Source organism: Tyto alba, unplaced genomic scaffold (genome assembly GCF_018691265.1).
Source record: "Tyto alba isolate M040663 unplaced genomic scaffold, T.alba_DEE_v4.0 Super-Scaffold_13, whole genome shotgun sequence".
Taxonomy (NCBI): domain Eukaryota; kingdom Metazoa; phylum Chordata; class Aves; order Strigiformes; family Tytonidae; genus Tyto; species Tyto alba.
Genome location: NW_024881275.1, coordinates 33804083 through 33876171, shown reverse-complemented (window position 1 = coordinate 33876171; position 72089 = coordinate 33804083). Strand labels below are relative to the sequence as shown.

The 72089-nt window shown below is 38.5% G+C and overlaps 1 non-coding gene across 1 annotated transcript; it reads left to right on the top strand.

Moving 5' to 3' along the window:
* The first annotated feature begins 39281 nt into the window (after positions 1 to 39281).
* On the top strand, positions 39282 to 39354 carry TRNAK-CUU. Its single transcript has one exon. It is a non-coding gene; the product is annotated as a tRNA-Lys (tRNA).
* Positions 39355 to 72089: the final 32735 nt, after the last annotated feature.

The following is a 72089-nucleotide window of genomic DNA, read 5'->3' as shown; positions in this document are numbered from 1 at the left end:
TGTCCGAGCTGTACTGGGTGCATAGCTGGACCTAGATGAATACAGAGCCATACTTCTCATCATCAGGCCAGAACACTGTCTTTTATTGGATCACAAATGTTAATGTTTTATTATCTGTGATCATCCAATCACCAGCATGAATCTAAAGCTGATTGATAGCAGCAACTTGTGTTCTATTATTCTATAAAAACCTGTGACTGCATCAGTATGTAATATTGTGTGAAAGATTCCCGGCTCACCCCAAGTTTGTTTCCCTCCCTCCCTCCCCTGCTCCCTCCCTCCCTCCCTCCCTCCCTCCCTCCCCAAAACTCCTACGCTCCAAAACACCAAGAAACATGCATTCTAATAAAACAAAACAAGGTATTACAGGTCAAAAAAATGTCTTAAGCTTCATTTAGATTCGATCATCCATCAATGTCACTCATAGGTCATTGCCTGTCTGGGACATAACAGCACTTTACAAACAAGTAGATTCTGCACTATCTTCAGTTTAAATGTAATATAAGATAGCCCTATGTGGGTTGCATTATAAGCAGCTTGTTGTGAATTAGAAAGATATGGATGATGCTAGCAGGTGCCAAGTCAGAAAACACAGCCATTGTTCCAAGGTAAGTACTATGTACACCTATGTACACCTTATGATAGGACCACATGTTCTACCTGACACTTTTTCCAATCTGCTAGGATTGTTTGTGTTTTATCTGGTTTAGCTTTCACCATCCAGCTTCCAGCTTACACTATATTTCAATATGCTTGACATTTGAAAGGAAAAGTATGTGCATTTCCTCTATTAAGAAGAGTGACCTGACAAACATACCTTCACATCACTTAGCAGCATGTCAAAAATAAGCTCACTGAGACCACAGTGCATCCATTCTGTCATATTAACAAAATCCCCAGTAGTCTCAATCTTCATCTTTGCCTTTCCAATGAAATAAATAAGTCACAAGAGAAGAGAAAGATGCACATCCTTACTATGATTTGTTATCTCCATCAATATTATGTATGCTAGTCATAATGGACTTTTCAGTGCTGAATGGGGCAGGAAGGGAAACTGGTATTTTAAACCATATTTCCTATAAGATAAGAAAACTAACAACTGTTGCCTGAGTTTACTTCTCATTACAGTTCAGATTGAGGAAATTAAAACTGTAGATTAAGCCCAGCTGGAGAAGAAAAAATTAAAAAGGCTTATGAGTAAGAGACCTACTTGGAGTAGTGAATAGGCTTCATCTGCAGAACTCACTGGCCTGGTTAAGTACTTAAAGTACTTAAGTACTTGAAGCACTGAGGCAGAGCAGAAGTATGACTGAGTCCTTGGTAATGAGTAATCCAACTACTGGGCTTTTTCTTACTCAAGGGTATTGGTTTTCCTTGAACTTTTATCTAGATTTGTGAAATTTGTCTTCTGGTCAAAACTGCTGTGTTAACACTATTTTTTTTTTTCCATTTCAGTGTAACATTCTCATCTTGGCTCAGTTTGGTTCTGGATCCCAGAGCAACAAGAATTTCATACTCTGCACAGGATATCTGACCATAACACTGACCTACTAAATAGGAAACAGTTCCTTCCTGGTATTGGAATTCAGTCACTAACACATTGATTGAGTTTTGCTCATTTTATGTAAATAGATAAATGATTCATTCAAGAAAGGGAGTTGATCCTTATCATCTGAGGCCTTGAAGTTTGGAGTCACTGCAAAGCTGACCAGTGAGTCTGAGTTTAAATTTGAAATTCTGAGAAAGCATTTGACTATGATTTTATTTTTCTTTTCAACACTACTACATTGTATTTTCATGATTGTTTTAAGCCCACATTGCTGCCAAATAAACAGGTTTTCCTCCTTTCTGTTGATTGCTTAGTCCTATTGTCAGTCTTCAGGCATACTGTTTCAGAGTATTGTCTCATTAAAACTAGACCTTTTTTTTTGCTGGGTTAGTTTTAAACTGGATCAGTTTACCAAGTCACAGGATGATTGATGAGCATGAATGGGGTGTCCCACAGTCTCATGCTTTTCAGTTGGTCCTCCCTTATTTATTTTCAGTTTTTCAGTAATACAAAAGCCATCAGAATTGTTTGCTTTTGGGATGTTGCCATCTCAGTCAGCTGCTAGGTTGATGGTCTTTTGTAATTTGCTGAAATATCTGTGTTTTGAAAATACATCAAAAACTGGAAATGACCAAGACATTTCATATATCAAAAACTAATATCCACAAGACGTTGCAGTTACTCCATCTGAGCAACACACAGTTCCAGCATCTTTTTTCTGCAAAAGCCTCTGAAGAAAGCCATAAATCAGGGTGAGATCATTAAAGAGAGCTCATTTTAATTCAAATAAGTGAGAATAAAGGAGTATGCTCTAAGTTTATCAAGATCCTTAAAAAAAAAGTGCAGACTGAGACTGAACTAGAAAAGCAACCCCAAGGATGTGTATTAAAAGGAGTGTAAGTAGAATTTAAAGTAACAGGAATTAATATGAATCAGATCTCATCTAAATTTAATATCCATCTGCATTTGCACGTTGTTGTAGGGAGGAGGAATGGATTCAAAATGTTCAATTGCCTGATCACCAGAATTTCTATGGTTGTGCCTTCGAAGTATATCTGACCTTTACTCATCTGAGTGGTGTCAGAGGAGGACTTTAAAGTCCTAAAGTCCTGGATTCCTTGACCTTGCTAGAACTATGTAAGTTAGTCAAACATAAGTTGAAGTGATAATGAGGTGGTTGTTCTACTTATGCCTACATAATGTGAATGTGAAGTGCTGCTTAATCAGAATGGTAGACGGCCACTTAAAAGGAGATGTAAGATAAATGCACAATGATCATGCAATGCAAGTTGAAAACACAAATGAACATGCAAGATGGGACATTCAATATTTCCACAGTGGTATGTGAAGCATACTTCCTGGTCATATCCAGACCTAGCTAGGGTCATAATGAGAAGAACTAAGCTAAAGTGGTGAATGTTTCCACACTTCTGAAAGTAGTTTGAATGCAGTTTGATTTTCATTACAGAAAGATCTGAGGATTGCTTCTGTATTTTGTTGTAAGAGTTTGATTCTCATTTGTGCTAAAGGTCCATCATACTGGTCTGACAGTGAGTGAAATGGGCTATGTGTGTTTTATGACCACTAAAAAGCCACTAGATTTTTTTGACTTTTTATAGCTTCTGCTCAGCCTTCCTTGGGCTTTAGAAATGAGACTGTATCTTGAAAATTGTTACTACACAAAACCTGACAATAGTTTTGATCTACCTTTGTACAGTACATGGTGCAATAGAATTTTGGACTATTTCTGGTGTTACTGAAGTACAAAATTTTTCATGACGTGTCTTTGCCTAAAAAGGTTTACTTCATGTTATGACACATTAATGTGGCAAGTCTGCAAAATTATCTTTGTCCTGTCTCACAGACAGGTGTTACTTACAGCGCTACTTACTGTGAGTAAAAGAAAAACCATCATTTCACCCTGTCTGGAATTTAATTAACTGAAATATCCCTTTTCACATGTAAATGTTCTAATCTGTGCAAATGCATCCTGAATTTCTTACATGCATCTATTTGTGCATACTTAAAAGTTCCAAATCCTTTTGCTTGATTGTATTTTTATATAGATCTCTGTGCCACAAGTTCTGAAAATCTAGTCTTGAAAACAAATTTCTTTCAGAGGACAGGAATACATTCAAAAACCTTTTTTTGTTTTGGGGTTTTTTGTTGTTTGTTTGGTTTGGTGGTTTGGTTTGGTTTTTTGTTTGGTTAGTTGGGGTTTTTTTAATTCTTTGAAATATACATCAGTTTCAAGATACATAGTAAGTGTAACATGTTAGATATATCCCTCTGGCCAGATGCCCTCTGCACAAAAATATGTAGCTTTCTCTTTCCAAAGGCTAGCTTTTTGATTTCTATGTTAGAACCTCAGTGTAGGTTATTTATTTTGAGAAACAAGTGTTTGTGCTGAAAGTCCTCTCTATTTTGATGTATTTGATTACTTGTTTTTGGGGGTTTGTTGCTGGTTTTATCTGTATGGCTGTCTCTAAAATGTACATTGTGTAACAGGTGAATCACCTTTACAGTTCCATTACACGGCAAAATAATCAGACCACATGTTTATTACACAAAATGACAACCTCGTACCTATACAGTAAATATGACAACACTTTAGAGTTGCCACCTGGGAAGGCTCTATTCCCATACAAGTTCAGCTGACAAAAGTAACCCAGATTCAATTATTGCTTGGTAAAAGCCTGTTTTGGAATGGTTCTCAACATCCAGAGAACTTTATGGAGACATACTGGGAGCACTCAAAGCATTCCCATAATGATAAAAATGAAGTTGTGACACATTTTGAAACTTGTGCTGGAAAGTGATTGAAACTGTACAATTCAGCACTGCTTTGCACTTAGTTAAAGCAAGTGAAGCATGGCTAGTTCAAGACAGCTTTTTTGTAAAAGGGGAACTAACTTTCTTACTCCAGTGAGAGGAAACAGAGACCTGGCTGATTCTGGCAAAGAAAGAAGAAGAAAGTGAAAAAAGAAAAGAGCTGAGGTAAAGTGAAGGAAAGAGCTTTGGAGAGCAGAGAAAGCAGCTTCCACATTTGCCTGGAGAGAAACAGAAATATGGAAAATTGTCATGGCATCTTTGATGAGGATGTAGCACTTTAACACCCTAGGACCTCTAATACAGTTTTCTACAGCTCTGGCACAGGAAATGCAAGTAGTGGGGCTATGGCAATTTTCTGACCCCTGAATTTTGCAGACATAAACAACTTCCTATTTAGCTTGTACCTAGAGCCAGTCCTGGAAGGTAGTCTCTACATTGTAAAACAAACAAAACAAAAAAATCATACTGCCAAATGTGTTATGGTTTAAGTTGTATGTTTATTTGAGATCTTTAAATCCTGTTGAGATGAATGAATCTCTCCCTTGTTTCCAGAGTAGCTGGATCAGACTGATTCACAGGGATGTATAAATGACTCGCAAGATGTGAAGTAGTAACCAAACAGAGACCATTTAGACATAACCAGGGGTGTGTCTAAATACACTTCATTGTTATTATAATGTACATGCAGAGAAATAATGTTTATTCAAAAACTTACTTTACCAAAACAATAATAAGTTTTTTATTAAATAATTTGCTTCTATTTTTCCTTTTCTTTTTTTCTTTCTTGTCTCTGAGAGAGCTTTGTTTCCCTGATTGCTCAGTAGATCAACTTGGGAATTATTTTCCCAGCAGTAAGCAGTGTGTATGTCTCATGTGCATTAAGCTTACTATAAATGCACCCCCCTCAGCAGCAGGAAAGCAAATGATCAACATGCACAAATCAAATGGAGAAAATAATGGGAATCCTGCCCCAAAACCCAGATAAGACAAAATGCTGTAATGCTGAGCCATCCTAAGAAACTCTGTTAAGAGTGCCCCCTCTTTCCCTCAGTGTGTATCACTGGCTGCACATTGTTATAAGATTGCAATAAACTGAACTAGGATTAAGAAGTTTTCCATGTCAACCCCTTAGGGCAGCTGATTATAGGTTTGACCTTTTGAGATTCTGTGTATTTCCCACTTAATCAGTGCTGGAATGAGATGCTGCTAAGTAGGATCTATGGCAACCCTATGGGAAAAGAGAAGCCATCTAAAAATAATGAGTCTCTTTCCCCCTCTCTCCCCCCCTCTCATTTTGAGCTCTATTAGGCAATGATAACAGTCTTAATCTCAGCTACACAAAAGCATAATACGACATGTGAAGTTTGCATTATTTTGAGAAAAAGAGGTATGGGAAGGGCTTTTGGCAGCCTGGAATGTCAATGAAACTTTAGAGAATTGTTAAAAAATGTTTCTCTTCCCCTCTGTCCCTTTTTGTTTTTTCATACTAAGATTTGTTTGGTTGCACTCAGGCCTTGTGAAGCTTTTAAAATCCTGTACCTAAGATTTTGATGGAGTAATTGGTTCTCTCTTGTCTGGGCAATAATACAAAATTGGAACCATCTTCATTTTGTCTTGTTACAGTAACACACTTGGTGGTTTAGATATAATCTCACATAGTAGTCAGTTCAGCTATCAGTTCATTTTCAACAGTTGAGGCCTGTGAGCTTTTTTCCTGATATACACTTTGGTTTCTTCTTCTCCTCTCCCTCTCCCCTGCTTTGCCCCCCCTCTTCCTTTCATGTCCTACTCCCCTCAATAACTGTCTGTGAAACTGAACAGCATAATAGATGTAATTAGACCTTCAGTAATAGGTCTGAATGGAGCAAGCAATGAGACTCCTTCTTGGGAAGCAATCAGTGCATTAGGTCCCTAGGACTGAAACTGCATTTAACAAGGTTTGGGGCTTAGGGATTGTCAGTCTAGGCTTCTGCTGCTTCCCCAAGAGAAAGCTCTACCCAGAATGCAAATCTTCACTTACCATTGCTACAAAAGGGAGGAAAAGAACATTAGCCACTTTATTACACACATAATGAAGCAAACTGTATCTGTTGATATTTTCTCCTTAGCAGTAAATCAACTGTTCACAAATGTCAGTAAGTATAAATACATATTCCATCTGTGTTTTCAAACCATTTTCTGTTTTTTTTTTTTTTTTTTTCTCATCCATCCTTGGAAGAATGCTTTGAATGGTGTCAAATCAAAATATACTTTGTCAAACTGACTAAAGCATACTTCCGTGCAGATTCAAAGAATCATATCATAAGGTTATTGAATACACTGTTCCTTTCAAGAGGAGTGTAAATGTGGTAAAGTTTACATGTGGTCTGTTGATTTCTGTTTCTAACTGTGTATGTTGGTGTTCACATGAAAAAAATATTTTTTAAAATTGAACCATTTCATAATTCTGGTCTTATCCCTATATAACTGGACCTTCTACCTTCATCCAATTTCCCTTCCAGAGCAGGATGTGGTATGGACTGTCATTTGTATCAGCTTGTACTTCTATATTTCTACCATCTCTTAACCAGACCTTGACATGTATGAAGAGTAAGGAGGAGAGTTCGGTCCTCATTCAGGGTCAGATCTTCTGCATGACCTGACACACAGACAGGGAGAAGGAGATAAAGTCAGACACATTCAAAAACACAGTGATGTTTCTGAGGTCACTGTTCACAGAGTGGGAGGAGAGACAAAGGCTCATAAAACCTGAAGAAACCTTTAGTCCCATATCATGGCACATGCACTGAAGGCGCACAGAGGAGGTCAGTACACTGCACTGATCTTGACCAGGAGCCTGTAGAATGTTCAGGAGCCAGTGACCCACAGCACCACTAACCTGGGTAGGCACTGCATGCCCAGCGTGACTTTCCAGCTGTGCCATGCCGTGCCGTGCCGTGCCGTGCCGTGCCACACGCCTCCCTCATCTGCGGGACAGACCCAGCCTGTGCCTGGTGCTGCAGGAGCCTGCGGGCAGCTCCTGCTCAGCACCGTGATTACAGCTCCCCCGCGGCCTTGCCCTTATCTGACAATGAGACATGGAGTTCCTAGGAGAACATCCTTTAGAAATTGCGTTGTTTTCTTTTAAGGAGATTACGCATGGACTCCAATGACCAAAAAGGAGAGTTTCTGTCCATGGACAGGATTTGCTCTAGGCCACTATGGGAAAATCCATCAGGGATCCACCTGATGCCACTCGAACATGGGGTGCCCAGCATCTGAGGGGACATAAAATGTTACTCACTATTTTCCTCTTCTTATTCTGTTTTATCAAAGCAGTTACCTTATTAAGCCACTTGTCAGACCCAAAGTAATTTCTTAAGCCCATTTCCCCTAATGGGTCTTTCTTTCTTCTGCCATAGGCTTCCAAAATCTTTGTAATCTTCTATCAGAAGAAATATTTCTCACTTGTCCACCTGAAAATGCCTATTTCTACTACGTTTCCACAAACCCTTTCTTCACGCTTACTGCTGTACATAATGTGGGCTGTACATTTTTCAGATATGTATTTTTTCAGACACACTATTAGCAATTTACAAGCTTTATTTTTTCTTGTAAATTTTTTTTCAACCAAGATAGACTCCTTAACAGAAGATACTTGGAGATAAATGGATTCATTGACTCCAAACTTTCACCAGAATTCTGTTAATAGTTAGATTCAAAATTACACTGATTACATATTTATTATATACAATAAATCTTGCATTTACTTCTTGATTAAGTCATGAGTTTAAAACAATAATTTTTATTTTTTTAATTTTGTCCCATTCTTTGATTAATTTCTGTCCTGGTTGGGGCTGGACTAGAGTTCCCGTTGGTCTGGCAGCGGGAGGAGTGCTGCAGCACCCTGAGACCCCAGGGGCTCCCCAGGTCCCAGTGCCCTCACCTGTGTGCGGGGGCGGGGGGAGCACAGCTGGAGACCTGGGCCCGGATTGGCCGATAGTCCATGTCATGTGACCTTGTGTTCACTATATAAAGGCAGGAGTGGGAGGGGCTGCCACTTCTGGGAGTGGGTCCTGTGGGGCCTTTGTGTTGGGGATCGCCTGCTGGGGAGCAGGAGGGTGTTGTTTGGTGGGTGGTGAGCAGCTGTATGGTACATTACCCGCTGATACTGCTGTCAGCGTATTGTTCTGTCACTGCTATTAAACTGTTTTTATCTCAACCCACGAGTCTCCCTTTGCTCCTTTGATTCCCTCCCCATTCCCAAGGGGGGGGGAGGGTGGGTGAGCGATTGTGTTGTGTTTAGCTGCTGAGTAGGCTCAAACCACAACAATTTCATAATTACTTCCCTCATTTTCTGGGATACTGTCTGTGTAAACTTTAGGACTATGTGATATATTGTTTTCAAACCCCATAACGTCATGTGCAATTTTTCAATGTTTACTGTTATAGTGATGATAAGCGGTAATTTAAAAGTTAGGCTGCATGTAAGTACAAGTCTTCAAGATGTCTGTTTTCACTTTTATTTCAATAAGGTGATAAACATGAGGCTAGAAGGAAAAACTGCACAGAGTTTTGTAGAAGATAGAACAAGAAAGAGGATTTTGTACTTAAATTTTTGGGAGGATCTTGATATTTCAATATAGCTTCATATTAGTAGTCACAAAATAACTTCAGCACAATGTCTTCCTATTGTTCTACAGTACTTCCATTAGGCTCTTAGATCAATACAAACTAGCAGTCCTTCTTTGACACAGAATCAGGCTTCATACCTTACCATGTATTTTTTGGTGTTAACTATGAGGTTATTTTGTGGTTATCTTTGATCTTTCTCAGTGACTGAGTGAATCTGCAGCTGGCTAAAACTGAAGCTCAACTGATCAACCCATCCGTGTGATGCCCTGCAAAACTAGCTTAAAAGTTAACTTATATCAATATAGCAACTTGCCCGGGCCCCATGGGTGGAAAGACCTAATTGAAAGGAAGGGGATAATCAAACCATTGGCTTTGACTACAGATAATGAGCAGTGCTATGGGAGAAAAATCTATTATCAAACTAACCCCGAGAGGTTTGAAACAGAGTAGCTTCATTTTACACAATTAAAAGATTTTTCAGATCCAGAGGACACATCCAGAGATGTCAGAATTACAAAGGTACTTCTAAAGCTATGGTCAATCAACAACACTGATATTAAGTTCCTGAATGTATGTTGCCTGGATGAAATTAATCTTTGCAGGATTAAACAAATAAATGCCTTCCAGATTACTAAACCTTTGAAACATCAGTTCTTGTAGTGAAGCAAAATCTCAAATATTACAAAAATTTTATATACTAAATAAAGTTTATAGTTAAAGATGTGGGCATTTTTATATGAGTTCAGAGCAATAGTTCACCTTTGCCATTGACAGGCAATACTGAATACCTAAGGAATTTGAGAAACTCCGTCATAAGTGATCCTCTCAGCTACTGAAACATTAGCTGACAACACCAGAATAGCTAGTAGTTTGGTTGCAATCAGAGCTGAGCTAGCTAATGTGCAGCTGAGAGTTTCCCTGCCCTCCTCTTTTACCCTTCCCTTAAATTTTATGTACCTGGACTAAAATCCACAGTTTTAGTCTTTTTTTTTTTTTTTTTTTTTTTTTTTTCTATACATTTAATAACAACATTCTTCCAAGAAGGAAAATCTAATCCTAATATTGAGTGCAATGATGAAAGGGAGCCTCATTTTAGCTCACCTGGGACAAAGTCTATGAACAGCTGGATTTTATTTTCTCTTCCAGGTGAATTGTGAATATGGCCTGAGTTTGTTGTGAAATGGTGAACTATACTTATTAGATAAATCTGCTATAAGCATAGATTTACTGCATTTTTAGATTACATCTATGGTATTTTACATATGACATGATTCATTATTCCCATGTGGATCACTCAACAGACAAGTTAAGGATGTTCATCCTGTCATAATAACAATTCAGTGTACTTTGAAGTGCAGAAATCTGGTACAACATTAAAGTTGGTAATAATTTTCAAATACAACTGTGGTGGGTTCACTTCGTCTTACTGCCAGCTGCCCACTGAGCTGCTATATCACTCTCCCTCCTCAACAGGACAGGGGGAGAAAATAAAATGAAAAGCTTGTGGGTCAAAATAGGGACAGGGAGATCACCCAGCAATTACCGTCACAGGCAAAACAGACTTCACAGAATCATGAAATGGTTTGGATTGGAAAGGACCTTAAAGACCATCTAGTTCCAACCCCCCTGCCATGGGCAGGGACACCATCCACTAGCCCAGGTTACTCAAAGCCCTGTCCAACCTGGCCTTGAACCCTTCCAGGGAGGGGGCAGCCACAGCTTCTCTGGACAACATGTTACAGTGCCTCACCACTCTCACAATAAAGAGTTTCTTCCTTATATCTAATCTAAATCTACTATTTTTCCATTTAAAGCCACTATCTTTTGTCCTATCACTACATACCCTTGTAAAAAGTCCCTCTCCAGATTTCCTGCAGTCTCCTTTCAGTACTGGAAGGCTGTTATAGGGTCTCCCCAGATGGAGCCTTCTCTTCTCCAGTCTACACAACCCCAACTGTCTCAGCCTGTCTTCAGAGTGCTCCAGCCCCCTTATCATCTTAGTTTCCCTCCTCTGGACCTGCTTGAGCACGTCCATGTCTTTCTTATATTGGGAGCCCCAGAGCTGGATGCAGTACTCCAACTGGGGTCTCATAAGAGCAGAGTAGAGGGGGAGAATCACCTCCCTCGACCTGCTGGCCATGATTCTCTTGATGCAGTCCATGGTACAGTTGGCTTTCTGGTCTGCAAGTGCACATTGCTGGCTCATAGTGAGTTTTCTATCCACTAATATATCCAAGTCCTCCTCCACAGGGCTTCTCTCAATCCACTCATCCCCCAGCCTGTATTTATACTTGGGATTGCCTTGACCTATGTGCAGGATCTTGCATTTGTCTTTATTGAACTTCATGAATTTTGCATGGGCTCACCTCTCAAGGCTGTCAAGGTCCATCTGTATGGCATCCTTTCCCTCCAGTATCAACTGCACCACACAGCTTGATGCCATCAGCAAACTTGCTGAGGATGCACTTGAATCCCACTGTCCATGTCATCAACAAAGATGTTAAAAGCACTTATTCCAACACTGACCCGTGAGGAATGCTACTCATCACTGCTCTCAACTCAGACATCGAACCACTGACTGCAACTCTTTGAGTGTGACCATCCATCTAATTGTTATTCACCGAGTGGTCCATCTGTCAAATCCATGTCTCTCCAATTTAGAGATGAGGATGTTGTGGGACAGTGTCAAATGCTTTGCACAGGTCCAGATAGATGACTTGACTTGGGGAAATTAATTTACTACCAATCAAATCAGAGTAGGATGATATAAGAACAAACTTAAAAAACAAATATATGATATAAGAACAAATATAAGAAGCACCTTCCTCCCACCCATCTCTTCTTCCCAGACTCAGTTTCACTCTAGAACCTACTTCTCTACTTCTCTACCTCCTCCTCACACATGGCACAATGGGAGAGGAATTGGAGTTACTGTCAGTTCATCACATGTCTCTGTTGCTCCTTCCTCCTCATGCTTTTCCACTGCTCCAGCTTGAGGTCCCTCTCATGGGGTACAGTCCTTCATGAACTTCTCCAGTGTGGATCCTTCCCACTGGCTGAAATTCTTCATGAACTGCTCCAGCATGGGTTCTTTCTGTGGAGTGCAGCCCTTCAGAAACAGATTGCTGCAGCTTGGATGCCCTGTGTAGTCACAGGTCCTGCCAGGAAACTGCTCCAGCATGAGCTTTCCACAGGGTTACATCTTCCTTCAGGGTACATCCGCTTGCTCTGGCATGGGGTCCTCCACAGGCTGCAGGGTGGATATCTGCTCCACCATTGTCCTCTGTGGGTGGAGGGTCCCCCTCTTGCAGGGGAACAGCCTACCTTACCATGGTCCTCACCATGGGCAGCAGAGGAATCTGCTCTGGTGCCTGGAGCACCGCCTCTCCCTTCTTCCTCACTGACCTTGGTGTCTGCAGGACAGTTTCCCTCATTCTCACTCCTTTCTCCCAGCTGCTGTTGCAGAACAGATTTTACCCTTTCTTCAATATGTTATCACAGAGGTTCTACCAACATCACTGGTCGGCTCAGCTTTGGCTGTCAGGTCTGTCTTGGAGCTGGCTTAAACTGGCTCCATCCAATATGAAGGAAGCTTCTGGCTTCTTCTCACAGAGACCACCCCTGCTACAAGAACCTTGTTATGTAAACCAAGTACAATAAAATCTCAAGTGTTTCTGTGGTCTCTGAATGTACTTTTATCCAGGATTTTTCCATAGCTGGGCAAGCATTACTGGGACATTATTAACTAAATCATTATACTGTAAAATAACCTAACTACTACTTAATGCTATAGAGTGAGCCAGTCTCCTATTTAAGAAAGATAAATTTAAAAGCAAGTTCACAACTTTTATGTAGCCTTTGTATTATTTTCAGAGGATTTGTCTTAAGAAAAATGTAAATAGAACAATTATGATAAAATGTCCTATTCACTTGACTTGTACAGCTGTCAGACAATTATTTTTTTGCCCTTCAATAGATCTCTGCCTTGTCCAAATGAGTCTGACACTCCATTGTACATAAAAACATACACTAGTTATTATATATTATGTGTTAAAATAATGATGTAATTTCAGAGTTGAGACCTGGAAGGTACTTATCTCAAAAATTAAAAAACCTTTTGGACGAGATTTGAACAGTACATTTGCTACCTTTAATTGGTTTAATAAACATTCATAAAACTTCTGTTTACAGGTGTCAGCACTTCCCAGGTTGGATTTAAAAACCTGAAGCTTAATTGTGGACACAAATTTATGTATCTAAGCTTGTAAATGCACTGCTTCCAGAATCAAGTGTTAACCAGAATTGCTAGAATTTGTTACACAATTGAACATAAATGTTCAGATAGGCATTTTATGTAATTTTCACAGTAAACCAGGAAGATCAGCTCTCATCCTAGATTTAAGGTAAAGACATATTAAAATTGTCTTTAACTGGATTTGTACTTTCCAAGTTGTTAACACTATTTAACTCAGTCTGGACTTTTTGTTCATACCGTCTATAACTCAGAAAAAAATCTATTCTTTCAGAATATGCTGAGGATTGCAATGAAGCTTTAAGTAATAAGTCTAAGTTTTATGTAATAAATCATATTCTTGGGTTACTGTTGGCAGCAGCTTCCACCTGGCCTAGAGCACATTTCCATGACTTAAGCTACTCTCTGCAGGTGTCTTTCAATTCCACAGGACAACTGTAGAATAGCTTCTTGAGGTTTGAAAATTCTCCTGTAAGCTCAGCCTAACAGAGAAAAGAATGTTATCAGAAGTTGCCAGAAAACAACATTTGACAATTGTAAATCAAACTCCAGAACGCTGCTTAGTAACAAGGAAACCTCCAATACTCTGTTGATAAGAGTTCTGCTCATCACATAATTCAGTTCTATACTTTGAAAAATATGTGATAATTCTTTGGAAAATTTGCTCATAATTATAAGAGAATTGACCACTGTGAAGTCAAGGACACTTAAACATGCACTTGAAATAGAAAAGTATGCACACTATTTCTCCTTTTGTGCCTTGCTACCACTTCCGACTCACAGCACTATGACAGGCAGCAACCAACAACAGAGAGGAAGAAAGAGATACAGGTCCTTCCTGTCACTTGATTATTTGGATAGAAATCTTCGTCTCCAGGAGTAAAAATCTGAACAGACAGTAACAATGACTATAGAGGGAGAAGTACATTAATAAGGAAATAACACCATTAACAGACACCATAGTGTGTGGAGAGTAGAAGTGAAGAGTGCAAGCAGGATAAGAGATTAGGATGGTAAAAATAAAGGCATGAGAAGAAAAATTTAGAGAGGAATTAGGTTAGAGAAAGCTGAAGAAAAGAAACACTGAACATAAGATTATGGAGAAGTCAATTAATTTGGAAAATATTTTTTTTTATTTTTAAATTATTTTCAAAAAACAATAAAACTATTTTAAGAAAAAGGAGAAAAAAAACATAAGTGGTCTGCAGAACAGTTGCATTACAACTGACTGCAGACTTTTTTGGATGCTTACAACTAAGATTTACCAAAGTATTGTGAAATGTTATAACTCACTTCAGGGTATCTGAGTGTGGTTTGCCACTTCTCTTAGCCCTCACATTGAAGAATCACTTCTAAAATCAATTCTGGTTGTCTTAGTTGCTCTTTAAATATCAACACTGAAAAAAAAATAAAAAGAACTCAGAGTCTCTTAAAAAACTGCATATTTTATTTCTTTTTAACTATATGCACACATTAAATGTAATTTTAAATTGGGTTTGCTTGCTGAGTAAAATAGTACACTGGTACAGTCTGGTGAATTACAGATATCCAGATCCTGGATCACCATGCTATTTGGGTCTCATACCGCTATTTCAAGGCTACTTTTAGGGATTTTGCCTGGACAGACAGACTGGTCTCAACCCTAGACTTGAGCCTCCAGTTATGCTGTGAATTTCAAGGGGTGTTTGTATTAGGACTATAGGTGGGAGAGAAGGACAAAAGATACATTGAAGATTACTACCTCTCATTCAGAAGACATCGGCATGCTTCTTAGATGAATGAGGGAAACTTGTAACTTGCCATGGATAAGTTCCAAAAAGCCATCAGACTTGCACCAAGTTTTCCTTAACTGGGTGGCATTCAAACATGGAGCAGAAGAGGCCTCACATATAGCTACCATGCTGCTGTGTGAAGAGTGGAGATCTAAGCCAACAGTCAGTCAATGGGTGGACTGGGTAGACAGTTTGAAGGTCTTCAGTACCTAAGAACTTCACTGAACTTCACTGAAGACAGATGTGCAATGTTCTTCCACCATTCACTGTATTAAGGGGAAATGCTCCTTTATGAGCACTCTGTGGTCTGTGCCTCAGTGCCCATCTTTGTACACTGAAAGACAGCAGATGACATCCAGAACCTACCAGCATTGGAAAATTGTCAATTATGTAAAGAGAGGAAGGATTACTGGCATGATTTCCACTTGTTTATTGGGATTTTGTTGGTGGTGTCCTGGGTTTGAATGAATGGTGGGGTTTTTGGTAGCAGGGGAGGGGGCTATGAGGGTGGATCCCTGTGAGAAGCTTCTTGAAGCTCCCCCAGCTCCAGTTCATCTCCACTTCTGCTCGAAAACTGACCCAATCAGCTGCACCTCTGCAGTAACATATTTAAGAAGGGACGTGGTAAGGAAAAGTTAGACTTGTGAAGAGGAGTTGCGGCAGCTGCATGAACACCAAGGTCAGTGAAGGAACGGAGGAAGAAAGGAGTGGGGAGGTGTGCCGGAGTAGAGACTCCCCTGTATCCTGTGGTGAGACAGCAGGGCACCCCCCAGCTGCCATCCATGAAGATCTATGGTAGAGCAGACATTGATTTATGGCCTGTGTTTTTTCGCATGGCTGATCAAGGTGCAGTGCCTGAAGAAGGCTGGGGTCTTGTGAGAAAAGGTACACCCCACTGTTGTAATTTAGCGCTGGGAGGATTGCAGCATGCGGGGGTGTCCCACACCAGAGCAGCTCGGGAAGGGCTGCAGCCGTGGGAGGGACTCCAGTTGGAGAAAGTTGGTGTCTCACGATGGAGCAGTGTGGGGAATTCTGTGGCCCATGGGAGGGACTTGCATCAGAGGAAGCTTGTGGAAGTCCATCTCCTGTGAGAGAGGCACCATGATGAAGCAGGGGGAGAAGTTCCAGAAGCTCCCCCCACCGAAGCTGGAAGAAGCAGCAGCACTGACTGCATCCCCCATTCCCTGCCCCTGAGCCGCTGAGGGAAAGAGGTAGAGATATTGGGAGCAGTACTGAGCCAGGGAAGAAGAGAGGGGTGGGGGGAAGGTGGTCTCAAGACATGGAAGTGCTTCTCACTGTCCTGCTCTGTTACGTGTTGTTAGTGTCTGTAATAAATGTATGGGTTTTTTTCCTTCCCCTAAAGAGTCTGCCTTTTGCTCATGACCATAAAGGAGGATTTTTTCCCCATCCCAGTCCTATCTTGAACCCCAAGCCTGGAACTCTGTCCCTTCTTATTGCAGGAAGAGAAGGGAGAGAGAGAGGCTGCATGGTAGTTGGCTGCTGACCAGACTCAACCCATGACAGTTGGTAAGGCTGGTAAGGACTGGCCACTTCTGTGGAAGGACTGTATTTTTCCCAGAGACAGTAAGAGTTAGTTGCTAACAAGCCCTGCAGCCTCTTGTGTTCCGGGAACAAAAGAGTTCATATCCTTTTATCATTACCAGTGTCCTGGTTGGGGGTGGACAAGAGTTCCCGTTGGTTTGGCAGCGGGAGGAGTGCTGCAGCACCCTGAGACCCCAGGGGCTCCCCAGGTCCCAGTGCCCTCACCTGTGTGCGGGGGCGGGGGGAGCACAGCTGGAGGCCTGGGCCCAGATTGGCCAATAGTCCATGTCATGTGACATTGTGCTCACTATATAAAGGCAGGAGTGGGCAGGGAGGGGCTGCCACTTCTGGGAGTGTGGCTGTGGGGCCTTTGTGTTGGGGATCGCCAGCTGGGAGCAGGCAGGTGTTGTTTGGTGGGTGGTGAGCAGCTGTATGGTACATTACCCGCTGATACTGCTGTCAGCGTATTGTTCTGTCACTGCTATTAAACTGTTTTTATCTCAACCCACGAGTCTCCCTTTGCCCCTCCGATTCCCTCCCCATTCCCAAGTGGGGGGAGGGTGGGTGACCGACTGTGTAGCATTTAGCTGCTAAGTAGGCTCAAACGATGACAGTCCTTTCTGGCGCCCATCATGGGGCCCAAAGGTTTGAGATAATAACAGATTTGATCTGTGTGTACTATCAAATTTGTTATAATGCCGACTGCCCATCTTGTTATAATGTCATTTGCTTGGCTCCTAAAATCGTGGTTTTTGTTGCTGCAGTTGTGTTATACATCACATTACTTACCATATGTAGTCCCCATGTTGCTGCTTATTACCCATGGGAATTGGATTAAGATTTTTGCCTTGCTGTACTATGTAACACTAATTTATGGCATGATAAAATCTTCGGTCCTGGGAGCAGTGGGGCACCTACTGGAATGGGTTAGTAACTACACCCTCCACCTTTTCTCCTCGGAAAGCCCACCCAAGGGGGAGATACCTTTTTCTATCTTCTCCTTCTCCAAGCTATTTGCAAGTATACTTGAGAATGCTGAGAACTCTGAATATCCATGGAACGCTCATATTAACTTTGTTGTCTTGTTTCTGGAAGCTGTAGCGTTCCTGAATGTAGTTCAGGTTCTGTTTTGGGTTAAGCAACTGTTTCTGAATACCACCCAGAGGTCTACCCCAGGGTTGCAGAGTTATGAGTGGCTGGGAGTGTGGGGTAGCATGGGCAAGTACCTAGGACAGTGAGGACCTCCAATGTTTTGGAACTTCACCCCTGAACAAGTGCAGCATCCTGAGAAACATAAAATATTTAGAAAAGGTGTGCTGTCATCCTGACACCTCAAGAGAGATGCAGATCATTGCAACATGCTGGGGCCTGGCCCATGCCTACCAATCCCTGCTTGCCACTATGCAGTATCCTCAAAAGGAAGACGTCTCTGCATCTGCGAGCAAAACGACCAGCACTGCAACCACTCTGACACCCCCACCAGGCACTGCAGCCACTCCAACTCGGGTGACAGACACTGCAGTCAATCTGACCCCTACGATAAGTACTGTGGGTGAATGGGAGCATCAATCCACGACAGTATCAGTTGCTCCCCTGCAGAAGAAGAAATACACTAAAAAATCCCCTCACATTGTAAAAGATGATGGTGAACCAGGGCCATCACAAGAACAGGAGGAGGAGGCAGATCCAGTGGTAATCACCTGATCCCTATCCCTGAGTGAACTGCGAGACATGCGAAAGGATTTCAGCCGCCATCCAGGTGAACACCTCCTTACCTGGCTGCTCCGATGCTGGGATAGCGGTGCCAACAGTGTGGAATTAGAAGGTAGAGAAGCCAGGCAACTGAGATCCCTGTCCAGGGACGCAGGCATTGACAAGATTATTGGAAGAAAGACACGAGCGCTCAGCCTTTGGAGACGACTACTGTCAGGCGTGAGGGACAGATATCCCTTCAAGGAAGATCTTACATGTCATCTAAGTAAGTGGACAACCATAGAGAGAGGTATCCAATACCTGAGGGAACTGGCTGTGCGGGAGATGGTTTATTGTGATCCAGATGCTGCGCAGCTACCCACAGAGCCAGATGAAGTCCAATGCACCTGGCCCACATGGTGGAAGTTTATATGAAGTGCTCCATCTTCACATTCGAATGCACTAGCAGTATTTGACTGGAGAGACGAAGAGGGACCAACTATGGATGACTTGGCTTGCCTACTCCGGCACTACGAAGAAAGTCTCTCTTCTTCCATCATCAGGGCTGTGGAGAAACTATCACAAGAAGTCCGACAACTCGAAGAGGACATGTCCTACTCTCCACCTCCACAGACTAAGGTCTCAGCTATCAGGAGCAAACGACTCCCTACTCAAGCGAGATGATATACACCACGGGGGAACCTATGGTATTACCTGCGTGACCATGGAGAAGACATGAGGAAATGGGATGGGAAACCCACCTATGTTCTAAGAGAGCAGGTTAGAGAGTTGGAAGGACGAATGGCTACAAATCAAGGTTCTTCCAGGATAAGTGCTGCTCCAGTCTCTGCTAATCAGTTACCCAAACAGCGTAGAAGAATTGACTTTGCTCCTGATTCTATGAGGAGAACTTCTGAGTCGTACTTACAAGAAGTGAGTAACCAGGATGAGACCGAGGTTCGCACAGACCGCACTAACCCCTTCATCAACAATGGATACTATGAGCAGCATTAGAGGGGCCCTGCCTCCAGCCAGGTGGAGGAGAGGGACAACCGTGTTTACTGGACTGTGTGGATTCAATGGCCTGGCACATCTGAACCCCAGGAGTATAAGGCTCTGGTGGACACTGGTGCCCAGTGTACCCTGGTGCTGTCGAATTTCCAAGGAAGAGAGCCTATTTGTACTTCAGGAGTGACAGGGGGGTCTCAACAGCTCACTGTGTTGGAGGCTGAGTTGAGCCTAACTGGAAATGAGTGGCAAAAGCACCCCGTCATGACTGGCCCAGAAGCTCCAAGTATTCTTGGAATAGATTATCTCAGGAGAGGGTATTTTAAGGACCCAAAAGGGTACCGGTAGGCTTTTGGTATAGCTGCCTTGGAGACAGAAGAAATCAAACAGTTGTCCACTCTGCCCGGGCTCTAAGAGGATCCTTCTGCCGTGGGACTGCTGAGGGTTGAAGAACAACAGGTGCCAACTGCTACTACAACTGTGCACCGACGGCAATATCGCACCAACAGAGACTCTGTAGTTCCCATCCACCAACTGATTCGTCAACTCAAGAGCCAAGGGGTGATCAGCAAGACTCGCTCACCCTTCAACAGCCCCATATGGCCAGTGCGGAAGTCTAATGGAGAGTGGAGACTGACAGTGGACTATCAGGGCCTGAATGAAGTCACACCACCGTTAAGTGCTGCTGTGCCAGACATGCTACAGCTTCAGTATGAATTGGAGTCAAAGGCAGCCAAGTGGTACGCCACAATTGATATCGCCAATGTCTTTTTCTCCATCCCTCTGGCAGCAGAGTGCAGGCCACAGTTTGCTTTCACCTGGAGGGGTGTCCAATACACCTGGAACAGACTGCCCCAGGGGTGGAAACACAGCCCCACTATTTTCCATGGACTGATCCACACTGCGCTGGAACAGGGTGAAGCTCCAGAACACCTACAATACATTGATGACATCATTGTATGGGGGAATACAGCAGAAGAAGTTTTTGATAAAGGAGAGAAAATAGTTAAAATTCTTTTGAGAGCTGGCTTTGCTATAAAATGGGGTAAAGTCAAGGGCCCTGCACAGGAGATTCAGTTTTTAGGAATCAAATGGCAAGATGGACGTCGTCAGATTCCAATGGATGTGATTAATAAAATAATGGCTATGTCTCCACCAACCATCAGAAAGGAAGCACAAGCTTTCTTAGGTGTGATAGGCTTCTGGAGAATGCATATTCCAAATTACAGTCAGATTGTAAGCCCTCTTTATCAAGTGACCTGGAAGAAAAACGACTATTTATGGGGCCCTGAGCAAAAGCAAGCTTTTGAACAAATTAAACAAGAAATCGTTCATGCTGTAGCCCTTGGGCCAGTTCGGGCAGGACATGATGTTAAAAATGTGCTCTACACTGCAGCCGGGGAGAATGGCCCTATCTGGAGTCTTTGGCAGAGAGCACCGGCGGAGATCTGGGGTTGACCCTTGGGATTCTGGAGTCGAGGATATAGCGGATCTGAAGCCTGTTATACTCCAACTGAAAAAGAGATACTGGCAGCATATAAAGGGGTCTGAGCTGCTTCAGAAGTGATTGGTACAGAAGCACAGCTCCTCTTGGCACCCCGACTGCCAGTACTGGGCTGGATGTTCAAAGGGAGGGTGCCCTCAACACACCATGCAACTGACTCTACATGGAGTAAGTGAGTCGCTCCCATCACACAGCGGGCTTGAATAGGAAACGCCAACTGCCCAGGAATACTAGAAGTAATTACAAATTGGCCAGAGAACAAAGACTTTGGAATGTCACCAGAGGAAGAGGTGACCAGAGCTGAAGAGGCACCACCATAAAATGAACTACCAGATAATGAGAAGTGATATGCCTTATTTACCGATGGGTCCTTGTCCTGGTTGGGGCTGGACTAGAGTTCCCATTGGTCTGGCAGCGGGAGGAGTGCTGCAGCACCCTGAGACCCCAGGGGCTCCCCAGGTCCCAGTGCCCTCACCTGTGTGCGGGGGCGGGGGGAGCACAGCTGGAGGCCTGGGCCCAGATTGGCCGATATCCCATGTCATGTGACACTGTGCTCACTATATAAAGGAAGGAGTGAGTTGGGAGTGGCTGCCACTTCTGGGAGTGGGTCCCATGGGGCCTTTGTGTTTGGGATTGCCAGCCGGGAGCAGGCGGGTGTTGTTTGGCGGGTGGTGAGCAGCTGTATTGTACGTTACTTGTTGATACTGCTGTCAGCATATTGTTCTGTCACTGCTATTAAACTGTTTTTATCTGAACTCACGAGTCTCCCTTTGCCCCTCCGATTCCCTCCCCATTCCCAAGTGGGGGGAGGGTGGGTGACCAACTGCGTGGTGTTTAGCTGCTAAGTAGGCTCAAACCACAACAACCAGGCTGCAAATGAAAAAACAAAATCCCAGAGTTGCCACACAGTTAAATGGTTTTAGTGTTCCCATCAAGTTACATATTTCATACACTGACACCTTTAATAGTTATCTCAGGACAAAGAAGAAAGAATTGTTTGACTTTTTAAAAGCTATGAAAACAAAAATGTTCCAAATCACAGTCATAAGTTAATTAGTCCAAGGTTGAAAGGTTCAGTTTAAATAATGAACTACAAATCCTGAAGAAATTAGAGCCACATGCTTTTACTTGTTCTTGTGATCATCTCCCTCCAAAACTGTTGATTTTCATAATTGGAAAAATATAACTGAATGCTATAAATTGAAATCCTCAAGTAAAAATTCAGTTCAGAGACTTAGTTTATGTTCATGTCTTGAAGACATGTTGTTTATACCAGAAGAAACACTGTTTTCACAAGAGAAATTTCCATCTCAGGATTAGATAATATACATTGGCAATAGAAGTGTCATTATCCAAAATGTAAACAAGATGTCTATATTGAATTGTGATTTTCTTATAACAAAGAACTTACCCTAACTAGGTACCATATAAGCAGATAGATTTTTTTTAAAGGTTATAGATATTTTGAGCCGTAATTTAATGCTTTTAGTTAAGTATGTTGCTATATGCAAGTTACTGTATCTGCTATATGGAAGTTACTATATCTGTTAATTTTCATGAAAATCAAGAGAATTTTTGCCATTTCCTTATGGCAATGGGTCAATTTGATAATTTTCTGTCTGGAATAAAAGGGGAAAGGATGTAATTGCAACAGGGAAAACAAGTCAGCAAATAAAGCAGAATTTGCAAAGTATGGAAGGCTGAGGCAAGCAAATACAAGTTGGCAATATAAAGTTAAAGAGCACATAATAAAAAGTATAACTCTTTGGTAAATGTAATTGATTGTGAGTATTAAACACACAAATATCATCAGTGAGTGCTGGTATTAGTCACACAGTAAAATGCTTGGATACAGTCAATTCTCACAAGAAACTGTACTAAGCCTTCTGTGTTCAGTGAGCAAATTGGTTCCTCAAAGTGCTCAAGGATATGCAATTCAGACTCTTAAGAAAGGCTAAACCATGTTTGTAATATAATAGAGACCATGCAAACATGTGTATCACTATTCATTTACTAAAATTATAAAAGTTTGAAGAACTTCCTTAGGTGATAATTTTAAAACTAAGAAAGAAGAACAAGTAAGTGAAAGAAAGGCACATAAAGATAACTTTATATAAAGTTTATTGTATCTGCTGTAGTGACAGTATTTCAGCAATCTCTCTCTCAATATGAAAATAAAAAGAAATGTAACAGAGCAAAAGGAAGTAGAAGAAAACAAAGAATTTATAGGTATGGTAATGATGTTTGATGCTTTATCTAATGAATTAATCTTTGGTATTACTTATTTTAATTCTATTTTCTGCCTTCAACTGAAAGCTGTGAGCAATTTTTTTCTCAATATGATTATATTAACGTAACCAATGACTGGAGGATGCCAGAATGATGCAGGGTCTCAAAATTTTGTTCTGATTCTGTTTTTTTATGGATATGGACATATGTTTTAGAATTCCAGTACTTCTGGGACGGGCTCTTTGCTTACTTGAAAACAGTATTTGATGACTGAAGAGTAGATCAGCCTTGTGTTATGCCTGCTCTGTTAGTGATATTAAGTTTCCTTTAATTTGATCTGTGCAAGACTGGGTGCTGTCAAAACCTCACTGAACTATTGACAATAAATACTGTTCATTATAAGGATAGGCTTTTTTTTTTTTTTTTTTTTTTTTTTTTTTAAAGCACATCACTCTAAACCATGCTCTCAAATTGTTGTTCGCAAAACTCATGACCTTGAACAGCTTCAAATGAACAGTTCCATAATTCTCAAACATTTGTATGCTTCTGTTTTTAATGGAAAGTTGTGGGGTTTTATTTCCCAGTTCAAATCAAACCTAAAAAATTAATTGGGCTTTGTAATTTTGGTATGCTGATGATGTGCAGTGAATTGTGTTCAAGAAAATTTTCAGAGGCTTCCAGTGTACTAGCCTTCTCTACACTTCTGCATTAATCATTATCTGAGTCATTTGTCCTTTGAACTATGCATACAGATGTGCATGCTATGGTATCTCAATTATAGCAAGATTTCTTAGTTAGCTATACTATATTATCAAAACCTAATGTGTATTTCAGAAGAGTGAGAGGTAATTCCATTAGCATACTTACTCATACTTCTTCAGAGCAAGGAAAATTGTATGGTATTTGTGACCAAGCATGTCTTATGATTTTAAAAAGCAAATCCATATTTTAGTTATGACTTCAACCTTGACCTTAGAGTTAAACCCAGTGTTTTATCCATTTGCTCTCTGAAGCCTGAAACAGGATGCGCATGTGAAATAGGTATTTAGAAGTAGTTTTGGTTGATTTGCATACTGCCATATTTGTAATTATTTTTGTTTGACATGGTACAACTGCAACTAGCATAAAATCAAAGGCAGTAAACCAGTAAATTGTTTTGCTACTTGCCTGTTAGCAACATGCTAAGAATACTAGAGTATATCACTAGGCAAACTAACAAGAATTTTAAGCCCCAAGTCTGAAAAAAAGTCTTTATTCGCTCCCCCTTCCCCCTTTTTTCCTTTTTAATGTAGACACTATATTTCATGCCTTCCATTTCCTTATTTGAAAATATTTAATCCCATTTAATACACTTTAGAAATTGTTAGCTTGTCAAAAGATCTGTAAGGCATGGATAAAAAGTCAAGCTTCTTGACTTCTGGAGCAATCAACAGAATCACAGATAGCCTATTTCTTGGGCTATTTTCTCAGTCTAGCCATCAGTGCAATTATCCACATTAGAGAAATTTTTTCATATAAAGAAGAGGGTCACAAGTCCAAGAAAGTTAAGGTTCTCTCCAGGATATATAGCTGTTTGGTTTTAATGCTTCTTCATCAGCCACTTGCAAGGCTATCAGAAAAATTAGTTTCTGTCAGTATCTTGAAATACTTATGTATCTTTATAGTCCTGGAGAAATGTTCAGAAGGGAGTATTACGGTGTCTGTTATTGTACTTTTTAATTTCTAAGCTGCTTGTCCAAGACTAGTACGAAAACCTAAAGATCCTTCTTCCAACATCCATAGATAGGCTTTTGTGCAGAAGGATGTTAACATTGAGGGGATTTCAGTTAATATACCGTTTAATTTTAATATATACTTCCCCAGTGAGATAATGTTACCACCAGTAGCACTGTAACACTCTTTTAGCTTCAGTGCACACTAAAACAGCCTTTATTATGTTGGGTAAGCAGGCAGATCTCCCTTTAGATTAGATTTTTAGATTTAATATTTTTTTTCCCTCCTTTTTCTTCAACTGTGGTAGATCAGCTAGCCGAAAGCTTTAGAGGACAGAAAGCAAACGAGATTTTTCATTATTCCTAACAATGGAGTGCAAGAAACTTGTGACCAGCTTCAGAAGAATTTTATAGGTGCTCATACAAGTTTACACTTCATATAACAAGTTTATTGTGAAAGTTTTAAATGAAGACTGTGCTTAAATCAGTCTGAAGATGCTTAAGAATGTAACAACTCATATAAATCCTGTTGGACTCCTTAGGTCATTTTTTTCTTAAGTGGGATATTTCAAACAGTAGCAATTATTTGCATTAAAAAATAAGGCAGAGTTACAGAGGGGAGTAGGGCTAACTGATGAAGCCCTCACTCTTAATATTAAGCCCCTTTTTCTCATTGAAGATGAAAGATATGATTACAGTTGAGGGCAGACTAAATTGTAGCCAAAATAAACACAGTTCTTAAATTACTAGAGTTGACACGTCCGTCCAGCTATGGTCATTTAAGTACATAATTTATATGTACTTAATGTTATATGTACTTAATGCAAGGTTTAATCAGAAATTTTTAAATCTCTTGTTCTCCCAGTTCAAGATGGTGATTTATACTGAGCAACAAAAAAGATAGACTATAAGCTAGAATGTGACTAAAATAACAGGATATTACTTCTTGCCTTTTTTGCTAAAGAAAGCAATTTTTGAAGAGACAGTTGAACAGATTCTCTTTTAAGCCAAATTGGGAGATTAAATTATTATACATTTTCACTAACATTACTAGTATTTTGTATTCACTAACCCTTCCTTGGACCAACATGCATATTTTGCATTTAAAATGTAAATTGAGGTGGATATCAACATTACACAATTCCTGGTGAAACAATAACTCTTTAAGCTTATGTTGTTTTTGATGTAGTTCCCCTCTTCTGTCATCTTCCTAACTCCATCTCATTTTCTGTGTCCAGTAGCATAAGAGTTATCTCAGAACTACCTCTTTATTATTATTGTTTTACTTTTAATTTGACTGGTAAAAGACTGTGGTTTAGATGCATTTTTGACCTGAAAAATGAAAACTAAAAGTACCATTTCTGAGGAAGAATTCGTGAAAATGTTACTGTGGAATTCCATATTTTATCATTATTTATTAATGGCAGATTGAATTTACTAATTTGTAAAATAAGAGAAGTATGTTCTTAATTTCTTTCTCTGTCATTCTAAGCATTGATCTAGCATTTCTATTATTTAATGACCAAAGATGAAGTGATGATTTCACATATATATTGACACATACCTATGAAAATACACACAAGTGTAACTACTGGCTTAATTTCAAGAGAGACATCTTACAAAAATAACATGGAGGACAGGCATTTGCCTAAGGGTTAAAGTGAGAATTTACAAGACATATTTTCAGTGTTGTAGAAATTTCACATGTTATTAATTAATAAAAATAATTGACTTTCTCCAATCCAAAATGTAAGAAAATGAAGCACTTTCAAAATTTCGCATGAAAAATAATCTTTAAAATAAACACATTTGGTTTTGATCAGATGAAAATTTCTACTTAGATTTTTACCTAAAATTACAATTTCCTACATTTAAAAAATAAGTAAACCACTTCAAAACAACCACCAGAACATTCAATCCATTTGGTTTTTAAATGAAAATTCCTTTAACTTTTGATGACTAGATACTTTCAACTACACTATAAAAAGTTTATTGTTAATGAAAGCATCTGAGAATTTCTACCCCAAAAAACTGTTTTCATGGCCTACAGTGACTTTTTAATAATAGAATGTCGTGGTTTAGGCCTGGTTGGTAGCCAACCACAATGCAGCAGCTAATCACCCTCCCTTCCCCCTCCCCACCTGGGAATGGGGGAGGGGATTAGAGGGGTGAAGGGAGACTCGCAGGCTGAGATAAGAACACTTTAATAATGGCAATAAAACAAAACCAATAATGATGATGGGGGGAAAACAAAAAGAAATATATAAACAAGCAACGTACAGCGTAATTGCTCACCACCCGCTGACCAATATCCAGCCCGTTCCCGGCCAGCGACCCCGAGATACCAAGATCCCGCAATCGCAATCCCGGAAGCGAGAGAGAGAGAGCTCCTTCCCAACCACCCCTCCTTTATATAGTGAGCATGACGTTCCATGATATGGAATATTTCACTGGCCAGTTAGGGTCAGGTGCTCTGGCCGTGCTCCCTCCCTGCTCCCTGTGCCCTTGTGCACGGGCAGGACATGGAGAGTCGGAGAGTCCTTGAAGTCTTGGTAGCAGCTGAAAACATCTGTGTGATATCAGCATTCTTCTCATACTAAACCCAAAGCTAAATCCAAAACACAGCACTCATCTAGTCCCTGAAAAGGAATATTAACTCTATTTCAGCCCAAACTAAGACATAGAAATAAACAAGAAAATTGGGGGGGATTTCTCATCTTGACTATGATGAGAAAAAACACAAATTAGCCTCAAAAATAAGTTAGTATATTTCAAAAGGAATGCATTTGAAGACAATTTAGAAAAATCCTGAATCTTTAAATTTGGAATTGTAATGATAGTGTAGCCTGTTTATTCCAGTTAAATCTTTTCGTGAGATTTTGCACACTTTAACTATCTGTAATCTTTGGCCTACCTTCTCATTCAGAGTAAATTAATTACATAAGTATATTTTTTATTAAAAAAGAAAAAAAAAAACTTTTAACTTCATTTTTCTTTAGGGGACAATAATAAGATTATTTGATTTTGCTACCAAGGAAAGAGAAATCAGGATTTTCGATCAATGGAAACACAAGAGAAAGCTTTTTAATGATCCTCATCAATTACTTCAACATCTTGGTCATGGGGGAGGGGAGGCAGTTATATGCAAGGTCAGATTTTGTATTTTATTTTGTCATTGACTTCTCTCTAGTCTCCTCTGACTATAGCTCAGCAGTTTGACATCCATCAGCCTATGTTCTGAAGGTCATGATCCTGTAGAATGAGATTGATATATTCTGGCACATCACCTATTGCTAGTGGTGCCTTTGGAAATCGCTAAACCAATCATGATTTACTATCTAAGGAAAGGAGACTACCATTTAGAAAAGAGCAGTTAACTTCGTTCTTGCATTTGGATCTTACTTGATGTTTAATGTCATTTAGTGTTGATTTAATGCCATTCCACCAATTACTAGCAAGTTCTGCTATCAGATCAGCTGTGCTTTGTGATCAATAGTATTGAATTTGCCAGAGCCTAACAGCACCAGCTTGGACAACTGACCTTTTCATATAGCTTTCAGGAAACCATGGAATCATAGAGTATCTCAAGGTGGAAGGGACCATAAGCATCATTGAGTCCAATTCCCTGTTCCTCACAGGAATACTTAAGACTAAATCATATGACTAAGAACATTGTCCAGACGTTCTTTGAACTCTGACATGTTTGGCAACATGACCAATGTGAACTACCAAATCATCCGTCTTTGTCACCTCTTCTGCTTCTATGCCAAATCTAGGTCTGAAGCTGGGCTGGTAGGGACTTCTGCTGTGAAATAGATGACGTGGTAGTAGAACAGCTGGAAAGCACAGAAGGATACCTTAGATAAACTGGTCCATTGAGTCGGTCTACAGTGACACAGGATCTCTGCAAGAAAACATTGATGATTTCTGCCAAATGTGCAGTAGCACTCACTCTTAACAGCTGTACTCCTTTGTCAAAGGTGGTTTTGCTGCATGTAGTGGCAACTACAAATCTACCCTGGTCTCTTTTTCATTGTGTTAAGTTGTGAGGAAATATTTTTCTTTAGTGAGTCTTTGAGCAAAGTTTTTTTTATTTACTCAACTGCAATTAACTGTGTTACCAGTTTACTGCCTTTTTACTGAGACTTTGAAGTTGTAGAATCTACATTTTAATAAACAAATAATTGGTTGGGAAAAGGTAAGAAACTGACTTTAAATTTTATCTGATCTCTCTCTGGAAGCATTCAGAAAATCCTTTGACTGTAGACATATCAGGTATTTCTGTATTTTCTTTTGGTATGTTTTCTGTAGTTCACAATTAATTTCCTAAATACATCTCCCTTTATATTATTCACCTTCTTTGGAGTAATTTGGAATCATGTGTGTGGCTCCCTTTTCCGTCAAATCTTTGAGGATTCTGCTATAATAGATTATCTTATGTCTATCCATTTTGGTTTATAACTGCGATACTGATGTAACTTTTCTTCTCTTCCCAATATTCATTTTTCTTCTTATGATTAACGGAGCATCTCTAAGACTTTTGCACCAACACCAGAGCTCACCAGAGAAAGAAACAGTCTTAGTAGTCTGGTTCTCACATTATTCTCCAAAATATTTCTGTCTGTAAAACAATACAATCTCCCTGAGGTTTATGGGTGATTTAATATTTCACTCTTATTTACTATCTATTTTTCTCTGCTGAGCACTGCATGTTCACCGACCACTGATGTACTTAGCAGCTGTTATTCTGTGTAGCTCTTCCAGCTGTTCTGTCTGGCCCTAGGTTACCATATTGTCATGGCATTTGGAATATCATCTCTGTGCTACACTGCTAGTGTGCCTTCAGTCTTTTTTTTTTTTTTTTTTTTTTTTTTTTTTTTTTTTTTTTTTTGTGAGACTGAAATCAAAGAATTTATTGAGATCATCTGAAAGAAAGAAAACCTAAATAATCTTCACAAGTTGGAACAGGCTTACATATTAACCAAAGACTAGACCAAAGAGGTCAAATAGATGTGTTTTGAAAATAAAACAAGATGGTGCATTTTACTTTATAAATTTCTGCTATGTTGAGAAATTCAGGAACATGATACTCCTTTCTTGGCTTGGTAGAAGACTTGAATATTTCAAAGGCAGTGAAAGGTGTGCCAGGAATATTTCACTGAAAATTAATTAAATGAGACAGGACAAAATACAGACCTAAAACCACTGGCCACTTATCTCTCTGCTTCGGATTTGAGCAATAATCCAACTGCTTCTTTATAAATACATTCATTTGTATGCATGGCTATACACACACAAAGCAGTAAGGCCATCATACAGAGTGATAGGGTGCAATACAGTTCAGGATGTCATAAGTGCATGGTAACAATTGTAATAGTCAAGTATAAAACCAAAAGGAGGACTCATCTGAAAATGATTCAATCCATCTGCATAGTTCTAAGGAAAGCAGGAGAGGGAAGGGAAGGGAAGGGAAGGGAAGGGAAGGGAAGGGAAGGGAAGGGAAGGGAAGGGAAGGGAAGGGAAGGGAAGGGAAGGGAAGGGAAGGGAAGGGAAGGGAAGGGAAGGGAAGGGAAGGGAAGGGAAGGGAAGGGAAGGGAAGGGAAGGGAAGGGAAGGGAAGGGAAGGGAAGGGAAGGGAAGGGAAGGGAAGGGAAGGGAAGGGAAGGGAAGGGAAGGGAAGGGAAGGGAAGGGAAGGGAAGGGAAGGGAAGGGAAGGGAAGGGAAGGGAAGGGAAGGGAAGGGAAGGGAAGGGAAGGGAAGGGAAGGGAAGGGAAGGGAAGGGAAGGGAAGGGAAGGGAAGGGAAGGGAAGGGAAGGGAAGGGAAGGGAAGGGAAGGGAAGGGAAGGGAGATTGCAAATGTTAAAAATCAAGAAAAAAGGACATAATCCTTACTCTTATGGATGAACAAGTCATCCAAAGGAAGATTCATGTTTAAGAATATCAAAGATTTCACCACCCTCTGAAGAAATAAAGAAGCTATCAGATGTTATCTATGTCCCTTTAACGATATCTGTTTCTATAGCTTAGGTAACAAGGGGTTTTGATAACAAACTAAGACCATTTCACTTTTGACTGCAGTTCCAAGAGAATTTACAAGATGATAACCTCCAGATATCTCTTATTTTCTCTTATTCAAAATACTTCAGAGAATAATAGGATATTTTAGGATAAAATTGGTAGGAGGAAGATTACTTTCATCTCATGATCAGACCAGGTCACTTAGAGCTTTATCCAAGTGAAATCAGAAGACCTTGGGGTTGGATATAGTATAGTCTCTCCAGACCTCTGCTCCACTGCTAGACTGTCCTTTTGGGGAAAACATTTCTCCTGGTACCCAGTCTAAACCTCTCTTGTTTCAGTTTACATCTGTTTTCACTCGTTCTCTTGCAATAATTACCTGTGAAAAGCCTAGCTGCACCTCCTTGATCTTCCCCACAGAAGTGCTGAGAGCAAGTGCCACTGAAGCCATTACGTCTGCATGCTGAACAAGTTGTGGTCCCACAGTATTTCCCTGCAGGGACTGTTCTTCAGTCCCTATCCATCTTCTTTGCCTTCCACAGAACTCTGTCCAGTCATCGATATCTTTCCTGTATGGGGGGCCCAAAGTAGGCACAGCATTTAGATTTGGTCTAGTGAGCACTAAGTAGAGGGAAATACCTCTTAACCTATTAGCCTTGCTCCTGTTCATAAACCCCAAGATGCTGTTGGCCTTCTCTATTGCCAGAGCATACTGCTAGCTCATCTTCAGCTCACTGTCTTTATTTTAATAATGAGAGAAAATAACCAAATTATTATAAAAATGCAGTGAACAATTCAGTAATTCAATAATTCAGTGTATTGTTGAACTGTGGTTATGAAGAGGAACACTAAGTTTGTCTATGTACATTTGACTGTATGTGTACCTTATCATGCTGTCCTGTTTAGAAATGGCAAATTGCTACAATGAAATGGTCTATCTGCCTGAACGACAATAACTTCTGGTTTTATATTCTGGAAATTTTGAAGTTATTTTGTCCTGAGATTACTCTTCAGATAGTAAGGCTGTTGAATGTTACATGAATTGCAATCATTAAATATCAGCTCAGACTGGAAGATTTTAAATGTAATATATCTAAAGAAATATACCCTAAAACCACTCTTTGAAAGGTCCATCTTAACGTCTTTCAGGCTAACCAGGATCTGGAATATTTTGTTAGTTATGTTGAAAATAATTTGACTATTCTTCTCTCAACTAAAAGTAGTATGAAAAAAAAAATAAGTAGGAGAAGCTATGAAATAAACATTGTTTTAATAACCTTGCTTCTGTCAGAACTCAATTTATGTTCCAGTTCTTAACACTACATGGAAACTACATGGTATTATTTAACTCCAAGAACACCAGTAAATCCTACCATCAAGTGTTCTAATGTGAGTGACAACAAGGTCAAAGCCCATTTGAAAACAATTCTCATTTTAGATACCTTTCCAGTGAGTAAGGACTGAGACCCTTCTAGTTTTATATTTCATCTGTGTGTATATTTCTGTCTGTACATATATGTATTTTGTATATTTGTAGTATATGTAAGTAATTAACTGTGTGATAGCAGTTCATTGTTTTCATAATCTTAAACAAAAGGTACAATGGAAACAATTAGTGTAAATAAAAATGTATAGAAGATTCATGAAATAAAGGGAAAATATTAGCATTTTCAGTTTTGTAAGGAAGCCTCTTTTCCTCAGTGTGCTCACGGGTTAATGCAGAGGGTTATTGCTTAACAACCACACAGCAGTCAAATCTCATCACCTTCAACAGGAATAATTTATGGTTTAATCTTACATGCAGGCGTATTAAATCAGTATTACTCATCAGAACTCACTTATTAATAAAACAAGCTGAATTAGCCACCAGAGAATCATATTTGGAAATTCAATGACAATTTTACATTTTTAATAAAGGCTCAGAAATATTATTGCAGAGCAGGTGGTATGAAGAAATGTGGTCAAATTTGACATTCATTAATAATTGAAGTGTGGAACGTGCCAAAGGTGAAAATTGATATTGATTTTTTCCCCTCTAATATTTGGATGAGTTCTGAAAAGTAAATAAAATGAGATAACAAGACATATCAAGTCACCCTGATTTCTTTGATCACCCCTCCCTGTATGCACACATATATATCACTATTTTCCCTATCGTGTTTCTGAATAATTCAACACCCATAGTCTTTCCAGTTCAATGCATTATAAAACACACTCAAGCTGAGTTTCAATCATATTAGACTGAAAGCTGAATTTTTTATGAAGGATTATTTAAAACAAAATGTGTCTTGGGCCCTACAGTCTCTGAAACCAAACAATCCTGAGAGTTCAGTGAAGAAATGTCAATACTGTGGAGAATTTTTCGATTCAAAAAATTAAAGGAATCCTGTTTGATGTATATTAACCATATCAATATTAACAACCTTCTGCTGGATTTCAGAAGTGATATGAGAGTGGCAGTATTATCAGGCTTGTATTTTAACGAGTTGTGAAAGCTGTGAAATACTTGTACACACACTGAACTTGACCTGCCTTTGAGACAGCTCCATCAGACCTCCTACTGATTTCAACAATACTAATCTACAGGCTCAGTTGACATTAGGTTAGCCTCTTCAGCCTCATGGAACTCCAAGAATGCAAGGAGGGTCACCAGCCTCTGCTGACCAAACTTCAGTGCACTGTAGACATCTTCATGCGCTATTTTCTGAAGGATTTACATGGTTATTAAAGGTCTGAAGTATACTCCATCATGCCTGTGAATTTATTTCTGCATTTCCCACCTCTTGCTGTACTCACATGCAATAAGCTTGTGGTCAAGATCTTCTTTACAAGACATCTCTTGGTTTACATTCTTCATCTACTTGAATGACTGGGTTCCCCTTTTTTGGCACAGTATTGGTAATAGCAACAAGGGAAGCTCACTGAAGGTGAGCTAGAGCCTTCCATTCCTATATGTTTACACAAGTAAATTCCTTGCTTCTGGAGGAAATAATCTACTTACATGCTCTAGCTGTAGATGCAAATGTTACAGAGAAAATAAAGGAAAAATTTGCTTTCTCTAATGTTCACTGTAGAGGATGTCAACCTCAGTCCAACTGTCTTTTATTTGAAACTTTAACATAGCCACATACATATCCACACCAGGTTCTTTGCAATATCATCCTCCTTCCTCTGTACGGTTTCCTATAAACTTGCTTAGAACTGCAAGAAAATCCTGTTCTCATGGACTTTATCATGGTCATTTTCTGGATTTCATGCTATAAAACTTATCTAAAGAATCAGCCCACAGAGTATTGTTCAATAGATTTTGCAATCTTCTCAGCAAAATTAGCTCCCTAGAGTTAATATGTGGGATAGGAGGAGATAAAGGAATCTTCTTATGATGTCTGTAAAAAAGTGAAGGCAGCTATAAAAATGGCAAAGCAGCAGAACATTCAGAAAGAAATATATATAAACAATCAGAAGTTAAGAAGAAGGTCGGAAGTAGAGAACTTCAAAAACAGGAGAGATAAAGTGTGTCAACTCATTAGATTTCCTTCAATTTTTTTTAAGAATGCTTTCATGTTTTGAGATGAACACCTCTGCTCCAAGATATTGAACACAAATAATGTTGATTGACTGCAGTTATTTTATGCTCTTGTGACTTCTGTCTACTTCAGAACAAGTAACTCTTTGCAGGTCCCATTGACTGTGTTAACAGAGCAAATGGATGATGCTCTAGGTCTCATTTTGTAAGAATGAATTTATATTGACTTTAATAGCCAGAATTAATGAAATCTAGTCAAATAACTGAAAAGGTATTCCACGGGGTATTTTGCTTGAATTAGTGAGAAATATTGCAGAAAATATGTCAGCTGAGATTTTTGAATATAACAATATATTATTCTCCATTTATGTTTGTCATATGTTAATGTTGGAAATATAGCTCCAAATTGTGAGTTGTGAGCTATTTAGAATTTGAGTGCTATTTCTTGGGGTTTTTTATTATTATGTGTAGCTTTTCATCGGACAGAAAATATAATAATAAAAATTGTTATTATTATAATTAAACTGAGACAATAGCTTAATCAACAACAATGAGCAACCACTATTGGGCAAGTTATGTGACACAGTACAAACAGGAACACGTTCCCTTATGTAAATATTGCAGTTGTTCAATAAAAAGATTATGTAAATGAAAGTATTTGTTTGTCTATGACTGTTACCAAAATTTGATATATTCTTCTATCAGCAAAAGTAGATTTCATAAGCATAAAGAAAAGCAGAAACAGTAAAGAAAGAAGTGGGAGTACATGTTTTAAGTTATTTGGTTTCAATATTTGAAAAATAAGCGTCCTTCTGAATTTAGGCCATCAGTGCACTGTAGAATACAATGTGTTTCCTGTACACAATTAAAAACTTAGCCGATTGTTACTGAGTCAGAAATGCTCTAAAGTACTAAATATTTAACTTCAGTCATCTGAAGGGCTGAAGTGAAGCTTTTCTATACACCTCAAATCAGATTCCTATAATTTTGACTGGATTAGCAGCCTTGTGATACCACAGAACCATTTGGGAAACAATACATGACTTCCCTCCTGACTTTTGACAGCTTTTTTTTTTTTTTCACCTCACGTTTCTGGAGGTGGCTGGGGAATTTCAGGCCTTTTCATACTTTTCTGCCCCATGTTTCACAGGGTGATTTTAAGTCAGAGATCACGGCTGTGCTTTTGGAGGATCTGTTTGTTCTGTGCTCTTCTTCCTAGGGAAAACATATGAACAGTCTATGTGTTGGTAGAAATGTTATGAAGAAAATTCCTTTTACTGAAAACACTTTCAGCCTGTTGCAACATTTTCCTTTCATCTGACAATTGGAGACCTCAGATTTCTGCAGTCTGCTTTGCTGTAATATTAACTAGTTTGTCCTCCTTAACTTGGATATATCATTAATTTTGTCCAGCTTTATAATACCTATATTACATATAGAATCACACACAAGTTTAGAGAGATGCATAAGACAGACACAGAAAAGCTGTGGGAAGCTTCTCAGTGTCTCAAGCAGCTCTCATCAGAAGTTCACAGTAGATGGACTTCTGTCTTAAGGGCTGAGAAATTTGACCTTTTGGCTTGGGAAAACATGTATTTCTTACCTTTGCTGCCACTAATGCTCTGGGTGATAAGACATTTTTCTGAAAACATGGCACCTGTTACTCTTCCCTCCTTGCCAATGAGTTGCTTATGAACTGCCCAAAATTGTCAGCTTGTATCTGTACCAGCCATTCAATCTGAACTTCTAAGTAATGCCTCAGTCTATAGTTTGTCTAAAAATCCTAGAAACTAAGTCATAAAGTTCATTGACAAAGATTTTGTGCAATGAACCCTGGAAGGCTCCCTCTAACTTATATGAAATCTTAAATTCAGACCACTCAATGTAGCTGCACTTATTTTCTGCCTGTCTCTGTTTAATTTATTCACTTGTGGTTAAAAATGGCATTCTTAGGAGTTATTATACTATCCAAAGGGAGATGAAAATGTATAGTTTAGGAATAATAACTAGCTTCCTCCCTTTCTGGAGACCTGCCATTTATATAAAAGGTTACTTCCCTCCCTGTAAATCTAGGAACAGACTCATATTCCTTTATTACAAGAAGACTACTTGATTCAATAACTGAGTTAGTCAACTGTTATGAAGATTATAAAAAGTGCCTCCTTTCTTATTTTAACCATTGGAAGAAAGGTGTGAACGCTTGCTAGGAAGGCATCCTGTGAGATAGATAGATAGATAGATATAGAGAGATAGTCATAGTTATATTGTTTCTCATGTGCTATATAGCTCACTTTACTACTGATACCATTCCGCTGATATCTTCACTAGTGAGGCAGAAAAATGGATAGCAAGTCTGTAGTCCTGTATCCAAGAGAAAGCTCAGAGTTTTGTGACATATGACAGAATATAAGTGAACAATAACTTAAATTCCCACTGCCAGGCAGAGCTATGCCCCACACTGTAGAAAATTATGCCTACTGATTATAATTATTCTGAATCCAGACCCCACCAGTGCCTATTATTAAGGACCATGAAGGCATGAACATGAACCACGGTGCACTTGCCATCAAGCTGATCATATTGTCAATTAGACTCTAAGGATCTTAGGAATGGCTTTCAGTGATCACTGAACAAACTCATTTGAGTTTGTGAGAAAGCTGGTTAAAGCCACCTCATTTGCTCAACATTTGGGGAGACGTGTATTTCTATGTGATAGACATGATATTCATGACAAATTTTGGGCACTTGATTCTGTAAAGGAAACACCAAATTGTCAGAGAATGAGTAATCAGACTGATTATTAATTTTATAGGAGCCAAGAAGTCAAATTCTTCAGAAACATTTCAGCCAAAAAATGTAGAAAATTAATTTTGGTTAAATGGTTAAATACTTGGTTAAGTGTCTAAATAAACAATGTGTTTGAAACAACCTGGAGATCACTGAGCACATATGAAATCCAGAAAATCAGATTTCTTTCCCAAGTTAATTTTTTCTTTAAGACAAAGAGAAAAAAAGCATCAACACCATTGACAAAGGGGAAAAGTATTACACTAGTTGATTTTAAAAATTATGCTTTGGTGATATGCAGTTCACTATTTAGCTGAAAAATATTTTATTACAGAGAAAAGAAGGAAGTGACATTATGATCTAGCATGGGGAAAAATGATCGTTTCATGATGCCTGGAGTAACTTGGTGATAATACACAAGACAGTCTTTTAAATAGTAGCCCCATGTTTCTCGGAAACAAAGATCGATTCACTGTTCATAATTTGTCATGAACTGCCATACATAACTGTCAAGAAATACATATATGATGATAAAAATAGAAGTTGCAGTTATAGAGTGTTGTTACTTTTAGACTGAGAAAGGGATATTATTATATTTCCTGTTCTTTCATGTTGCTCTTTGTCTGTAGTCCTGACTTTCTCTGATTGCTCTTCTTAAAAGTTGAAAGGCATTCCTAAATGAAGATTCAGATGAACAAATTTTACAAGAGACGATGAACTGCAATCCAGAAAGTACTCTTTACAAATGTCATCTTGGAAATGTTTTCTGGAGAACAATGAACTGGAGTTCTGATCCCAAAATACCTCCATATATCAAGATCCCTGTGCTTCCTTTGGGGACAAAAATGTCAATATTATTTCCACCTAGTGATTGATAATGCCAGTAGGAAAAACAGATAATGTGAGTACAGAAAGAATCTATAGCTCTTTACACTGTGTTTAGACTGCATCATCATCTAAAATTTTCATGGCAAGAAGTCATTATACATGGCAATCAAGACACTGTACAGATAGTGTCCATACATAATTTTTGATTCCTGTGAGAGCAGTAACTTCATTTTGATTTTTCATCATTTAACTTGCTTAGCTCATATCAAAAAGTGAACTTTCTTAGCATAGTCAAAGCTGCTAATTGTTGATTTATAGACAGACATGTTACAGTAATGTCCTGGGTTGAGTGAGTGGTGGAGTTTTTTGGTGGCAGGGGAGGGGGCTATCGGGGCGGCCCCTTGTGAGAAGCTTCTTGAAGCTCCCCCAGCTCCACGTCAGCTCCACTTCTGTTTGGGAAATTGAGCCAATCGGCTGCGCCTCTGCGATAACGTATTTAAGAAGGGACGTGGTGACGGGCAGTCGGACTTGAGAGGAGGAGTTGCTGCAGCTGCATGAACACCAAGGTCAGTGGAGGAACGGAGGAAGAAAGGAAGGGGGAGGTGTGCCGGAGCAGAGACCCCCCTGTATCCTGTGGTGAGACGGCAGGGCGGCCCCCCCCTGCCACCCATGAAGATCTACGGTGGAGCAGACACTGATTTACAGCCTGTTGTTCCTGCTCGGCTGATCAAGGTTCTGTGCCCGAAGAAGGCCGGGGTCTCATGGAAAAAGGTAGCCCCGCTGCTGTAATTCAGTGCTGGGAGGATTGCAGCATGCGGGGGAGTCCCACGCCGGAGCAGCTCGGGAAGGGCTGCAGCCGTGGGAGGGACTCCAGTTGGAGGAAGTTAGTGACCCATGACGGAGCAGTGTGGGGAACGCTGCGGCCCATGGGAGGAATTCAAGTCAGAGAAAGTTTGTGGAGGACTGTCTCCTGTGAGAGGGGGACCACGATGGAGCAGGGGGTAACAAGTTTTGGACACTCCCCTCACCGAAGATGAAGGAAGTGGCAGCACTGACTGCACCCCCCATTCCCTGCCCCTGCGCCACTGGGGGAGGAGGTAGAGATATCGGGAGCAGAACTGAGCCCGGGAAGAAGGGAGGGGTGGGGGGAAGGTGTTCTCAAGATGTGGCAATGCTTTTCACTGTCCTACTCTGTTATGTGTTGTTAGTGTCTGTAATAAATGTGCGTTCTTTTTTTTCTTCCCCTAACGAGTCTGCCTTTTGCTCATGATCATAAAAGGGGGATTTTCCCCCATCCCAGTCCTATCTTGAACCCCAAGCCTGGCTCTCTGTCCCTTCTCATTGCCGGAGGGGAAGGGAGAGAGAGGTGCTGCATTGTGGTTGGCTGTCAATCAGGCCTAAACCACGACAGTTTTTGGCCCGGCTAGCTCAGTCGGTAGAGCATGAGACTCTTAATCTCAGGGTCGTGGGTTCGAGCCCCACGTTGGGCGCCAAAAACTGTCGTGGTTTAGGCCTGATTGACAGCCAACCACAATGCAGCACCTCTCTCTCCCTTCCCCTCCGGCAATGAGAAGGGACAGAGAGCCAGGCTTGGGGTTCAAGATAGGACTGGGATGGGGGAAAATCCCCCTTTTATGATCATGAGCAAAAGGCAGACTCGTTAGGGGAAGAAAAAAAAGAACACACATCTATTACAGACACTAACAACACATAACAGAGTAGGACAGTGAGAAGCATTGCCACATCTTGAGAACACCTTCCCCCCACCCCTCCCTTCTTCCCGGGCTCAGTTCTGCTCCCGATATCTCTACCTCCTCCCCCAGTGGCGCAGGGGCAGGGAATGGGGGGTGCAGTCAGTGCTGCCACTTCCTTCATCTTCGGTGAGGGGAGTGTCCAAAACTTGTTACCCCCTGCTCCATCGTGGTCCCCCTCTCACAGGAGACAGTCCTCCACAAACTTTCTCTGACTTGAATTCCTCCCATGGGCCGCAGCGTTCCCCACACTGCTCCGTCATGGGTCACTAACTTCCTCCAACTGGAGTCCCTCCCACGGCTGCAGCCCTTCCCGAGCTGCTCCGGCGTGGGACTCCCCCGCATGCTGCAATCCTCCCAGCACTGAATTACAGCAGCGGGGCTACCTTTTTCCATGAGACCCCGGCCTTCTTCGGGCACAGAACCTTGATCAGCCGAGCAGGAACAACAGGCTGTAAATCAGTGTCTGCTCCACCGTAGATCTTCATGGGTGGCAGGGGGGGGCCGCCCTGCCGTCTCACCACAGGATACAGGGGGGTCTCTGCTCCGGCACACCTCCCCCTTCCTTTCTTCCTCCGTTCCTCCACTGACCTTGGTGTTCATGCAGCTGCAGCAACTCCTCCTCTCAAGTCCGACTGCCCGTCACCACGTCCCTTCTTAAATACGTTATCGCAGAGGCGCAGCCGATTGGCTCAATTTCCCAAACAGAAGTGGAGCTGACGTGGAGCTGGGGGAGCTTCAAGAAGCTTCTCACAAGGGGCCGCCCCGATAGCCCCCTCCCCTGCCACCAAAAAACTCCACCACTCACTCAACCCAGGACAAGTAATGATGGTAATATCTCTATTTGCTTTTTTGTGTATATGAAATGCAAAAGCTGCAGTGACCCCTGTCTTGGGCAATAGCCCTTGGTGTCACTTTCTTTTTCTCATTTTTTCAATTGCATGTTATTTTTATTATGAGATCAATATCTGTATAAAAGAGTTAGTCGTAAATATTATAGTCATAAGTGTTATGTATAGGTATAAAAGAGTATTGATTAAACAGTGACAACAGCATGAAGAGACGTTTCTATGGGATGTAACAAGCAAAGTGTACAACAAGACTTCATGAACTGCATTCACTCACTAATGCTTTTTGCTGTCCTGAAATGTCCAGGTGGCAGAGAAGCTGAACTTGGGGAATTTCCCATCCTGTGATAAATGCTTTGTCTCCTTTTAGACAATCTGTCTACAGGGCGCAGTGTTGTATCATGGTGCAGAAAAGTGCAGGCTTTGGCTTACCTGCCAGTATCCTGAACACAAAAATAAGATGGCTAATTTGCGTATGTGGACATACTTTGCATAAGAATGGAAACAACAGAGAGATGGACAGGGAAAAAAATAGAAGAAAAAGCCACTATCCACTCCTTTATATTTTCTTTGAGAGGGCAAGCCCCTTTCTCACAGCAGTTCATAATTTTGTTTCAGCTCTGTACATTCCTGGTCTTGTTCTTCCTGATTTAATTGATTTTCATTCTCTATTCTGTTTCAAGTCAATCAAACTATTTTTTTCATATATTTTTACATAAAATTACCTGTACTGGGTCAGATCAAAGGTCTACCTACTCTAGCATGATGCTCCTGACAGGGGGCCTAGGGAGAAGTATAAATGCAGGGCAAGCACACAATGATATTCACTAGAATAATCTCCTTCCTTCTGTGTATTTATGATGCAGAGACCTGAACTAAAAGTGGCATATTTATATGCACTTTTGTTCAATACATCTTTCTTCCATGAGTTTTTCTGCTCATTTTCTGATCTCAGACATTTATCATCAACAACATCCTGTGGCAATGATATAGGGAACTAACTGCTTTGCAATTTCTTAACAATCCTGTTTACCTTGAATGTTATTTTGACTCCTTGAATGTTCTTTTGAAAGTTATTTATTAGAGACTGGTGCATAAGCTTATCAGGGTCTGGTATTCGTCAAGGACTGTGTGTCAGACACAGGGGGAGATAACAAGAATAACAGTGTCAGTCTGACCATAAAACTGGTCAAGAAGCTGCTGAGATCACCAAGTAAGAAGAGAGCATGTGTGAATGACTAAGGTTCATTTAAAGGACAAAAGAGGAAGAAGAGGATAAGACTCCTGACGAAATAAATGACCACCAGAGATAAATCTGAGTCTGTGCAAACTAACCCCGCCTCACTTATGCATATGTATGTTTGTGTTGCATAATCCCATTAATATGTATACCAACACTGCACAAATTTTTGGCAAAATGTGCTGTTGGTGTGCAAGCTAGGAGGAGTGATCCCCCTTGCACCCAGAGCTGCAATAAACATACCTACTTTATAACTCTTTGTGAGTTGTAAAGTTAGTTTCTGCTTATCAGCAAGGAAAAACAGAGACAAAATCACAGAAAACTGAAGATCTGTCCTCTTTTGCCTGGAACAGTGCTGTTTACCACTCCTGTTCATCCTACTTGCTCACCTGTGGAGAAAAGATGCAAAATAGGTCTTCTACTAGTATCTCAGAATAAGAACCAAGACACACATCAGCAAACAACACTTCACAATGTGTCCATGACCTAGGCAGTGAACTGCAGTTAACAAAAGTGGAGCTGCCTCTCTGCATGTCTAGAAGTACAGGCATATGTATGGTTGGGACCCTCTTCCTTAGTTGTCCCACATGTAAAACAGGACTAATAGCTCCTCCTTTTTCTAACAGGACTTTGTGTGGACAAATACACTAGAGAATATCATGTACCAAGCCGCTGTGTTCATATTACTGTAATAAGGAAAAGCAGTTTTGTCAAAATCCCATAATTTCCACTAGAAATTTTATCCAAGAAGAACGATGATACACAAAGAATAAGCCACATTAAATTAAAAATAATAATAAAAAAATACTATTAAAGAAATGGTGGTAAATGATGATGGAAGGAAAAATGGCAAAAATATTCTTTTGATTTTTTATTTATTTTAGTTTGCTTGCTTGTTTGTTTGTTTTAAATCCATAATATCTACTCCAATATTTGTATCCATTTGCAGGGCTTTGTCTGAAAATAATGGTCATGTCATGACAATATATTCTTGGAATTTATATGAAAATATACACAGCACATCTTTTCTGCATAAATTCTTATTCTCTATAATTTATCAAATGCTGCATGGCCTGTTATAAGATCATATATTAAGAACAGTGAGACTTCTTTTTTATTTTAAATAAGCACTTGTTTACTTGCCATACTCCAAATTCTTTCTTTCCTAACACAGTTTGCTATCCTACTGCATTTAGTTAAAAATATAATTGCAATTACTTTATATTTACCCTACTTCCAACTCCTGTGCATATAACTGAAAAGAAAAAATATATATCCATATAATTACACTTTCACTGTTACAGATCTATTATGTACCTAATTTATTAGTCTTAGAGATGAAACACTTCTTCATTCGCTTTAGAATTTTGCAATTTTCCATGTAGCGATAACAGACTTCTTCACTGTTGTATAGCTGAAGATATATTTCAGTACTGCTTCTCAGTAAGGACTTCTTTCAAAGCATCAGTGATCCTCAGAGTGTTGTTTCCATTCACCTGATGGATGTGAGGTGACTTTTCCTGTCTTTCTCTAAATTAGACTTGCTCATTATTTTACTCCTCTTCTTTGATCCACTGGGTAGAAGAACATTCTTGTCTGGCTCTGTTTATTATTTTGGAAGTTCACTATAACTGAATTCTGGTGTTATTTTTAGGCATTCTTCTCTTTGTCTAAGCCAGTGATCTGTGGGGAGAGCCTTTTTCTCCTCTTTCTGCCATTAACCTGTCCTTGAAGACTCCTGGTCTCTCAGTCCTTTATTTCTAGATCATGCTAGCAGATAAGGCTGTGAAATATCTTTTAACATTGCAACTGTGCAACTACAGCCAGTCATAAGACAGACATCTATTCATCCTCTTTAGTCCTTCCCAGTGTAGGGATCTTTAGTTTTGCTTTTTCAACACTTTTTCCAGTGAAAGCCGATTGGTCAAGAAATAGAATATAGAGAAAAGCACCTTATCAAGAAAGGTAAGGAATAACCTATCCAAATCTGTTTAAGTACATTTCGAGTCCAGTCACAATCAGCTAAACACCTTTCCACTCTACCTTCCCCCAAAGATCAAATATTTCTTCTGCTGATCACACGATACCTAGAAACCCTCACAATAAAATGTCTGCTTACACTCCTTAATCCCTATCAGAAATGCCTTTGCCATATTACTGTTCAGTCTGCATTAATTTAGTGATGTATGCATTTATCTTAGGGATGGGCCTGTAACAGTAGTTTTGATTGCCAACTCGTTGACAAACTGTTGATGAACATTTCTATCTTAATTGCTTGGAATGTATGCATTCACTCTTGGAAATGAAACAGTGCATTTTCCTGCTTTCTGAAGTAGCTTGTTTCATCTCTTACATTCTTCAACAGAAACGGTAGATCATTAACACTTTGACTTCCATATGTTCTTCTGTGCATGCATATCTACAGAAAAAGATCAAGTGATAAGAAAATTACATAAGTAACTAGCTTTTGTATGGGTCATCTATGTTTAAAACATGAGTAAATTAGTTGTGATGTAGCAGTTTCTACATGTAGATATAATATATCAAAGCTTCTTTAGTCATCTTATCTCCACATTCTGTGATTTGGAAGAGCCACTCTCAAGGGTGTCTACTTCAGTGGCCACTTTGTCTTGCCTTCTTCCAGTACTAGGGATTTGGATTAGGCAGTATTTTGCAAGGCTCAGCCATGGGAGCTTCATTTGAACTGCCCATGAGATATACATGACAAAATCTAATATACTTGCAAGTATTTTAAAAATAATACTTGTTCTTATGCATTAATATAAATGTTTTTCCAGATGGTTGGGCATAAGATGCGACAAAGTCTTACTGAAACTCTGAGGAATTTATTTTCACTGCTTATGCCTCTCACAGTCTTGATGAGGGCTAAGGGGTCCTGTGCTCTGTATGTTTTTACACAGAGTTGAATAGTTGAAATTGGTTTAAAGATGGTCTGGCAGGACAAGAAGAGAAGTCAAGAAGTATTTTGTTGGCTAATTTTGAAGTTTGAGGGTTGCTTTGTAAACCTAAGAAGATAAAAAATATGTATATATGTCACAGTAAAAAGGAGGAAATAATAACACTCAAAGATTGTCTTATTTAACACTAAAGCATTTAATAATTATAGATGCCATTAAAATTATTATAGTTCAGGTTACCAGGAACATCATATCATTCATCATACTTTATGATACAAGTGATACTGTTAACATGAGATTTTGTCCTTACATAGCATGTCTTCCATCTCTTTAAGTACTTTATTTTAACACTGTTGGTGCCTTAATTCTGCAAGTCACATCTTATCAAGCAGCTGTACAGAATGAGTGTGCCAAGTCATTTAACTTCATTAACCTTTTATTCTTTCCAGATTATAAAAAAAAGAAATTAAAAGCCAAATACAATGTTGTGTGCAATTCTTTACATTACGCAGAAAATTAAATGAAGCAGTGAAAATAATGGATTGTGTAGCTCTGATAAAGTATAGTTGGCTATGTAAATCCATGTAGATTAATTCATGCTACAAGCACCTCGTTCAACCGGTGTAAGTCAGTGTACCTCTAGTGATGTCAGTGGTGTTATGAAAACTTAAAATTTCTGCAGATGTAAGTATCTATTGCATTGTTCATACTGCTGTCCACATCTGTCTTCTCAAACTCTTTGGAGCTAACCTCTTTGTTAGAGAAAACAATGCTAGTTCCAGTGAAATAAATGGATTTTGTTACAAAGCCTGATTCAAGGCTCTTAGCACCTATCTAATTTTTTATTTGGCTTGTTCTAAAGTCTACCCTACAGATTCTTGTACAGCAAGGGTATTCAGATATTTCCAGGACTGTAGGTATTGTGTGATGATAATGGACATATGAGACTTTGTTTACTTTTTATTCCCCCTGGTCCCCTGATGCTGTTTGCTCATATTAGTAAGCAGATGTGCAATAATGACTCTGTGAAAACACTAGCAAAATAAATATTTGACTAACGACCTTAAGACCCTTATACTGTGTGAGAATAAAATGTTGTATACAGAATTACATTTTCATATGCAACAGGAAGTCAGCAAATCTGTCTTGTATTGCAAATGTTTTCATCTGTCCTTTAAAGATTTGTTTGCTTGGCATAAGAAAACACGAAGCTATACCCTAAAAATTTTTCAAACACCTTGCTACTGTATTTGCAGATCATTAATAATACAAGAGAATTAGATTTTGAATTAGTGACAGTTCACAAAATATGTGAATCTCTCAGATTATTGTTCATCTCTGTTGATTTATCCTCCACTGCCATGTGCTTACTAGTATCCCTTACAGCTGGTCTAAGGGATATAGAATGATATGAATCAGAGTACTAGTGTTTCATATTTGTTAACTAATATACCAGACAGACTGTAGGCCAGTGGAGAATTCCCTCTCATCTTCTATTCAAGATTTAGGCAGTTAAACATGTGAGAAAAAAGTCAACAGAATAAAAATACTGACTGCAGTCTCCATAGCACCAAAGAACAGTACCCCACAACAGTGCCAAGGATGTGATGTATATTCAAAGCACAGAGACCATCAAATATTGCAACATGAGCTTCACACATGAACTCAACCAACAGGCACTGGGTTTATTTCTTAACATTGCTAACATATAGTTTGCAGTCTGCTGACTGCTGTAACAAATAAAAGCTATTTGATAAAATTTCAAATTTTACTTAAATACAGGAAAAAAACTGCCTGATACTGTATTAGTTCAAGGAGAGAGTACCCACCTACTAGTACTTCCTGCAGCAAGGTTTCCTATTCTCCTCTGACTGCATATGTAAGAGTCAATCAGCTCTACCTATGATTCAGCTGAAGTGCCTGATACAGTCACAGACTGAGTTATCTGGTTCTTTTATGTCATTACTCATTTTAAAAAAAGTTGAGATCTAAGTAGTCAAAAAGTGCAATTGAGTTATAAGGCTCAAAATCTGTTTGCTTTGTAGGATAGAACAGTTTTTAAAGTCTGTGATTTTTAACAATTTCAAGTACACCTGTTGCATAACACCACCTTAGATGGACGTCTAAGACACACATAGTTTCCAGCAGGTCTTTACACCAGCATTAATTTAATGAAGGATAAGCTAGAAAAAATGATTGGTGTAAATTATAGTGGAAAACATGTTTTTCTATGTATTTTTTTGATTGAAAGTGTGAAAAAAGTATGTCTGGCTGCTGCAGCTGCCAAGAAGATAGTAAGTTATTACCCCTGTATAGAATAAAGAGTGATTACTCTCCTGTGCAGGTCAGAGGGCAGGCCAACTTAAAATCTCTTGCAGGGGTCACTTAAAGAGGACCAAGAATGAAAGAAACACACAGAATAGTTCTCTCAGGGGTTCTGAATGGTTTGTGTCACACGTGCTTATGTTCGTGTGTTTATAAACAAATATATATATGTTTATGATTTATGTTTAAACACATCTATATACACACATACATAAACATAGAAGATACAAATATAGGTATGCACAAGCACATGTAGACAGGATGCATATTTGTGCAAATGTATAGTGTGATGAGATGTACACATATACATTTCTTTTTTGCATGTTTATTTACATATATTTGCATGCCATACCCTTTTTTTATGTTTGTTATATTCAGGTTTACAAACACATAAGTGGCATTGCTTTCCAATCTTTTTCTTTCTCACACTTCTCATGCCACAGTGCGTGGGAACTTAAATCACAAATATGTATAATGAAAGCATTCACAAATGTGTATGTAGTCACAAACATAGATATACATTAGGTCTATTTATGTGTGAGGAGAAAACAGAATGGATGTGGAGAAAGAGAGGGGGAATGGGTGTACAATCTCTGTGTCTCTCACATATACACACATGCACGTGAGCATGCACACAACACACACAGGCATAATTCTCCACTACCTGTTTTCCTATGCAACATAAACAAGGCCTCTGTTTATCCCAGGGGGTTAATTTGGTCAGACTTTGATACATCACTTTGTGCCTGGTGTTAATATTTTACTCCAAATGCCATATCATCTTTTATCTTTTATTTATGGTGATCTTCATATTCATTTCTCAACCAAGGCAGTCACTGCAGGGAGAGAAGGCATTGATCTTTAATTTTTTTTTTTCTTTCCCCTTTGTATTGCATAGCTTTGGACCTTAAGAAAATGTACAGACTATGAAAGAGAGAAAAAAGATAGGAGTGAAGGAAAAACCCCTCATAATTTGGGAACTCTTTCTAGGAAGCTGAAAAAGAACTAGCTTTTTTTACCAGTTAGGGCATGCAGTCTGCTCAGTAAAACCTTTTGAATCCAGTTTGGATATCAGCACAGACAAAAATTCCAATAGTGGCTGGAGAAAAGTAAGAGTGGGATGAGTCATGACAAGAAGTCTGTTGAGACTTCATATGAATTCATGCTGACAGGCTTCTCTGCGCTTAATCAGCTGCTAGTCATTTTTATGCGTCATTCAGACTGAAGTATAGAACCACTGGCATGGGCTGGGGTGGATGTAATGGTACACCACATCGAACTTAGTTCCAGCTTTAGGATGGTTGCATGGATGCACATGATAATAAAGAAGAATTTGACTACTCCATCATGGGTGCAATTTATTCTGTAATTTCCACATTCGGATGATTTGAAGAGCAGAGGTCTAGACAGTGCCCATTACTTTCCATTCATTCTACATTCACTAGAGACAATCTGGTCCCAGTGAATACTTTATTCTACTGTACAAGTTTCCTGTGTATTTAAGGATATCATTAACCTACTCAGTAGGAAACATATTCAGCTGCTCTTTTTTTGTCTTGATGCATGTAACTGTCTTAGGTGATAGGTGGCTGTGCATGTGTGAAGATGGGAAAGCCAGACTTAAAGAGAATCAGTTATTCCTAAAATTCATGTGTAGTGTGTTATGTCATCATCAAGACAAAAAAAAATCATGTTCTGGTTATTTCATGTTATCCAGGGAATTAAAGTATGATATCACAGTTCATAAAAGTTCATTTTTGCTTCAGAAGCACAAAAAATGTTCTGTTTAAATCAGACCACATTCCACATGAGTTATGCTTGATTATGTGAAAAGAATTTGATTCAAAAGGAAATTACTGTAATACCTAAGCAGTTTAACTGAAAATATAAACAAGGTCAGAATATAAATCAGAAATCAATCCTACCCGTTTCCTTCTGTGAACATAATTCTAGACAACAGAAAGCTGGAATTCTGAGACAAGTGAAGTTTAAACCCTTGAATTTCTTCAGGTATCTTTGTGGAGTTTCGCTCACTATTTAATTAATGAAATTCTTTTTTATAACTCAAGGAAATGACAGACCTATGTGTTCTGGAAATTAAACATCTCTGAATGGTGAGGAAACTTACAGGAATAACGCATCAGGAACATCACCTGATTTTGAAGGTGCTTCTTATGGGGCATTTTTGTCTCTCATTTGTCTGGGTAACTATGTAATGTGTGGGATTGCCCCATGCATCCTAACTGGTCTGGTGAGAAAGATAAATCTGATGGGAGATTCAAACCACATAAGATTTGAAACTCCCTATCCGAATCTCTAGCAATTATAAAGGAAAGTCCCGTCCAGCTGAAGGGAAATAATATTCAATATTATTCACCTCTCTTAGGTGCCCAAATTAGATGGGATGTACCTAATCCATAGACCTTTCCTTCATGCTGTTAATAAGCACTCCACGCATGGTGAGTCTCACTGTGATGAGGTTATTTTTATGTAAGGACAAAGTAGATCTTGTGCCTAAAGTTTAGATAATAGCTCCTGGAAACAGCAACCTCATCCGAATCTAAATTCCTAGGCCACATTGTGGGGAAACTGAGCCCAGTTCGTTTGGAATACTTAACCACTTAGCTTGGAGTAGAGCAACCTAATTCAGTGGGAGGTAGTCATTAAAGTACCTGTGGGGAGTTCAGACCTAAGGCCCCTTTACTTCCCAGTAACTCACTCTGGAACCGAAGTGTTCCCATTTCACCCCCACCCTGAAAGGTGTCTGAATTAACTGCTTTTTCCAGTAAAATTCCAATTAATTTTTTGCACAGTTTGTTCTAGATGCTCAGCACCTATTGAAACAAATGTATGTTACATCCATAAATTGCTTTAAAACCCATCTCTTGAAAAACTCTGTGTATCATTATAAAACTCATCAGTCATCTATTCTCCCAGAATTATGTTATTCAACAAATTATTAATTGTGTACAGCTTCACTACCTTTTTCTGCTAAACTAGATCATGATTAAAGAGTGTTTCCTGCAATAATTAGTGTTGTGGTCAGTTCTGATAAATCTCCATGCTTTTTTAAAGTGTTGTTAAAGATAACTTTTCTACTTGCTAGCCTGCTCTTTTCCACATATCCATAAAGGCAGTGGATACTCTTACAGGGTTAATTTTCTTAGCTTTTGGTTTCAGATTCATAGAACACATTGTGTCCAACCTTAATATTTTACACTGTAAGCCATATCATCTTTTATCTTTTATTTATAGTGATCCTCATATTAATTTCTCAATAGCAGCTGGCACAGCAGGAGGGACAAGGCATTGATCTTCCAATTTATCTGCAACTCTTACATATCCTGAGGTCAAAGCAGCCTAGAGAGATTGATGGAGCTCTGGCATCAGTCCAGCGGCTGTGTGTTTCTCATGCATGAAAATCAACAACAGGAAACTGAAATTTGACAATTGGCAGTAATATCAGAAACCTCTGCAATAAGTATAGCAGGATGGTCTTCAATAATTTAATGGAATATCAGGTATTCCATAATGAAAAATCAGCCATGTGAGAGTGTGTATATATAGCTTTGTGAGATTCTATATATGTGTGCTCAGATGTGTACACATACAGTTGCAAACACCAATATACAATTTATTTTATTTACAGACCAGAAAGTTAAAAAAGTTATCTATGATGAGATTAATTGTATTATTTCTCTGCTAATGCAGGAAAAATAGTAAAATTAAAGGCCTCTCAAGTTTGTGACAGCTATGTAAGAATAAACACAGACACACACAAACAGATGTACTTATATATATTTCCTCTAGCCTTACAATATAAGTCACAGGGCTTTACTCTAAGTTGTGACTAATGTGTTAGAATCATTTACACAGCCTGCTATGGACAAGCCTCTGAAGGATCACACAAAGAGAAGACTTTCTTATTCTTAAGCACTATATTGTTTGTAGTTGCATAACTGGTGTTGACAGCTCCTGCTGTATCACTTCCACTTTTTATCTTTTTAAAAACAAGCAGTTGATCTGCATTGTTAGCAGTTATGAACCACAAATTAATCCTACTTTCCAACAACAGTTCTATCTCCTATACCTGGTCGTATGCAGTGAGAAAGAATGCTAACAATCTAGTGTTTACTCTTAGTTGAATCTATCTGCTGTAGGCAGCTTGCAGGGCTTTGTAGACAATTTTAAATACGGACTTTATCATCTCTTTCTGATGCATGCTTCTAAACACAGAAATGCTCTTGTACTCAAAGGAAGCTGAAAGTATCTATCTAAAACTTGGTTAGCTAAAACGTACAAAAGGGAAGCTGACTCATCAAGGCACTCTGAGTAGCAGTTACTGCACAAACACACACCATAAAAAGCTACGGGCAAAACTGCAACTTGTGCTCCTAGCTATGCAACATAAAGGAAACATTAAAGTCAACATTATATTCACTGCCATTTCTCCTTTGTGCCTTTACCTGTCTGGGTTCATTTCTTTTTCTCCTTTACTTTCTATCTTCCAATAACCCAGAAAAACAGTAACAATTCACGCAGTCCCACCACAGTTCAAGAGCTTTCTGGTTCCTCAACCCGTGACTCATATGGGACGATCTGGAAGAAACTGAGGGGTTTGGATGCAAAACCAGCACTCCAGTTGGTGACCAAATAACCCTATAGAGAAATGCTCTGTGGCACAGCCTGCATACAAGCCCAGGGGCATATTAAGACTGAAAAAATACACCTTATACAGAAAGTCATTGCATATGTTCTAAAGGTGTGATTACAAATATCAGACCTGAGTTAGAATTAGGATCACTCTGGAATTTCATATCATGATTGTAACTATGGAGCTTCTGGGGACACCTTTGTTCACTTTGGACTTGCATCTACTGCTGGCAGTATTCAGCCACATATTACTTCTGAAATAAAAATAAATCTCATCCCCTGTAAGTCTTAAATAATCAAAAGAAAGGAGGAATTGAGTATATTTTTACCAGACATTTTAAAATCTACAGAAGAAATACTCCCCTACTACTCAAGGTGTTCTTTGGTATCTAGGAAGACCATGCATGGTCTAAGGCACGGACTCATTCCCTTTAACAGTGCATGATGTAGTGTTTGTATAAAAGGTGCCATGTGACCTGTTGAGCTTTATGTTGTAATGCAGCTGTTTTAAAAAAGCTCACAGTTTTAATGGACATAATAAACAGAATATCTTACTTAAAGCTCATAGCAAAAGGCTATGAGGGGCTTTAAAGTACAGCACAGAAATTGCAGAAAACTACTGCAAGCTATTTTTCTATTTTAAAGCTTTTTGCAACTATGAAGACCCTTTATTCCCAGAAATTCAGTCTCCTATAAAGGATCCCTGCTTTTGAATTGTATTTACTAAGAAAAGATAAGCAGCCTCTGAACATTTAACCAAATCTAGGAACATGCTTTGGTCGATTTCTGTCAAGTTTTTTAAAAATTATTTGAATATATTATTTTTCACTATTGGCTTCAGCTGGGACCGTAACAGGAAATGCTGATAAAATGAGAGAGGCTCTTCTCAGGCTATTTCTGGACATAAACAGTAATAGAAGTGCCAGAGATTTCACAGGAGAGACTGCTTTTATGATATTTCCTTCTCAATTTTATTATTTTATGGAGTTCAATAATGTCCTGTGTGCTTCAAGTACAGGTAAGATGAATAGTGCATAAAAATCCCAAAATGGCTTCTGTCCCAAGGTGCTTCCAATCTGCTTTCATGAAATGGTAAGAAGAAAGAGAATAACAAAATAGAATGAAATGGGAAAAGACAGAGACTAGATAATTATGACTGTCTAATAGTTCAGTGATGGCATACATGCTTTGGCGTACAATTATCTGTAAACCCAAAAATTCACCTAAAATATGTAGAGGTTTTGAGAAAAAAAAAAAAAAAAAAAAAAAAAAGCTTTACATTTGTTTGTTTGGGGTTTGCTCTCCATTGTCTATGCACTTCTGTCTTCATAGTGATAAATCTCTGATCCCAGGATGCTCAGAGCTGCCAAGAATGAGCAGCCATTTCTACTGAAGTGGGCTTGGAAAGGAAACTCCTGTATCACTGATATCAGTCATCTCATCTGACACACAACCAGTTTTTTAGGAGCTCTCACAAACATCTTGGATTTAAGGGTTTCCACAGAAAGGCTATTCTGCAGTACATTCCTCCTATAGTCAGAAAAGACCTTCTGTTTTCCATACTCATCACTAGTCTTGGATGCATTTAGACTCCTCTCATACAGATTTTCCATTCCATACACCTTTTACTTTCTCTGATCATGCTATTAGTGGTGAATTGCCCAAAATTCAAGATAGGGAATTAGCAAGCATAGTGCAATGCCATTGGTATTTCTCTGTCTGTGCTCATGATATGCCCAAAGATTACATGTAGTGAAATCAAACTGTAACTGCATAGCTGACAACCTGCACATCATGAACAGTTGTTATACAGATGCCTTTTCCACACCTACGACACTGCCAATTTATTGCTCCAGTTCTTAAGATCATCCAAATCTTCCCTTACAACATTCTGATCAGCCTATATCCTTGGCATTTCCCTCCAGTTGAATGTCATCAATGCATTTATTAAGTAAAGGACTTTTTATTTTTTTTTTGAGCTCATTACTGAAAATGTTAAGATAAAATTTGTCCTAAGAATTCCCCATGTCCCATCTACAGCACAGAGTGCTGTTTCAAAGAGTTTCTCAACCAATGTGCAAAACTTTTCAAGTCCCAAATTATATGTTAATTACCAACATGAAAATATATAAGTAACTGTAAAAAAAATAGAACTCTCTTTTTTTTATTTTTTATTTAACCAACAACAAATTGTCTAAAGAAGACACTACAGTCTTGCACTCTGGCAGAGTGTTATTCTCAGATAAGAAAAAATATGTTGTTAATACCACCATATTCCATGTGCCAGGTCAGGACAGCACCTTGTAATAACAACATAATGGGTGCATAGTGTGGGGAATTGTGACAGTGGACCTTGGGGGAAATAAGTTAGAATGACAGTTTAGGCTTATATATATATATATATATATATATATTTACCAACAGTTTTGCCTGAGGGAGAGGAAGGTGCTTCAGACAAAATCAGAGAGACACCAAAACTGCATTTTAATTTTCTTGACTCACTCTTTTTCTTGTTATCTTTTTTCAAGAATGTTACAGCTTTTCAGGACACTGTGACAGTGCATGTAAGAAGTGGATGATAAATAATATTATAAAAATATTTCAGTGTGACTTTTTTGCTAACAAAGAAACAAACAGGAAAGAGACAATTTTATTTTCACAATCAATTTTAACTTTCCATTCTTGGAAAGTTTCAAAACTTCTGCCCCCTATCTCTGTGGTCTTCTGTTTTGTTTTATACATCTCAGATGCTCTAGATTACATTTCTCTAAGACTTGAAGTTTTGCCTGATTACTCTTGTCCCTCTCCAGAAGCTTTAATTCAAATTATTTTTTGTATAAATATGGAGAACGAGAATGCTGTATATACGAGTGTGCTTCTGTATGTGCGTTAATGTCATTGATGGTAACATAATGTCGGCTACAAAGAATTAAATTGCAGGCTGTGTTACGGAAGAAATGGGACAAAGCAGTGTGAGGCGTGGAGCCTTTGGGCAAATGCTTGGTACGGTTCCTGATGCGATGGATGGTTCCTGCAGCACTGAGGAAAAGGCAGAAATCTCACAGGAAGTTGTTGGCAAGGAACAGGGGTCACCAGGTTGTGCTACTCCTTGCAGCCAGGGGCTCCAGGGAGCCCCTAGCCACATCACCCTAACACTTCCAGAGAACAAAGCCATATAGTTGTTACAGAGACTTGGACCTAGCTTGTTACAGCTGGTAACTAGAGGAAAATCGGTCTAGAATGTATAAGAGTAACAGGAGCAGATGTTTAACTCAGAAAGCAGTGAAGGTAATAAAATGGATAAAAGGCAGATGGAATATAACTTGCCACTCTGTTTGGAAATTAACTGAGTGCATTACTTGGGCACTACTGGATTTCAGCAGTAATGTTGATTTTCCTGGTCCAGACCAAGGAGAACTAAGGAGGTAGGTTCTGAACTTGGACATGATAGCTAATTCAGGAATTTTCAATTTCTCCAGGTATGAGTCCATGTACTGTTCTCCTCACCATATCATATGAGTGCCTGCAACAGTGCACTAAACTGTGTCAGCCTAATGGCATCTGCTTTTTCTTCATCTGCCTCTTTACTGGGTTAGAAAACGTATCTGCACTAGGCAAACTTGCTTTGAGATATACAGAGAGATGTACCGATATAAATCGATACATGCATTTATTTATTGATAGTTGAATTTTTTATTTAAGGGGAGAGCCAGTAAACTGTATTTATAATGCTTGTATTTCTCAAGAGTTTTGATTCTAGCATGTTGAGGCTAGGTCCTGAGAGACTTACTATATACCATATTGTAGTAAGAGTAAAAGGAAGCATTTTTGGGGCAAAACAAATACTAAACTATATAGCAGAGATATGGCCCAGGTGGGAAAGTATGATTAGTGTCACTAGCTTCAGAAAGACTCCTTTTTTGAATAGGAATATCAGGCAAGTGCCTTGCTGTGATCAATTAGTAGAGAATTTATTGTGCTCTTAGTGTATGCAGTTCTGCACAACAGCTGATCTGCACCAGGCTGTAGAGCCAGATTCAAATCCTATATTAAAAAGATATGAATACCTTGATTCCTTTATGGAATCTGTTGCAGATTCTACAACAAAAAAATTATGCAAACTTTATAGAGTGAAACCAGAAAATAATTTTAGACTTGGAAAAAAGGACAGATGAAAAGGATCTGGGGGGGCTGGCCGACATGGGGCTCAGTGTGAGCCAGCGGTGTTCCCTGGCAGCCCAGAGGGCAAACCGCACCCTGGGGTGCACCAAACACGGCGTAACCAGCCGGTCAGAAGAGGTGATTATCCCACTGTGTCCAGCGCTGGTGCGGCCTCGGCTTGAGCACTGTGTGCACTGTCCCCATCCTTTTGATGACTTCTCCATAGGCACCAGGCTGTGCTTTGAGATGCTCCGATGCCTCCTCTGCTCTGTGATGAGCCAGCCCCAGCTCCACAGACCCCGAGCATCCCTGGTTTGTTGATCGTTCTCTCCTGTCCATGACCCCAAACAGGAAGCAGTGACTGGATGAGGCCTGATGAGCGCTGAGCAGAGGGGATCACCCTCGTGCTCTCAGACTATGGGAGAAAGATAGAAGAAAATCCATGAGAGCAAGCCAAATTCTGCATTTAACTTCTAGTTAGCCCTGAAGTGGTCAGGCAGTTTGCAGTTTATCACTGTAGGTCCCTTCCAACTGATGCCCTCCCCTTTCCCCTCTCTATACCACTGGGAAGAAGGTGGAATCAAAATGTTGTTCTACTGCCCCTGTTTTGGCTAAAACTACTCTTTTCTGTAATGGCAACTACAAAGTTGTGGACTGTATTTCTCAAAGAAACAAAAACTGATTTTAATATGATACTGATCAGTATTGTATAATGTATTAGCAATATAAATGTTGTATCATTTTGTTTAGGAAATTTTGTTGAATATTTGGTTTTGTTTAGTGTTCCTAAAAGTTTTCCACTAATTTCTAGCTTGATTTGACCTCAAATTCTGAGTGGAAAATCTATACAATTGTATGGTAATTTAATACTCAGATTTTGAAGTCCCATCTACACTCTGCATGGAAAAAGAGTGTAAGGATAATATAATTCTAGAAACATACACATTATTGTCAGATATACTCACTGCTAAATAAACTATGGAGGTTTCAGTGTTAGACCTTGACTGTTTCTAGTCCTTTGAAAGAGCTCTACTGCATCAGCTAAAGAAAGCAAACTCTAGCTTTATGTATTGCTGCATATTACTATTTTCCCTAAGAGAACAAGCTATAGGAGGGTGACATCACATATAAGACTAACTTAGTATCCTGTTTTCTACTCTAGGGAAAATTTCCTTAAGTAGTTGTAGTAACAGTTTTCTTATGTTTTGTTGGAAAGCTTCTAAATATCTTACACCAGAATATTAATGTCCCAACAGTGTGCAAAATGAAAATACTAAGCTTCCTTTTAAAAATTCTCTTTTGACTCTTTAATTTAGAATTTGAAAACATACTTCCTTCACATTAGTTTTTTTTTTTTCATGATCCTGTATCTCTTACCTAAAACTATAACTATAAGATAATTTTAAGGACACTGTTCAAACATTTTTATTAATTTACTATTTGTTTGACTGTGTTCATTAAATAACATCTAGGTACATCCTACAGGAAATCTGGGAATAAATTCTTGTGATAAGAATGTTCAGAAGGGCTTGTTTGACAAAGAACATAGTAATGACTGAAAAACATGTCATATAAATCCCATAGGTTTTTAAAAAATTATTCCTTTCAGATCAGTTTGGTAAAGATCGTTGGTCTCAAACTAGGACTATTATATGGATCTCAAGATAAAAAGCAGTGTTGAATCCTTATAAAGAGTTTACAAGTTATTCATGATCAAAAAACAGTGGGATTTTTTGGGTTACGCATGAGATCTACATTCAGGCACAGACAGAGAAAACTTGTTTGTCAACACAAATAAATTTTTATAATTTTCAGATTTAAATCAGAAATTAAATATAAAGACTCCGGTCCTATTTATATACACATGTATATCATCTTTGCCTTGTTCTTGCTCACGCCTTTTCTTTCTGCTATTCCTTTCCCTCTCATTATACTATTTTTTACTCTTTTTCCTTCTCTATTCTATTTGTTACTTATCTCTTTCTGGATATCTTACTTCAGTCTACAATTCTTTTTGTCGGAAGGCTTGTTTCACTCTATTCACTCCTCTTTATTCTCCCCCAAAAGTGTATTTTTCATGAAGGCTCTGAACCAGAAGCACCATGCATCTATGCCCAATTCTAACTCACCCACATGCAGCACCTCTTCCCATCATTCCCTCCCATCTGTTGATGCTAGCTCCATGTTCTACTGCCAGACACCTTTTTGCCTCTTCCCTATCCAGCTTCTCAGCAAAATTTATCATAGCATTCTTTCTTTACCTGTTCAAACTATTGGCAGAGAAAATTGCTGCAGTCTGGTACTGATAAGTTATCACATTCCTCTTTCTCAATAGGAGGTAATTGCAATCATAGAAATACAGCAATCTAAGACAACAATGAGGGAGCAGGTGGAGTGGAAAAGAGTCACAAGGAAGAGAAAAAGCACAGCAAAGTCATAGGGTATCCCTATCTGTGATAAGTCAGCATTTTGGGCTAGAGAATACTGTACAAAGACTTGGACTGATTGCAGAGCCTTCTGTATCAGGTCTTCAGTTTTTAAAATTGGCATGTTGTTTCTACACAATGGATACTTCTTGCTGCACAGCTCTGTCAAGCGGGAGATGTGGCAGAAACAGAGGTATAATTCTCAGTTTTACTTTGTTTTACTGAGCACCCTGAGGAAATCAGTATCCTCATCAGTAAAATGTACCTTTAACAAGTGCATCAAGATCTAAGGATCAAAGTGCTATGTACAACTAAGTATCTTTATTATTATTACTTTGATGTGTAAATCACTGACACAATTGGCTGTAACTGTCTTTGAAGTTGTTCTGAAAAATCATATCATATTCCACTTCAGCAGTGATTTAATTTGTGGATTAGTGACATGACAGACCATAAGAGGCTATTTGGAAGACTTCCAATTGGTTTTCTCAATGTGGCTGCTGTGAACATGTACTTAGTGTTCAGTAAGCAGAAAATGTCCTCAAATTATTAATACTGATTACATCATTTTTCCAGTGAAAGAATTTGCGTAATTATAAATCTTCATTTTGTTAATATGATTAATTTTATGATCTGGCTCAATTACCATAAATTATATTTACAGAAATGATGTTGTTAGGCATGCAACCTAGCTACTCCTACCTTCAGACTGGTTGCAGTTCCCCTTGGAACTAGGTGGGTGTGCTAGAGGCCAGCAGACTACTGAGAACTACCTTTAATGGGAGAATCCAGCAAGTAGTCCTTTGACTATCCAGTTAACTGGTAAGACTATCCAACATCATTTTTCAAAAGGTAAATTAAAAAAAAAGACATGTTCTCTTTGTCTTGCCATTCTGGTACAATTCCTTTCTCTGCATGCAGTAGCTTCAGAGTGCTACATAAATGGCTTAAAATGCTGTGTTAAATGAAAACCTTTATTATCCATTAATCAGTAAATTATTTTTCATCTCTCCATGTTGTGAATACAATACCATGATTAAAAAAAAAAAATATTCAAAAAAAGCTTCACATTATTGAATAGTACTTAAACAAATCATTTGCAAGACCAAATGACAAGTCAGAGACAAAGGATAACTATTGTTGCATCCTAGTTTGATAAAGAAAAACTTGAAGATTATGGTACACCAGGGCTCTTAAATCATTGTACAGGGAATGTTAGGATGTTCAGACACTTTTCAAATCCAAGTACTTTTTACAGCCAGGTCATATGATCACATAGTTCAGGGAATGGCCAGAGCGACTTTTCAGTAAGAATAAAGAATTAGACTCTGCTTTTTCAAAAACTTTTGCTATGTTATTTAAAATGCAAAGATGACAAGAGCCATTCTTTTAATGCATGCTATGAAATACAATATTTTGGACTGTTAAATCTTCTTTAACATTATGCCACTATTGTAGTACTATTACAATAATAAATTCCAGTTCATAAGAAGACATTTGAAGTGCTACTAAGTCAAACAATTATCTGAGTCAAACAATAAAATAAGATTGTCTCTCTTTCTAGATTTTCTCTTGACTTTCCATGCAGAAATACAGTTTTACAAAAAGTTATTTCAGACCAAAGATTAAGAAGCTACAAATATCAAAAAACCTGTTTTCTTTACTATAACTACCTTAAAATTTCAATATGTGTGACCTGCAAACTGCTGAGCCAGTTGTCTCCACCAGGTGTTATTTCAGTTACTATCAGACTTAAATCAGGATAATTGTGATAGTTTGTGTTATATATATTGGAACTAATGAGAGCTAATATTTGGCAAAGATAATTTTAAGCTAAAAGTGAGAGTCACAATTGAGATTTCAATTGAAAAAAGAGAATGTTTTTACTTCAGAAATCTTAATTCTTCAGTGGTAACTCTTCATCAACATTTTATTTGTCTCTACTTATAAAGCCACCTCTGGTTCTTAAAATGAACACTTAATTTCTTATTCATATTGATACCTCTGGTCACCTTTCTGCTAGAAATTATTATTAAAAAAAAAAAAAACACAGGAGAGCTATTATCTAAGGAAATAAGAACTGTCACATAAATGATTGAAATATGCGAGGTAATAAGTTATCAACAGGCAGATTTTATACTCATTGTCTGCTACTGAGAAATTAGTGAGAAAAAGGACCTTTTAATTATCTAATCTATCATCCTGCCAATGTTTATTCTTAACTTTTCCAATGTTTTGAGAAGTTTGAGATAATTCAGGTGTATTTTCCATCACAGTGAAATGCTATGACTAAACACTCCTGACGTCTTCCACTGCATATTCGATTACTTAACATCACCCTATTATTTGTAATACGACCCTATGCTGTTCTAGCCTATATTTCTTTTTGATGTTGGATTATCCAGTCCATGACAAATTCAAGTACATATGCAGGTAGATATTTCCGAATCAAGAGAGGTTTGAAAATGTTGGAAAGTATCCATAGGATGATAATTTGATTTTAAAATGTTGAATGATTCCACTTCAGTATCTGTTTGAGTAGTTACAGCCCCTAATGGAAATAGAAATGTAACGGTTCAGCCAGAGGGAATGCTGTGTTTTATAAGTGATGTAGAACGAGTTTATGTTGTAGAGAAGGTAGACACTGTAGGTCTTAAAATACCACTGTAAATGGTAAAACATTATACTTCAGTCATGTTGTAATTGCCCATATGACACAGAAGAAAATATCACGTAATTTGACAAAACTGTAATACTCTGTTGTGGACTCACTTGATTCTAGGTAAAATATACTTGAGAAAACTTTCAAGGAGTATGTTCATTTTGTGGAAAAGCTGTTTTGGTACAAGCATATTCTGGTGGGACTTGACTAATAGTGTGACTGTCAGTAGCTCTCCATACCTCAGTGACCTCATCAAGTTTGCCTTGTATCTGCACTCCCATTCTGCTGGCTGAGGACCAGGAATTCCAAATGTGTGGCTTAAGGCTCTGTGATTAAAATTTTCTGTGATTACTTCTGCTTTGAAGCACCTGCTGGAGAACATCTATTGAAAAACAAGTCAACCCATCTCTTTGTAAGATTTATTTGTACATCTGCTAAAGACTTATTTCTTCTGTTGACTTTTTGCCCTGCTAGACACACCTGTATCAGTAATCCTATGTCAGCATCTCCCCTTTGATAATATGATCTTGGGATAAACAACAAGTACTTAAATATCTATTCAATGTCTTCTATTCATTTCACTCAACAAAAAATTTCAACAAGGACAGTCACTTAATATTGTTTGAGTAATAGTTCTTCTTAACACAGAATCTCAGAATTTAATAGCTTTCAATTTGTTCATAAATTAAGATCAAGGTGAGGTTTTTTTCCACCAGCTTAATAACCAGGGTTCCACTCCTGATGAAGTTAGACCTTTTTATGCTAACCTAATATTATGCTTGACATAGAAGGGATAGAGTGTGTCTTTATTCCAACAATATCAGAATGTGTTATTTAAATCAAATGTAATTTTTTGCTGGACTGATGGCTCTTTAAAATTAAAAAGTCAAATTTAAATTAAAAAAGGTTAATTTGTTGACCTCAACTTTGTTTAATTGTTACTAATGCATTTTATGATAATTAAGCATGCTTTCTCAATAATTATAGGAGGGAACAACAAAGCTTTTAAGGCTCTTACTAATTTAACACCCTGTGGCTGCATGCTTCTACTTCTTTCATTTTAATGTACCAATTATATGCATTATACAAATAAATATGTCATAAAGAATTTATCATTTCAGCAACCCTTGACCTGCAAATACTTTAAATCATGTTAAAAATTATAAAGTGGTATCATTCCCCAAAAACATTGATAGGAAGAACTCATTAAAACATTATAGACATTTTCTGATGATGAGATCTTAAAGGCTCCAAATCAGTTGACTATGTATAACAGTAAATATAATATTTAGGACATACAGAGTTACTGTACTCAAGAAATATGTTTTAGGCCTTACACATGATTTGCCATTTCTAACTTTCAGTGTTTCACTTTTAAGCTTTTATAGTGATCTTAAAATTTAGTTCTACTTAATTATATAGCAGTTCTCCTCCTGTTGTGCAAATGCATCTCAGTTTTCTGAATAATCAGCACAGACCAAGCCTAGTAAAGGGATAGAAATGACTGTATTAGAAATTTTTCTATGGCTCTTCTCTTTGGGAAGAAAGTTTGACATTCTGAAACTGCAGTACAGGCCTCAGTGTATGGTATAATAGAGTAAGTGTATAATTACCTGTATCTTTTTGAGACAGTGTGACTGATTGACTGAGACAGTGTTGGTGCATATAAAGGAAGTTTTACAATGACTTATTCTGGACCAGAATTTAACTCTCTGCATATCACATGATGTAGCTTTCTAGTAACAATATAATCACTGAACAGAGTTAGAGATGGGTAGCAGTACCTCAAAACCCCAAGCACAGCAAAGACTCTAGTGATATTTCCAATACGCTTTCAGTATTACTTGTGCGCTATTGTTATGGAAAGTATCATACTTTAACCAAAAGAAAAAAACGTAATTTCTATTATGACAGTTCTAAATGCAGAAAATAAATATTGAAAACTGCAGGCTTATTTGTTTCTTTTATCTTTTCCTTCTGGGTTGTTTTAGTATTTAAAAAAAAAAAAAAAGATTTGATTAATTGTGAGGAAAAATCATATCATCAGTAGTTTTGATGGTCTCCACAACATTACATTAAATAAAAAAGTTATTTTCATCTTGAAATGTTAATTTTATAAAAATGTTGAAATAAAAAATAAGGATGATATTTTAATTTCTTTATTTTTTCCACAGTATCATCTGGAGTACATAAATAAATATCACATAATACATTAAAATATAGTATTTTATGTTTATACTTGACTATGAATCTATGACAGTGCATAAATAGAAATAAATATTAATCTAAAATAAAACTAAATTTCTTCTTATTTTTTGATGGTTTTGAGTATGAACATCCTCTTAGTTATTTTAATTTAAAGTGAAGATATCTTCTGAAATTCCAGAAGAAACAGATGACAATTCATTCCAGTCTATCTGTATTATCACGTGTGATTTTTCCCAAATATCATCTCTGAAAAGCAGTTGAGAGACATTAAATGCAAATATAATTACAAATGTGTTTCCCCCTTTATAAAGCCCATAAGCAAATGAAAGTTGCCCTTTTTATGAAGCAGAGCCTGCTCCCTAATCAGAAAAAAGACCCACTCTGATGTATGTTATACATAAACTGCAACACAATAGCACTATCAAATTTTTGTCAGGCAATTAAACTTTATGCAGAGCTAATTCAATTTTGCTGGTGTTTTATTAAGTCCTGTGAAAAGAACTAAATCTGTTCTCTTCAGTAAATCACAAGTTTCACAAAGCATTTCCTAACTCAGACTCCTTGTTCTGTTATTTTGATATATTAAATATCCAGCAAAGAATTTCCAGGGTCATAAATCTAGAGTGATAAAATTAATCCTATTGCTGAAGAGAAATAAATATTTTATTGCAGTTTTATGAGCTTTTGTTCCCTTTCACTCACAAGTAGGTGTTGTTTAGTGGTACAAAGACATTTTGCTGCTGAAAAATGTATTAGAAACAGTAGAGTAGTAATAGGATTCGTATCTACAAAGCTGTTCACTTCTCAGAATGAAGATTCAAGAATATCCTAAGGAAAACTTGAAAGACAATATTGTCAATAACAATACTACACTGACCATTCTTCTTACATTTTAGACTCTAGAAATTATTTTACTATTATTAATAATTTTGCTATAAAAATTTTCTGAAATTGCACCTGAACAATATATATACAATCAAATTTACTAAATACATATGGAACATGCAGCCTCAGAAATCAGAAATTCTAATATAAATAATCTTTCATTTTCTTTGTATATTTTCTTTCTTAGGAATATAAGGAAATTATAAGGTTAAAGATGTTCATGCCTTAATTATATCTTGGTCTGACGTGCTAAACATTTACAGTTATGATTCAGTTTATCCACATCTGGTACAACATACACTGCATTTTGCATCTATATTATCTGAACATAATGAATGTGAGTGAGGGCGTCAGGAGCTCTGAATATTGTTTGTTGATATTGAGAAATGGACTGGGAAGAGGGGAATGTAAAGGTCGGAATTTCCGTTGGAGTAGAGATGAGTGGACGGGAATGGTAGTGTCTGATCCTATATATTATACAGAAGGAACTGCTTTCATCAAAGTACTGTTACAGATAAGATAACTGTGACAGTTGTCTGCTGTGATTACATCTTTTACAGACATTCACAAATACCTAGAATGAGTATAAATGCTCTATTTTACTTTGGTAAAGGTTTAGCTGAAGTTGCACAGGCAGCATCATCTGCAAGGCCCTGGCAACTCAAAGTTACTTACTCTGTATTGTTTAAAAATCTCTACAGATCAACAAATAAATATGATAGTGTGGCTAAATCTGAAGATTAAATGATCCATAATGTCCTGATAATATACTGTAAGCAGAAAAATGTATCTGTCCTCAAAAACGCACAGAAATATTGCAAAACATCAGATAGGTACAAAGCACTACTCAGTTTGTTTTCTCCACTTTTTGTGAGCTACTAAGTTAGTTTGTTAACTTTTTCTGTAAAGACCTGATACTTTTTAATGAGTGCTGCTGATGTTCAAAATTGTAATAAATGACAATTTTTCTTTTTGTCATAGTTACCAAATGGAATGACAGTTTGCCAATTCATAGTTGCATGTGACACAGATTTTGTCCAGAAAGACTGTACAACTGCAGGTAGAAGCTTAAAACAAATATTAAATTTCCAGAAATTCAAGAGAAGTTTTCAAAATTATCTAAGTGTGTTGAGACATATGGAAAATTTCAGAAGGAGAAATGTTATCAGGGTAAACTGATTCAATATTGAGACTAAATACACACAGGGACCTTAATTCAAATGTATTCTGTGGTCCACTGAAATAAAGAGGAGGAACACAAGTAAAATATTCCTTTTAGCTGATTGTACTTAAGGATTTATGTGTTCTCCACTGTCAAATTCCATATTAAATCCATATCAGATACCTGACTGCTTTTCTACTTTTTGGGTTTATCAGGAAAATGGAAGCTGAAGAAGAGAACATGCATAGAGCAGAATGATATTGCAGGTCATTTCTACTGAGGAAAGTACTCGAGGTCTGAAGAAGAGAAGCAATATGCATAAAGGATCAAGTTTACCAGTTAACAGGGTTTTTAACAGTAAATAATTAAATGTACTTTAATGAAAGACCTGGAGTGGGTGTTACTAATCTCCAACCAGGTGTACAGCCTTGGGCTAGAATAAATCTTTTTCTGTCCTGTAACAATAAATATACAGATATTTTATAAAACATGAAAGGGAAAAAAGAAAAAAAAAAAAAAAGGCTAGATGCCATCATGAGTAAATAGGCTCAATACAGGGTGAGTCTGACAAGGGGATAAGCTGGGGAGGAGTTCAAGCCAATCTATTTGCTGGAGGTGAAGGAGTTTTATTTACAGGATGGAATTGACCAATTGACCATAAAAGGCTGAGCTCTGCAGGCACCTGAGAGATCAGAAGCAGTTTAGGAAGTATCAGTGGACTATTTTGTTTCACTTTAATATGCAAAACTGCTATAGAACAAGAGTGAACTGTGGTTAATGTTGTCAGTGCTTTACTGATCACATATCAGCACTCAGATAACCAGCTATAAATAATTTTATACCAGCAGGAAGGCTAGATTTGGACTATGCCTACTATCTGTGACTGCCATTACCTTTGTCAAGAAACTGATTTCCTGCACACTGCTCACTGCTCAATCTTGTGTAACAGGGCAGATTCTTTGAAACCTCAATAGTGGAAGTAGTGAAATTTAGCAAACTACTTCAATAGTATTTCTTTTTCTGGTAGTCCCAAATGTGCCTTTACCCTCACCCCAAGCTATTATCATGTTTTTACATTCAATTCTTAGGGCTGAAACCTATATTGTGCTATGTATTGCCATTGAGTAGCTGCAGCTGCTGTGCTTTCAATGCACTACTTGCAGCCTTCCTTTTCTGGGGGTATATGTGGGGGTATTTTGGTTTTTTATCTTTTCCCACTATGGTGATAGGGAAGTTCTTAAATACAGAAGAATCAGACATTTCTGAAACAGAATGCTACTGACTTGGTAAGCAATAATTTCTGATAGAAGATAACATAGAAAATGGAAACTGGCACAAGGAAAAATGCGTTATAGAAAGCAATGGAAGAACTGTGGCACATTTTTTATGTTGTGAAATAAAAAGTATTATAGAATAATTATGCTCCTGGTTTATGGCACATAAAATCACACCAATAACTGTTCCTCCTTGTTTTTTTAAACCCAGAGATTAATAGAATTTGGCATTTTTTTGTTTACTAATTTATGAAAAACTGTGGATGGTGCTTTTGCTCAGTAAACTTAACATCTTTCCCTAATGACTGTGAAATATTTAATAGCTCAGAAAGTGTGATGGAGCTAGATGTGTATTAATACTATTTAGCAGATCAGTGTGTTACTATCAGTTCTTACAGGTCTACTTCATCATTTCTAACCAGTGGCTCCTTTAGCAGTAGGGTAATAAGAAAAACAAAAGATTTCTTACAGTGTTTTTCTGATTATGTCAAATTAGATCATCACCTGCAGTCATCCTCAGCAAATGAATGAGTTAACTTGACACTTTAACTTGGTTATTCAGTGAGATGCTTTTAAAATCTAGGAAAGTTAATAAAAATATCTTTTTCAAGTGTTTCAGTATTTTTATTTTTATTCCGTAACAATGAAATCATCCAGTTTTACAATTCTGTTTAAAGGCAAAAGGGCCTGCTGTGTTTCAAACTCTCAGTCCCTTAGTCCATGTGCCAGATAGCAGCAAGTGCAGTAAGACAGTTCAGGTTCTCAGCTGTCAAATCAGACAAAATCCTTCTCTGGCTACCATATATGAAGTCAGGAATTAATGTTTCTTATAAATAATTGCTGAGTTCTCAACAGGGATGTGTTTATTCTGGACTTTTAAGAGGGGAGACAAGTCATATTTTTTTTGTAATCTTTTTACCACTTTACTCAACTAGAAACTCCCAAATCCATCCAGATCTGGGGTGCAAAAGCATGAAGGTAGAAGAGGGCAGGTACCCCTTGAAATATGTCATTTTTTTAATGCTTTGTTGTTTTGTTCCCATGAAACTCATTGTGAAGGCTTTCTAAGGGAAACAGAGACACCATTGCTGGTAAGCATGGAGAGTAAGAGTTAAAATATTCATATTGACTTCCTCCCTTTTTCTTGCCCCATGCCCCTGACTATTCCCATCATTAAACAGTGCAGGTTTTTTGATTAGTGATGAAGGATTTTTTGGGGACTTGAAGGGAGAATGTTCTGTGGAATAACCGGTACAGCATTATAAATTCTGCAGGTTCTCAAAATGTATTTGGACTCTGCTGAAGTGGTGGAGCTGATAATTCTTTTTGTTTCTTTCACTAGACTGTATTGCACCTCACCAAATGTTAAAGGTGAGCATTGTTCTTCCAGGGTATCAGCAGATGGAGAAAAATATCATCATTATAAAAACCAGATGCATCTCAGGTGTATTTTCTGTAAATTATTTCATATAATAAAACCTTCAAAGTCCATTTTTTTTACTGATCGAACTGATGTAATGAATGGCTACAGCTAAGATTTTCAGCTCTATATGAATGCATAATCCCCAGCACAAATAAAGTGCTGGCTACTGGCTTGGTACACAGCAGAAAATGATTACAAAACTTTATGGCAACAAATCCTGTCATAAAAAAGTCACTATGTTTTTTATTTGAAACAATATTGCCACAAAACCACATTTCAGCCCTTTTAAAAACCTCTTTACAAGATTTAACCTGTCCAGTGTAAGTTCTACAGCAAAGTCTGTAACAAATTGCAAACAAACTCTTAGTAGCCGAGCTGAATTTGACTTCTATATTCAACAAGAATGGATTTAATGGTAACCAAGAAGAAAGTTTTCATTAAGGAGAGATTCATGTTTTGATGATGGATCTTGATGTGTATGTAGGTTCTATTTAAATCTGTAAAAAACACTTTTAAAAGTATTTTACTTGTTAAAGGAACTGTGGCATCCCTGTTAAGAGAATCAGATTAGTTTTATATTTTCATTTAATTTATAATAGATATTTAAATAATTCGCTTTCAAAGAGAAATTTTCTTCAATACATTTTTACCAAGTTCTACTCATTCACTGAAATTTCTTTTAACAAGAAGAAGCTAAAATGAAAGGTGTTATCAGAAATAGAACAAGTTAAGATTAGGTGAGATTATTTTTTTCTTTAGATACTCTTTTAGACTTTTTGTAGATGGGAGTAGTTTGGCCACCTTGCTTTTCTCCTTTACAGCTAAAATAATTCTGATGGACAGAGGGCAGTTGAAATACCTCAAAGGCGTTGCACAGACAAGATGTTGTAAAAACAAAGGTCATTCCCCAAACCTTCCCTAATTCTTACTACTAAATTTCTGGTTTTGGTAATTTGAAAAAATTTTTTTTTTCTTTAATTTTTAATTAACTTGGAGTGAAAGATGTGACTTCTTTTTGTTGGATTTTAAAGAAAAATATTTTTGTTTAAATCTTTTGCCATTTGAAATGTAAAACCATTTTATATTTTTTTTAGGTGAAATAAATTGTAAAAGGTGATCAAAAATTTTTACAAATGTTTGAAGGAAAATAATTTCTGCAACACTATGCCCTTTTCTGGCAATGTTTTTCTTCCTGTAAAGTGTCATTACTTAAATTGACATATCTTTTCAGAATTTTCAAATGCACATGATGAACTGAAATAAAGATCTAAAACCCATTGGATAATCTGTTCCTGGCTACAGCAGTACATGGGATAGTGCTATTTGCTCCTGCTAAAGTTCAATTATGGACACTACTATCCTGTTGCAGAGCCCAGATGGGTTTTATGGAGCAGATGCAGCTGGCTGGAGCTAAACAGCTAAACAGTTTATCAAATTTAAACTTCCCTGTGTCTATGAAAAGGAATATGACACTGAGTGTGGAAAAACTGACATATGGCCTCGTGAGAAATGGTTGCAATTGGAAATCATACAGTACATGAGTGAATGGTCCTTGTATGTAAAGGACACTGCCAGACAAACTTCTAATTAAAACATTCAAGACATAAGCTCATTATGTTTAGAAGTGTCTCACAGGCAGAATAAGAGATGTGTCCACAGTAAGAGCTGCAACTGAGTATTCTAATTTCTGAGAAACTGTTGTGGTTTGAGCCTGGTTGGCAGCCAACCACAATGCAGCAGCTCTCTCTCCCTTCTCCTCCAGCAATGAGAAGGGACAGAGAGCCAGGCTTGGGGTTTGAGATAGGACGGGGATGGGGAAAAAATCACCCATAATGATCACGAGCAAAAGGCAGACTCGTTAGGGGAAGGAAAAAAAGAACACACATCTATTACAGACACTAACAACACTTAACAGAGTAGGACAGTGAAAAGCATTGCCACAGATTGAGAACACCTTCCCCCCACCCCTCCCTTCTTCCCGGGCTCAGTTCTGCTCCCGATATCTCTACCTCCTCCCCCAGTGGCGCAGGGGCAGGGAATGGGGGGTGCAGTCAGTGCTGCCACTTCCTTCATCTTTGGTGAGGGCAGTGTCCGGAACTTATTCCTCCTGCTCCATTGTGGTCCGCCTCTCACAGGAGACAGTCCTCCACAAACTTTCTCCAACATGAATTCCTCCCATGGGCCACAGCGTTCCCCACACTGCTCTGTCGTGGGTCACCAACTTTCTCCAACTGGAGTCCCTCCCACGGCTGCAGCCCTTCCCGAGCTGCTCCAGCGTGGGACACCCCCACATGCTGCAATCCTCCCAGCGCTGAATTACAGCAGCGGGGCTACCTTTTCCCACAAGACCCCAGCCTTATTCCGGCGCAGCACCTTGATTATTCCAAACAGAAGCCACAGGCCATAAATCAATGTCTGCTCCCCCGTAGATCTTCATGGGTGGCAGGGGGGGGCCGCCCTGCCGTCTCACCACAGGATACAGGGGGGTCTCTGCTCCGGCACTCCTCCCCCCTCCTTTCTTCCTCCGTTCCTCCACTGACCTTGGTGTTCACGCAGCTGCCATAGGTCCTCCTCTCAAGTCCCACTGCACGTTACCACCTCCCTTCTTAACTGTGTTATCACAGAGATGCAGCTGATTGGCTCAATTTCCCAAACAGAAGTGGAGCTGACTTGGAGCTGGGGGAGCTTTGAGAAGCTTCTCACAGGGGGCCGCCCCTATAGCCCCCTCCCCTGCCACCAAAAAACGCCACCACTCACTCAACCCAGGACAGAAACTTAATGTGTAATTTGAGAGGTAGTCTACCAATCTTTAAGTTCAATTTCACATGGGGTATTTTGTAGACCAAAAAGTATAATCTCTTACAAGTGTCCAAACTGTAGTTTAATTTTATGCTTTGATGGTCTTTGTCTCCAGGGTAACTGGTCAACTCAACCACCAGGGTTAAAAGATGTATTCCCCAGGGGATACATCCTGAAGTTTTCAAGCAAGTAGATTGTGTCTGTTATCTGCTGAATCACAAAAGTGAGTTCTTCATAGAGATATTCTGACAAGTAAAGTCTTTCTGATCACAGTGGGCTACTAAAGCAGCTATGTCCTAAGTTTTTCAGGGCTGCATATAGTTCATATCCAAATGCACTGAAGTCAACACAAAAAATCCATGAAGAATCTTTTCTGTTAAGATCTATTTGTAGCATGTGAAGTATATTTTCTTTTTTTGATCTGGAATCACAGAGTCATAGAATTGTTTGAGTTGAAAGGAACCTTCAAAGATCATCTAGTCCAATAGGAGGATTGGGCAGGGACACCTTCCACTAGACCAGGTTGTTCAAAGCCCCATCCAGCCTGGCCTTGAGCACTTCCAGGGAGGTGGTGTCTCACCACCCTCATTGTAACAAAATTTCTTCTTTATAGCCAATCGAAATCTATCTTCTTTCAGTATAAAACCATTGCCCCTTGTCCTGTCACTACAGGCCCTGATAAATAATCCCTCTTCATATTTCTTATAAGCCCCCCCTATTTGAAAGGCCACAATAAGGTAACCCCAGAGCCCTCTCTTCTCCAGGCTGAACACCACCAATTCTCTCAACCTTTCTTCAAAGAAGAGGTATTCCAGCTCTCTGATCATTTTTGTAGCCCTCCTCTGGACTCAGTCTACAAGTCCATGTCTTTCCTATACTGGGGACTCCAGTGTACCCAGTGTAGTATACAATCTCTTTTATTCTCAGAAGTCTATACTATTTACTAGTATTTTTGACAGTGTTCTTTTAGGATGTTAATTTAATAAGAGGTTTCAGAATTATTCTTAGGTGTCAGATCTTGATCCAGGTATTTTTCTGTGTAAAACTCTGCATTACTTACAGGTACTTGTGGTTTTTTTAATATTAAGCAAACTCACTAACAATATCCACCATGACTGACATACCTCAGGGAGATGTGCAGTCCACTAGGTCATATCCTCATTCATGTAGCTATGAAGAATTTAATTATATACTTTCTTCTGGCTTCTTACTTCTTACAACTAATTTTTACGGTAAGTTAATTTTAAAATATCTATGTTGGGAGTTGTGTTTGTGCAGCATGTTTGGTAAGCCACAGTCATTACTTCAGCAACTGTGAAAAACCACTACTCATGCTCTAGCGCAAGACTACATGACTAGAAACCACAGATGTCCACTTTGTTTTCAGAGCTACTTTCTGGTCTTTTTTGGATATCAGAGTTAGATTCTGGACAGAATGTCATTAAAACATACAACCAAACATTAGTTTGACCAGTCTAAATATCTTTCTT